The sequence below is a fragment of the Lathyrus oleraceus genome, chromosome 1 (assembly GCF_024323335.1).
Source record: "Lathyrus oleraceus cultivar Zhongwan6 chromosome 1, CAAS_Psat_ZW6_1.0, whole genome shotgun sequence".
NCBI classification, from domain to species: domain Eukaryota; kingdom Viridiplantae; phylum Streptophyta; class Magnoliopsida; order Fabales; family Fabaceae; genus Lathyrus; species Lathyrus oleraceus.
In genome coordinates this window covers 453,673,321-453,740,338 of record NC_066579.1, presented here as the reverse complement: position 1 = coordinate 453,740,338, position 67,018 = coordinate 453,673,321, and the positions used below count along the sequence as shown (strand labels likewise).

At 38.8% G+C, this 67,018-nt stretch overlaps 4 protein-coding genes and 1 long non-coding RNA gene across 6 annotated transcripts; 3 read left to right on the top strand and 2 right to left on the bottom strand.

The window, feature by feature from the left end:
• Positions 1-3,878: 3,878 nt before the first annotated feature.
• Positions 3,879-8,089, bottom strand: LOC127083986 (methylmalonate-semialdehyde dehydrogenase [acylating], mitochondrial). Of its 2 annotated transcripts, none has more exons than XM_051024353.1 (16): positions 7,926-8,089; positions 7,583-7,654; positions 7,321-7,482; positions 7,143-7,221; positions 6,879-7,033; positions 6,709-6,772; positions 6,289-6,368; positions 5,986-6,060; positions 5,724-5,774; positions 5,468-5,619; positions 5,246-5,336; positions 5,006-5,086; positions 4,764-4,841; positions 4,632-4,667; positions 4,254-4,467; positions 3,879-4,151 (listed from the first exon to the last, which is right to left on the bottom strand). In XM_051024353.1, exons 1-16 carry the CDS (start codon positions 7,962-7,964, stop codon positions 4,039-4,041), a joined length of 1,542 nt encoding a protein of 513 aa, XP_050880310.1. In that variant the 5' UTR covers positions 7,965-8,089; the 3' UTR covers positions 3,879-4,038. The 2 variants fall into 2 exon arrangements, with proteins under 2 accessions (XP_050880310.1, XP_050880316.1); XM_051024359.1 differs by having other exon boundaries at positions 5,995-6,060.
• Positions 8,090-16,592: 8,503 nt separating this feature from the next.
• Positions 16,593-18,896, top strand: LOC127083975 (pentatricopeptide repeat-containing protein At4g31070, mitochondrial). The gene has a single exon (XM_051024342.1). It carries the CDS (start codon positions 16,778-16,780, stop codon positions 18,641-18,643), a length of 1,866 nt encoding a protein of 621 aa, XP_050880299.1. The 5' UTR covers positions 16,593-16,777; the 3' UTR covers positions 18,644-18,896.
• Positions 18,897-21,887: 2,991 nt separating this feature from the next.
• Positions 21,888-23,146, bottom strand: LOC127083965 (probable myosin-binding protein 5). Its single transcript, XM_051024331.1, has one exon. It carries the CDS (start codon positions 22,969-22,971, stop codon positions 22,141-22,143), a length of 831 nt encoding a protein of 276 aa, XP_050880288.1. The 5' UTR covers positions 22,972-23,146; the 3' UTR covers positions 21,888-22,140.
• A 19,571-nt stretch (positions 23,147-42,717) lies between these two features.
• LOC127083946 (uncharacterized) lies at positions 42,718-48,620 on the top strand. Its single transcript, XM_051024315.1, has 3 exons — positions 42,718-43,239; positions 44,996-45,064; positions 47,604-48,620. Exon 3 carries the CDS (start codon positions 47,687-47,689, stop codon positions 48,470-48,472), a length of 786 nt encoding a protein of 261 aa, XP_050880272.1. The 5' UTR covers positions 42,718-43,239; positions 44,996-45,064; positions 47,604-47,686; the 3' UTR covers positions 48,473-48,620.
• Positions 48,621-55,879: 7,259 nt separating this feature from the next.
• Positions 55,880-60,209, top strand: LOC127083958 (uncharacterized). The gene is made up of 3 exons (XR_007788591.1): positions 55,880-56,403; positions 58,160-58,228; positions 59,578-60,209. It is a non-coding gene; the product is annotated as an uncharacterized LOC127083958 (long non-coding RNA).
• Positions 60,210-67,018: the final 6,809 nt, after the last annotated feature.

The following is a 67,018-nucleotide window of genomic DNA, read 5'->3' as shown; positions in this document are numbered from 1 at the left end:
CAAAGGTGTCTCACTTGGAACCAGTCAAGAGGATTCTAAGATATGTCAAATGTTTTGTTGGTTGTGGAATTCTCTTTCCCGCAGTGAATACGGACAGTAAATGCAATTTGCTCGATTTTATCGATTCCAATTGGTGTGGAGATTAAGATGATTGAAAGTCTACAGCTGGATACATCTTTATGTTCGGTGGAACACCAATCTCATGGTGTTCCAAGAAGGAATCGGTAGTTGCACTCTCGTCTTGTGAGGCCGAGTATATTGTCGCTTGATTATGTGTGTGTCAAGTCATGTGGCTTATGAATCTATTGGAGGAGTCGGGCGGTGAGGTCGTTACGCTTCTGGTTGACAATATTTCTGCAATTAATCTTGCTAAGAACCCAATTGCACATGGGAGGAGCAAGCATATTGAGATGAGGTTTCACTACTTGAGGGAGTTTGTTAGTCAAGGAAGGTTACGATTGGGATATTGCAGAAGTGAAGACCAAGTGGTTGATTTGTTGACTAAGGGAGTCACAAATGATGTGTTCAAGATGTTGAAGATGAACATGAGCATGTAAAATTTGGAGCACTTGAATTAGGGAGATTGTTAAAAGTATTTTGAGTAATTCAAGTGTTGTAACCCATTAACACGGGGGTGTAACCGATTATAGCAAAGGCAGAAGCACTTATGGGTAGTAGAAAAGTGAAAATCTTGAAGGTGTAACCGATTAACCTCAAATGTTAACCAGTTATCACGGAAGGTTTTTATTTTTGTAATGTCAGCATTAATCGGTTAACCAAATGGTGCAACCTATTACATGTCTGAGTTTTGCAATTTTCTGTTATGTAATTGTTTGTTTTGGATCCCAATTAATTTGTAACACTTGTATAAATTCTTGGATACATTCTCATCCAAAGTAATACAAATTATTATTCTCATCCTCAATTATCTCTCTCTCTCTCTCAATTTTTCTCTTTCACTCTTCACATTTCAATTCTCTCCACCATTGTTCACCAATCTTATGGTCCAAAGTTCTAACTGTTACCATCACTAGCAGAGGATGGTCTTATTTTCCCTCGCTAGCTTCACAACAGACATTTTTGCCTCATGGTCAATCAATTTGATTTCGAAATATCTCGCATCTAGGGTGATCTACTCCAACAGTGCAACCGACATTTGGAATGATCTACATACACATTTGTTGCAAAGGAATGACCCTCGAGTATTTTCTCTTGAAACGAGATCTTCGTGCTTGCATTTATGGTAATCTTACACTTAGCAATTACTACTCAATTTGATAAGCCTAAGGTTCTGAGATCAGACGATGCAAAAGAATTTCCTCTTAACCCTTTTTGCAAGAACATGTTGGTCTACATCAATATTCATGTTCTTATAAACCTCGGAAAAACTTAGTGGTTGAGAGGAAACATTAACTCCTGTTGAATATTGCTAGGGTAATTATGTTTCAAGTTCGGTTACCTATTAGATTTTGGAGGTGATGCAATGTCTATTGCAGCTCATTTGATTAAAAGGACAACATCAAAGGTACTAGGTAACTCCACTCGTTATCAATTACTATATGGCAAAACTCTTGGGTATAAACAAATGAACATGTTTGGTTGTTTGGTTGTTTGTGTCGTGCTGCTAATGTCTCTGCTCATAAACATAAGGTTAGTCCTAGAGCCATACCATGTGTTTTCCTTGGTTATCCATCCCACTTTAAAGGATATAAACTTTACCATCTCAATTATCACTCTTACCTCATAGGTAGAGATGTCACATTTTCTGAACATATTTTTGCCTTCAAAACCAATAAGACCAACTCAAATGAAAACAAGTGTCATTCCTCCATAGCCAAACATTTACTTGACAAGCACATCACACCTGATCCCCTTCAAAACAATGATCATCATGATCCATCTCATAATCCTCATGATGTACCACCCATAAACCATGATCTTCAAAATATCCATATTCAACCTAGAAGAACCACTAGACCTCACATACCATCTGTCATACTAGGATACTACGTTTGTCATACTCAATAACCCATTCAAACTATATCACCTAAGACCATGTATCCACTTCTTACAAAGACTTCATTTGCAATGTGAATGCCATATTTTAGCCATTTTTTATCATCAAGATTTCCATTTCCATGATTGGAGACAAGCAATGGCAGAGGAGGAATTGGCAATCCTTGAAGCAAATAATACTTGGTTTATCCAAGTCATGCCACCTGGTAAAAACATAGTTGGTTGTAGATGATTATACGAGGTCAAATATAGAGTTGATGGTACTATTGAAAGGCACAAAGCTAGATTGGTAGTCAAGGACTATACACAACAATCTGGCATATATTTTGTTGACACGTCTAGTTTGGTGGTTAAGTTAACTTTTATTCGTGTCCTTTTTGCATTGGCAGCTCAACACAAATATATTTCTCAATGGTCAGTTGAATGAAGTTAATGGTGAGTTGAATGAAGAGGTATACATGGATTTTCCCTTGGGGTATCCAAAAAAAAGGGATCGTGTTATATCCAAACTGCAAAAGTCTATATTGTTTAAGACAAGCATGTAGATAACGGTTTCGAAAAATTCCTCTACATTGTTAGCATTGAGTTTCACTTAGAGTATAGTTGACAGCTCCCTGTTCACTAGAGGACATGGAGATCATCTAATCATCTAATTGCTCTATTGGTTTATGTTGATGAAATAATTATTGTTGGTCCAAATTCCGCCCGCATTAAGTTAACTCAAAGCATGATGGCACCCCATTTCAAGTTAAAAGTTATTGGAGATTTAAAGTGTTTTTTAGGACTTTGAAATAGTTAGATTCACTATAGGTATCCACTTATGTCAAAGGAAGTATGTCGTTAAACTGCTTCTTGAAGGCACAGGTTTTCTAGGAGTCAAGTCCATGAGTGTGCCTATGGAACCAAACATTTACTTAGATAAAAATAAAGGTGAGCTACTGCATGAACCCTCTTTATACAAAAGACAATATTAAACATGACATCATATTTGTCGTTATTCTTGTGAAATACAATGAGGATGATTATCTTGCTCACGTGTGTGATCGCAAAAGGATTTTCTCAGACTGAATCTCTGAGATTATTCCATCCCTTTCAACCCTAGAGTTTGTGATCTTTATAGATAGACTTCTTGGCTGGGCAATGGGAAAGAAACAACTTTTCCCTAACTTCCCAAGTACGTGGGAGCAAGGGGAAGATCGATTCTTCCTCAAATATTAGTGGGACGTTTCCTTCTTTATTGTTGTGACTAAAACCTACTTCTCCTGGACACGTAGATAAGACATATGGGTTATGGGTAAGGGTGGCAAACAGGTCCAGTCCGTTCCGTCGGGCATGCCCATTTTACCCGCACTTTTTCGCGGGGTGAATTAAGATTTTAGGTCTGCGCCCTCTAATATGCCCACCCCACTCGGCCGTGTTTTTTTGCGGGCACAGACACAACATAAATTTTTTCAATTTTTAGATTTTAAAAGTGCAGTGCCCGTAGGCCCGCCGACCTCTCCTGCCCCGTTTTTTATTTTGCGAGCTTTTGTGGAGAGTGCCTAAACGGAACGAGCATGTCCGTTTGCCACCCCTAATCATGGACATAGGTTCGACCAGGCAACCCAAACCCCAATCGAGCGACCCGGAAGCGCGCCTGACCGGCACTTCTGCAATTCCCTTTGGGCAGCTTTGGCCATGGGGTGCTCCTCTTATGAGTCCAATAAGATTATCCCAGTTCACAGTCCCTCAAGCACAAAGCCTAGGACTGTGGACTGGGATCATTACATTTTCTAATTGTTTTTGTTCTAGGACGTTTCAGCTTTAAAGTTAAAAGTTCATTAGTTATTGCTTCAAAGAATGACTGACACCGGTTCTTGACATAATATTCAAACTCAAATTCATTTGAAACATAAGATATTACAAAACTTCATAACAAAGTGTATTATTAACGCAATAATTTAACAGAAACCAGAAGTTGAGAATGTATAAGATAATTAATTGTGACAAAGATTTCATAAGCAACATACATTTAGCCACTCTTTAAGATTTTTGAGAAGTTGGCATTGCCATGTTAATCTTGTCCTCGTTAACCGAATCCTTCCAGTTCTGAGTTATTGTTTTGATTTGTGTATAAAAGTTAACCCCTGCCTTGCCTGTGATCATACAAAAGAAAAAACAGCATCAAATCCAAAACTAAGTTCATGAAAAATAGCATAACAGTATAAGTGAAAAAGGAAGAGCTAGCTTTGTGATACCATAGAAATTGAGATCGCCTGCAAATGATGCTTTGTTTCCGGTAAAGGAGAAAAATGGCAAAGGAACAGGAATAGGAACATTGATGCCCACTTGGCCTGCCTCGATTTCGGTCTGAAATTTCCTAGCAGCAACACCAGAACTAGTGAATATGGTAGCACCATTTCCATACTTGTTTTCATTGACAAAGTTTATGGCCTCATCCAAGCTATCAGCCTGAAGTGAAAAAGAAAGAAAAAAAACTATCAGAATAACATTGTTTTGTCGACTTTTGAGGTAAATGATAAATCTAATAAATAAGTTTCGAACACATGACTAAAAAATGACGAATAAAACTATTCCAAGTTAGAGGTTGTAAGGATGAAGCAAATAAAATGCACCTCCGTGAGAAGTAGAACCGGGCCAAAAATCTCCTCCTGCACCGGCGTGATAGATAGTCAAATTTAAGTCTAAACTTCAAGTCGGAATACTTAAGTTAACCCTAATGGGCTAGGAGATTAATTAGAAAATACCTTGTAGCACTCCATGTCGGAACTAACATCTGCTAAGATGGTTGGGCCAATAAAATTGCCGGATTCATATCCGGGGACCTAAAATACATGTGTGTAACAGAAATAACTAAGATGTAAATATCAGTTCAAATGCTATAAATCTAACAGGTAAAATTGATCAAATACAAGTGATCGTAAAGAAATTTGTAAACTAGTAGTATAAAATATGAAATAGTAAAAATGGTTGAGAATATAAAAGCTACCACTATACTTCTTCCATCAAGCAATAGTCTGGCCCCACTTTCAAATCCAGATTGAATTAATTTGTGTATTCGCTCCTTTGCCTGTGAAGTTAGTGAGAATATTTAAAAACATGTACACAAGAATTTGATGCACTGAATGCCTATGACAGTAATTCTTAAACAATATTCAGAAGATTTGATATTAAATTTGAGCTCATGTACACAACAGAGAAGAGGTAAAATAAGAACCATATACAAAACCTGTATGCTAATGACTGGACCAAGGTCTGCATCAGGTTCTGTTCCAGCATTTACTTTAAGAGCTTTGGCACGCTCTACGAGTATACTTTCCCTGAACAAACAGTGTGAAGACTAAATGATGAAATTATGCTTAAATACTTATAAGTGCATGGTAAAAAGGTTAAATAAGAACGAGAACGAACTTAGTCAATTCTATAAAAAAAAACTAATAAAGTATCATACCATGGTTTTGAGCCACCGACAAAAACAACCGTGCTTAAAGCCATGCACCTTTGTCCAGCAGCACCAAAACCCGCAGCAATTAAAGCATTTATGGTAGCATCAACACTTGCATCTGGCATGACAATTGCATGATTTTTGGCCCCCATATTAGACTGCAAAGGAAAATTTTATTAGGTTCGCAACTTTGGTCATTGGTATGAGTAGAAAGAAACAATTTCACTATGGAAAGGAGAAAACTAAGACTAAGTGCATCCACCTGAACACGCTTCCCTTTAGCTGCTGCTCTTGCATATATGTGCATTCCAGCCTCAAATACAAAAATAAGAAAATCAAATAAGGATATGTAATGCATAACTTCCATTTGAAAGAAAGAGCATTTAAATCACTTGCGTTTTTCTTTCTTTCTATTTAAGTGCAACGAATTGTAAAGCGACTTAATTCTGCTGTCATACATCATTCAGTGTGAAAGAAAAGGAAGCACGTAGAAGCAATAAATTTTGAGAAAGAAAAAACATTACATGACTTACAACATTTGAACCAACAAACGATATAGCTTTGATATCATCATGATCACAGATAGCATTCACAGTATCCTGTCACCAATTGGATTATCACAAACATCGATAAACAATAACAAAAAACAGCAAGGGGCATTGATGCATCACAATTGACGGCGTAAAGTTACGTGCAAATCTCTGATTTAAAATTCAAATTCATAATGAAATTACCAAATGCCAAAATTAGCCCTTGAGTTTCTTTACTTGAAAAGTTCACACGAAAAAGAAGATAAAAATTTAAATTAAAAAAAGATTATGGCATACGTGGGCTCCATGAACTATACTTAAGACACCCTCAGGTAAACCAGCCTCCATTGCCAATTGTGCAAGAAGCATAGAAGCACCTGAAAAAATGCAAAAAATTATAATATGACCACCAATTTTCTCTATCATAAGCTGTAAGAAACAAAAAATATGAATCATGAAATCTTGCAGAAGACTGTATACTTGCGAGTTTTGCCATATAAAAGTTTCATAATCATAGGAGCATGCTGCATGTACCATCACCTATGAAGCACAGACTAGACACTGGACACGACACCAGCACTGACATGTCAACACTGGTAATAATTTGAAAAAATGAATAAATTGAACGTAATCACAAGTGTCGGTGTCGGTGTCGGTGTCCGTGCCAAGGAGTTAAATCCAGGGTAGACAACTGAAATAAGAACAGAAAAAAATCACCTGGATCTTTCTCTGATGGTTTCAGAATGAAGGTATTGCCACAGGTAACCGCCACTGGGAACATCTGCATAATAACGATCATATACATTTGGAATTTGTTACAATGTCTTTTTTATATAACGGGAATTTCACAGCAAAATGAAAAATTGCAAAAGAATAAGTCAGCTTACCCAGAGGGGAATCATCGCAGGAAAGTTAAAAGGACAGATACCGGCACAAACACCAATTGGTTCTTTAACGCTGAAAGTATCAATTCCATTTGCCACATTGGAAACATACTCTCCCATCTGTAGTGTCGCCATCCCACAAGCATGTTCCACCACCTCTACACGACACAAATCAAAATATGCAGAGAACTCCATCAGAAAAAACCACGAGCTCAATCGTTATCTCACCACAATAACTTCTCAAGCAACATATTCAAAAAGACCCACCTAAACCACGGAAGACATCGCCTTGTGCGTCCTTTAACGTCTTTCCTTGTTCGGTGGTCACACTGGTGGCAAGTTTATCCTAAAACAATTACAAGTTACTGATAGCATTTTAAAAAGTAAATAAAATCCGTCACATGGTGTCAAATTCATCGAAAACTGTAAAGTGCTAACTGCTAACCATATCTCTGCGTATAAGCTCCTGGAACTTCAACATAACACGTTGGCGTTTCGTGACCGGAGTGTTACGCCATGAAGGAAATGCCTTCTTTGCTGCAGCCACTGCAGCTTTAAACTCTTCATTTGTAGTTAAAGGAACTTGTGAAACAACGTCTTGTGTTGCCTATTATATCAAACAATATCAACATTATAAACATGCATTTCTCAAAATGGAAAACTAGAAACTCAAGTATAAGCTCAATATTAAGAAAAAAAACACTTACAGGGTTTATAACATCTATGAAAGTCAATGATTTTGACTCAACAAACTTGCCCCCAATGAGATTTGGAACCCTCTGATTCAATACATTTCAACAAACATGAGAGGTGCAATATAAACAAAAAGCCATCTTTTCTCTCATTGTACAACAAATAAACCAAAAAGATACATTTTTTTCTTGTTCATTTCAATTTGGCATATTCTTCCTAACTAGTTCAATGAGCAAGATTAAAACAAATTGAAACAAAGACAAAAATGCAGAAATTTTGAAAATTTTATAGCCATCTTTATGAAAAGGGGCAAAATTGAAAAGCATAATCATGAATGAGGAGAAAGGTTTAGTTTACCAGGGAATTAGGATGAGTTGAAAAATGAGAAGTTGCCATGACTAATGTGTTCACTGCAACAGTTTCAAAATTGATTAGATTTTCTTTCAAATCAACTATTGTTAATTATTCATACAAGTTATTTAAATAAAGGGAGTTTTTATAATATTTTTTAATAAGTATGATTGATGCATAACTTTCTTTCTATGTATTTACCTGTAATAAAGTTTTGTATATTTAAAATGTTTCAAAAAAATTATCTTTTTTTTGGGGGGGAATGTGCAATTAGAAAATTATTGGACTTGTCCAACATGTTCTAATTTATATTTGGGCATTACTAGCTTGGGTGAACACTAAAAATCAGAATTTGTTTTTTTTTATATTTTGAAAATATACATTTGACCATATCTTAGATGTATACAACACTTTATAAATGATTCATTCATTTCATATTTGTCAAAAAAAAAAATGATTTTGAGATGCGTCTACATAATCACTCTGAAAAAATTACGGAGATACATATCCTAATTAACTCTTAAAAACACTTTGTACTTCACAAGTAAATCATCCATATCAAATTTGTCAAAAAATGGTTTGAAGATGCATCTCCGTAATTTTATAGAGGTTACTTCATAGATGCATTTATGAAATAAACCTAAAAACATTTAGTAGTTTTGGCCTTAGCAGCAAGTGTCTCAAATTGATATTTTTTAGATCATTCATACTAAGGATATCATAACATCGTGCTAATTATACTAATGTAATTCAAACATGTCATATATAAAATCAAACAATAATACAAATTCAAACTTTAATCAATTAATCGAAAATGTTACTAATAAAATATCCCCATATCGATATAGATGATTTGTTACTATTTCTATATGATTTGTTATTATTCCATATGTAATTATATCCATGAGACATCAATATCTTCCTAAAACAGGACTTGGTAACAATTGTATATATTGAGAAATCACATCAATGAAAATGAGAGAATGATATTTCTTTATGGTATCAAACTTCTCGGCCAAAATATATCCCTCCTAGCCACTGCACCTCTTCTATCCCACCATGATTAACAACTCTTCTTCCCCATCAAGCAGTGATGATACTTCGTCAACGATAACCCAATTCCCTCCGGTGGAAAAAACCAAATTACATTCTGCCTTCGCCATTACCAATGTCAAAAACATTATATAAGTGATGTTAGATTATGACTTTGGTCTCTATCTCTCTTGGTCTTCCCTATTCACCATGCAAGCACGTGTTCACAATGTGCTCGATCACATCATACCATCTATTGGCGTGCAAGCTCGCTCCGAGGCATCCACCGTCAAAGCCAACGATCCCGACCTTTGGAATCGTCTAGATGTTGTTGTGTTGCAATGGATGTATGCAACTGTCACACAAGACATACTCCATTTCGTTCTTGTGATCAATAACACCATTGAATTATGTTGGAATCGTATTGTCATTATGTTCAATGGTAATAAGCACTCATAGGTCGTTCAACTTAAAAACCAATTTAGCAATACGAATCTGGCAGATTTTCCCTCCACCAAAGCTTATTGCAACTGTCTCAAGCTACTCTCCGATCAACTCGCAAACGTCGATTCTCCAATAAAAAAATACTCATTTTAGTATTAAAAATGATTTCTGGTATTATCGAGGCTTATGTCGAGTTTGTAACATACATCCAACAACACGACCCTTTTCCAACCTTTGCAACCGCAAAATCAAGACATGAACTTGAAGAATCTATGATGCTTTATGAGTCAATCGTGACTCCGGTTCTTCCTCCACTCTAGCTCCACTTGTAATGCGCAAGACCACTTTCAGGATTACCGACTGATTCCACGAATCAACATAGGTCTTTTCAGCATTTTGTTCTCACTCACACATTTTCCATAAAATTTTCCATAAGGTCACTCATCCAAATATTGCTCCAAGAAAAGCATACAGGTAGCCTCATATAACCTATTACTAAAAAGGAAATATGGGAATCTCTTAAGGGGATATGAGATAATAAAGCTCCAGTAATAGATGGTTATAGTGCAAAGTTTTTCAAGACAAGCTGGAAAGTGATCAAGAATTATGTTGTAGTTGCAATCAATGATTTTTTTTACTAATTATAGATTATAGATTTAATACATGTTTTAGTCCCTTAACTTAATTTAATTTTCTGCTTTAGTCCCTTAACTAAATAACGTTATAACAGTCCCTTAACTTCACTTCTATTATCTTATTTGGTCCCTTCCGTCAACTACTGCAAAAAAAAATGAAGTTCTGGTGACGTGGCATGACATCAAGAGCGTTATAAATTAGTCCCTTAACTTCACTTCTGTTATCTTATTTGGTCCCTTCTGTCAACTACTGCAAAAAAAAGTGAAATCCTAATGATGTGGCATGACATCAAGGCCATTGGTACAAATATGAGTCACCATATGTAGTTAAAAACGGATACACTTTTTATAGTGTGGAGGTTTTGGATTCAGAGATTTTTTAACCTCCGAAAACAAAACCCTTGCAGTTTAAATAGTGTATCAGTTTTTTAACTACATACGCTGACTCGGATTTGTACCAAATGTCTTATTGTCACGCCATATCACCATAACTTGACTTTTTTTGCCAAAAATTGACGGAATTGACCAAATAGGATAACATAAGTGAAGTTAAGGGACTAACTTGTAACGTTTTTTAGTTAAGGGACTAAAGCGGGATATTAAATTAAGTTAAGGGACTTGGTGATTAATTATATCTAGATTATATGCATCAATAAATTGTTCCCTAGTCATTTTGATCCCCAAGTTTACTTATGCAAGAACTAGGAAAAACATAAGACCCATTGCTTGTTGTACCATTATTTATAAGATCATCTCTAAAATTTTAACTTCAAGACTCAATAAGGTGATAACAGTGTTGGTGGATGACATTCAATCTCCATTTGTACCAAGAAAGACCATACATGACAACATCATCGTTTCTCATAAGTTACTAAGAGACTATAATAGAAAGCATATATCTCCAATATGTGAATTAAAACGGACCTGCTAAAGGCTTATGACACTGTAGAGTGGTCAACATTGGAGGTTATCATGAGAGAAATGAATTTCTCTTCAAGATACATCAAATGGATAATGTTTTGTATCAGCATAGTCTCATACAAGTATGTAATCAATGGACAAAATATCAAGGTTCTAAAAGCAAATAGGGGTCTCGGGCAGGGGGGGTCCAATATCCCTCAAATTGTTTGTTCTTATCATGGAGTATCTACATAGTGTTGGTGTAAGCCCTAGAGACTAATACTTTTGGTACTTGTATCGAATTATTTATTAATAATAAAAGGCTTTTTTTCTTTATTATGTTTGTTTAATAAAGTCTCTAGAATAGCTAGTCTGTTTAATGTATCAAGTGTGACTTAATCATAAGACCCCATTAAACATAAGGACACTATTTTTAAAGTATCCGTAGTCGAGCTTTGTTGTGAAGAGAGATAACATTAAAGCATTAAGACTATTATGTATATAGACTGATGATCACATCTCATGGATCATGGATAAGAAGTTATCAAGTCTTAAACATAGGTATGAATATTAGGAGTAATATTTATACTGGATTGACCCGCTATGAGAATACTATATAGAATGTTATGTTAAGTGTCATAAGTTATTCTCATGGTGATAGTGGTGTATACCACCCTTTGACCTGAAACCACTATGGACCCTAGATGTAGAGTATAATGCTTTATTGTTGATCAAACGTTGTTCGTAACTGGATGACCATAAAGATAGTTGATGGGTACTCCACGAAGCATGCTGAGGGACATGAGTGACCTAGATGGAATTTGTCCATCCTGCGTAACAGGATGAATGTCTAAGGGCCCAATATTGAACTGGACAAGGATGACACAGTTTATGCCTTGTGTTCAATATAGACATAAGGGCAGAAGGTTAATTGTACATATAAGTATTATCACAAAAGGATTTGTCAGATCACATGACATTTTCGTGTCTTTGGTAGCAGTGATGTGTGGCTAGATACCGCTCACTGTTTATTATGTTAAATACGTGATTTAATATAATTGTCAATGTCGCGAAAACCTACAAGGTCACATACAAAAGGATGAATTTATGGGAGATAGAGTAAATAAGGAACACCGTAAGGTACGGTGCACTTAAGTGAATTGTAGAACATCGTAAGGTACGGTACACTTAAGTAGAATATGAAATATGGTAAGGTACCACGCACTTAAGTGATTTTGGTATATCATAAGATATGGGTCACATACACTTAAGTGTGATTTTTAGCTTGCAGCCCACACAAGTGGTTCTATAAATAGAACCCTTGTGCAGAAGCATTAGATTAGATGAAATGTCATTTCTCTCTTTCTCACTCAAAGCCTTCATTCGTAGTAGTTAGCACTGAGACAGAAGGATTCCGTTTGTGTGGACTGAGTAGAGGCATTGTCACCATTCAACGTTCGTGATCACTCATTAGATTTGTATCAAAGGTTTCAATCGCCACAAGAGATAACGATTTCTATCACTGATCATGCTCATTCGTAAGGATCACTAAAGGAGAAAATTTTAATTCCCGCTGCATTTTGGATCGCTATTCTCCTTCACATAGAGCCTTAGAGAACTTGCACAAAAACCACAACTTCAAATATCATCTAAAGTTTGAAAGGCTACATATTTTTAACATCTGCTTTGCAGATGATTTGATCATGTTCACAAAAGGAGATGCAACATGTGTACAACTTATGATGAAGGAATTCAAAAAATTATCAGACTCGACTAGTTTGAAAACTAACCCTTCAAAATGAAAGGTTTGTTTTGGGGAGTACCAGTTCAGAAACACTATATAATTCTCAATGTCACTGATTTTGCTACGGGGAAATCACCTTTCAAATATCTTGGGAGTCCCTCTATCAAGTAGGAAACTCAATATTCATCAATATCAACCTATCATTGATAAAATAGTGATAAAAGTCATGCATTGGACTACAAAACTGATGAGTTATGCAGGTAGATATGTTAATTCGAAGTGTGTTGTTTGTTGTTACTATTTACTAGGTACAGATGTTTCCAATGCCAAAAAAAGTGATCAAGCATATTGAAGCTATTTGTAGATATTTTCTATGGAGTGGGAAAGATACAGGTAGCAGAAAAGCCACGATGGCTTGGGAAAAATTTGTGATCCTGGATGATCAAGAGAATTTTGAAATGCAGAGAACTAGTGATACATAACAACTACTAGGAAGAAGAAATTCAACAAGCCAAATATAAAACTTTCATCATGTATAAGGAATTAAGAGGAGAAAAAGATCAGTTCAACTGGAAGAAAGTTTTCTTCACCAACTATGCAAGACCAAAAGATTTATTTGTTCTTTGGATGACATGTATGGGTCAGCCTCCCACAAAAGATAGGGTCGCGTGTTTTGGTGTTAGCAATCATGGAACTTGCAGCTTCTGTAAGAAACTAGAAACAATGGATCACATCTTCTTCGAATGCGCAACCACAAAGCCTATTTGGAAAGGCATACTGAATTGGGTTGGTTATAGAAGAGACCCTACAAAGTGAGATGAGGAAATAATATGGTTGATACAAGAAACAAAAAAGAAAGGTTGGAGAGGGCAAATATTAAAAATGGTTGTAGCTGAAACCATATACACTATATGGATGACAATAAATGATATATGACCTTTTGTCAAATTAGAATTGAACATAATATAAAAGACAATATAATTTGCAGCATAGTGATGAGGTGTAGTTTACATAGAAAATTGAAGATTCATGTTAACCTAACCACATTATGTATAGAGTAACAGGAGGGGATATGCTTGGTAGTTAGTTATATATTTAGCATCGCCTGGATTCATTGGATCGATTTGTATTGAATTTTTTGGAATAAAAAGTATATTTTCACTCAAAAAAAAACGTATTTCTTAAAAAAAAATCTTCATGTGTTTCTTTTGTACATGTATTTTAATTTCTACCCATAGATTTATATAGAGTCGTCAAAATAGTCTAGTTTAAATGGGTCGGCTTGTCATGTCCGATAAAATATAGGGCTTGAGCATTATAATTGGAGCTCAAATTTAGGGATTGCTCGTTCTACCATTGATATTTCTCTCAAATCCTATGAAAACCTGAAAATGTCTTCTCGCATTGTATGAATTTTGAAATTCTAACGCACCACACAAAACAACAAACCAAGTCCACCTGAAACACACATAATGCAAAAATATACATGTCTAGATATTGATCTTTGGATACACCCTTCGGATATTGAAATTCGGATACACAATTCATATTTTCCTCATCATTCTCTAACATTTGAAATCAAAATTCAAAAAGCACATAATCCACCGGAAGAACTCTTTTGCGTGAGAAATTTCAAAAATCCCTCAATTTCTACTCTTTATTATTTAAATCAATACTTTAATCAATTTCGATAATTTATTTCTCACATTTGAAGAATATTTGGTAAGTTTCTCATCATCGCCTTACTTTTTCTGATTTTGATGCATGCAATTTCTTCCTAGTTTTTAATTAAACTACATTATATTGCATTTAATAAAAAAAAAATTAGATCATTTTCGTCCTACTTTATTTTGGTTTGAGTTTGGGACATTTGGGGGTTAAGGTTTACGCTAGTATGAAATCTGCTGCAAATTTCACCTTATACATATTTCAAAGTCTGAATTGTGTGTATCTCAAAATTAGGATATTATCCTAAGGAGTTCAATGTTAGGATATTGTCTTTGGTCTTTACGTTAGTTATGTTTCTTTAATTCAGTTTTGTTTTGATATGTCATATGTATATGTATATCAACTTTCATCTCCTTGGAGATTAGATAAGCACACGAAAGATCGTGTGTTCTTCTAAGTATACCATCACACTTAGAGTTGTATGGACTTGTTTTTTCTGCCCTCACAGCTTCGTGATTGATAAAGTTCAATCTCGTTCGAGATATATTTTCGATCAACTATGAATACAAAATGTTGTCTCTAAATTTATGCTCAAATCTTGTGATGTTGCAACCAAATGGTGTTTGTATTTCATTATTTTGCATTTTAATCATTTGGTTAATTGATTTTGTACTCGTACAAAAATCACACTTACTATTTCCTAACTAGTTCTCAATTGTAGCATGAGCGGACTCAACCCTATTAGTTGTGGTATTTTCAAAGTTTCTAACCTAATCAATTCACGCACAAACAATTTTCTCTTTCGCTTGGTCTAATATTGCAGTTTCAATATATTTCAAAAAAAATCTGAATATTTTGAGCACACAATTCTTAACTGTATGACACCTTCGACATATAACTCATATGTAAAAGAATTGATTATGACATTCCAGACATCAATTATGAGTATTTGACTAGGTTTGGCCATTTTCTCGTCTTCACCCTTTATTGGTTTGTTTCCAAAATTTTCATTAATTCTACCTCACATTTTTTGTTATATGATACCTACATAATAAAACATGAGATGTAGGAAATATCTCTATAACATAATTCATCAGTAAGATATCGTGATTAGTGACAATCACTTATGGCGTGTTTTATGAGTCTTTCAAAGTACGGTGACATATTTCTAAAACTCGAGTAACATTAGCCTCCTTTTTACATTTCAAAAACGCAAAAGCAATTGAATAAGTTATCTCTTTAGAAGAAACACCAACAATTTGTAGAAGAGAAAACATGCATTTATTGGTCTTATATGTTGACTCAATTATCAACATCGTGAAAAATGTGTTAAATAACTTGATAGAATCAGTATGAGTCCAAAATATATCTCTAAATTTTTTTTCATCCACACACACTTTGTATCTATATATGTAATGATGTTCATCCAACAGTTTCAACAACTATTGTATTTTAGATCTTTGACCCCTTATCGCCTTGTTCTTTCAGTGGTGAACATTATATATTTACTTAATATTTGAGACTTTGGTCTTTTACTTTTCAAAATTCTGAATATATTTTTGGCTAAACCATATTCATTATCATCCCACAAACAAATTTCTTCTCTTAAGAATTAAGATGACAGACAATCGGATGACCAACTAACTTGTTGCTTCTTTCAAATATTCTCGTAATAAATGCATGTCTTCTATTGGAACAAGAATCCTACCTCCCGATAAGTATCCCACAACCTAATTTGTCAATTTTCGTACGGAACCATCAAAGCATATGTTCACGTAATGTAAAATCCTATTTAAAGGTTAAAAAATTCCAACATCGACGTGTACAACACTTGGTTTGACGATCTTCTAAAATACCATCCTTTGATGCATTATCTTTGTTAATAACAATAGATTGCACCATACTTACAACCATGGAAAAGTAAGACAATCAAATCACTCATTCAAATACTTCGAATTTCCATGTCGAAATATATTTGGATGATATTATCCTAACTTCATGATGAAGACAAAAAAAATAGATTTATGTAATGATCATCAATGATAGAAATATACATTATCTGTAATGTCATGTGCCTAAAATATTTTTCATGTAGAAATATAATAGAATTGTATTTGCATGCAGAATTATTGAATAAGAATCGGAGAATTTAAGGAAAATTCTATGTGAAAGGGTTTAGAAATTTGTAATATAGGAATCGTAATTTTTTGGATTTCAACATCCAAAAGATGTATTCGAAGATCAATATTTTTGTATTAGGTGTTTTTCGAGTGGACTTGATTTGTTGTTTTGGTGTAATAAACAATCTCCTCGAATTTTGTACAGACTTTCTTAGCACCCTCTAAAAATTTGCTGATTTTTTTTAATTGTAAGTATAACATGTATAAATAAAAAGAGAATGTTAAACTGTCCAAAAGCCACACACAGACAACACAATGATTCTGAATCTGAATTTGAATCATTTGACATGCAATTTCATGTCATTCTTCACTCGAAGATTCCTAGCTACTGTGGTCCCTGTATCTTCCCCTTTAGACCATATAAAAAGCTTGGTTTCAAAGGGTCTGTATAACCACACAATTGAATTTTTCACACAACTCCATTTGTCTATTCACCATTTCAGTTTGATCCCTTGTGTTCTTCCATCAGTCATCAAAGCATGTTCCTATACTCACTCTCATGCCTTTGGCACACAGCTTCATTGCTTGGCTCTCATTAGAGGCTGCAACTCTGACCCAGTTGTCTCCAATTCCATAATTTCTATGTATGCTAAATTTTCAGATATTAAAACAGCATGCCAAGTGTTTGATACAATGCCTCACAGAGACCCCGTCACCTGGAACTCCATGATCAATGCTTATTTGCAAAATGGGTTGCTTTCAGAAGCTCTGCAAACGTTGAAAGACTTCTACTTTATTGGTTTTCTTCCAAAGCCAGAGCTGTTATCTAGCATGGTATCCGTGTGTGGGAGGGAAACAGGTTTGGGTTTAAGAATAGGAAGACAGATTCATGGTCTTGTTGTTGTTGATGGAAGGATACAAATTCAACATTCAGTTTTTCTGTCAACGGCGTTTGTGGATTTCTATTTCAGGTGCGGTGACTCTTTGATGGCGCGAAGTGTGTTTGATGGGATGGAAGTGAAAAATGAGGTTTCGTGGACTGCATTGATATCTGGTTGCGCTGCTAATCAAGATTGTGATGTAGCTTTAGCATGCTTTAGAGAAATGCAGGTTACGGGAGTTTACCCGAACAGAGTAACGTTGGTTGCACTTTTAGCAGCTTGTACAAGGCCAGGTTTTGTTAAGTGTGGAAAAGAGATTCATGCGTATGCTTTCCGTCATGGGTTTGATTCATGTCATAGTTTTTCATCAGCTCTCATTAACATGTATTGTGAATGCAGAGAATCATTGCACCTTGCTGAACGAGTTTTTGAAGGGTCTAGTTTAAGGGATGTGGTGCTATGGAGTTCAATCATAGGGAGCTATGCTCGAAGAGGAGAAAGCGACAAAGCTTTGAAGCTTTTTAATAAAATGAGAATTGAGGAAACTGAACCAAACTATGTAACTTTATTGGCAGTGATATCTGCATGCACAAACTTTTCTTCATTACAGCATGGTTGTGTTATCCATGGCTATATCTTGAAATTTGGATTTGGTTTTAGCATCTTTGTGTGCAATGCACTTATAAATATGTATGCTAAATGTGGCTGTCTAGATGATTCTCGCAAGATATTCCTCGAAACACCGAATAGAGATTCCGTTACATGGAGTAGTTTGATTAGTGCCTCTGGCCTTCATGGATGTGGAGAAGAAGCTTTACACCTTTTTCATGAAATGAAACAGAGAGGAGTGAAGTTTGATGCAGTCACATTTCTTGCAGTTTTATCTGCGTGTAATCACGCTGGCCTTGTCACCGAGGGACAACAAGTGTTTGAGCAAGTAAATGCAGATTGTGAAATTCCAATCACTGTAGAACATTATGCATGCCTAATTGATCTTCTTGGAAGGTCGGGGAAACTTGAAGATGCTTTGGAAATACTGAGAACGATGCCTATGAAACCGAGTGCAAGAATATGGAGCTCTCTTGTATCGGCCTGTAAGCTTCATGGAAGACTCGACGTAGCAGAATTACTATCATCTCAGCTTATAAGATCAGAACCAAATAATGCTGCTAATTACACATTGTTGAATATGATTTATGCCGAGAAGGGTCATTGGCTTGATATAGAACAAGTGAGAGAAAACATGAAACTACAAAGATTACAAAAATGCTATGGATTCAGCCGCATTGAGGTAGGATAATAGATCAAGTTTCTAGCAAAACAAGATGAATGTTTTGAACTTTGAAGGCTAGTTTTAGACAGGATAAAAATGATTTGACAAGAGTGCTTTATTGGGACTTTTTTTTGCCTCTCAACCAAAGAGCTTGCAGTTATTTCAATAGTATGTTAGTGGGTGAGAGGATGTTGGTTGTTGAAAATTAAAGAAATGGACAATGATTAATGGAAGTTGGGCTAATTCATGTGGAATTTGTAATATTTATTGACTAATCGATGGCAATGAAAATAATAATTATGATCTAAAAATCAGCTAACATCTAGAATAATTTCTAAGGCAATGATGACTGGTATCTGAACTTTGACCGTAAAAAGATCTAGAATTCTTCCAAATCTCCCATCAAGCATAATATTGAAACATGATGGAAGCTCTTTCAAACATTTCAACAGAATAATCATGTCTGACATCTTGACCTTGCATTGCAAAGCTTTCCTTCTAACTGAACATATCACAACTTTGAATGCTAACAAATGTGGATATAAAGGATTCCCTGGAAAAAAAAATTTTATGAATATCATGATGTTTGTGCAAATGATATGAATGTATAATGTTTGGATCCAGGGTATCATAAGTAACTCAAAACACCCTAGCAAGTAGGCTTTACAACAGATAGTTCTAGGTTCTTCTACCCATAAACCGCTAACAAGATAGTTTCTAAGTTGATGGATTGGGTTCCCAAGGTCATAGACTCTAATCGTATCAACGTCCTGCAATAGGCTAGTTGTTTTATCACGAGAGTGACGAAAATGTCTATCTTGGGTGGGGACTTCATGTTAGGCACGCAAGGAGAGGTCATTTGAGTCTAACACTACACAACCACCAAAACAGAAACTGATTCTAATAGTGGTTCCTAGAATCATTGACCCTTTCATGAATCAAGTCATGTGACATGCTAACTATCTTGGAATGAGATCTACGAAAAGGTCTACTTTAGCAAAAATCTTCATGCTAGGCACACAAGGAGAGGTCCTTGGGGACTAACACTACACAACTTCCAATTCTAAAACTAGGTGTTCTCTCTTCTTTTTTCAAAGCTCGGGTGTAGAGTTTTACTCGTGATATCATCCCAGGATCAACAAATAAGTAGGATAATGAGCATATAATATGAAAATAGAAGGCAAAAAGAAAACAAATAAGCAAACAAGCATAAAGGAAACAATTAAGCAAAGTCAACATTTATTGCAAGGTTAACTAAGTTAGGCTTGACCCTATCTTGCTTGAAGCATGGTCTCCAGCAGAGTTGTCAGTTGTCGCATCTCGAAAAATACGATCCTTCGTGATGGTCACGGAAAAAATGATTTGAATAGAGTCGCCACCAAGCTTTATTTATTCCAATGAAGGAAGTGGAAGATACCGATAAAATCTTTTTAAAAAGAAAATGGTCGTCACAACTAAATTCGAATTCGGGAGTCGATTACGCAAGGGGGGTATTAGTACCCCTTTACGTTTGTGTGTGTGTGAGAGAGAGAAAAAAAAAACTAGGTCTCACAAGTAAGGGTGGCGAACAGACATGCCCGTCCTATTTAAATTTGCCTCGCAGAAGCTCACAAAAAATAAAATGGGTGAACCGAGCATAATTGATGATGCAGACATAAAATTTTGATCCGCACTCCAAAAAATAAGGGCGAGTTGGGTATGCAAGCTTTGCACACCTAAGGGATAAAATTTTAAAAAAATAGTTATTAATACTCTTGTCAGCAAAAAATGTGTTGGAAATATCAAACCAATTTAACTACCCGTATTCACAAGTACAATGGAAATATCAAAAAATAAAACACAATAAATACCTTTAAAATCACAAAAGGAAAAAGAAAACAACAAAGGGAAAAGTGATTTTGTCAAATTGTACATTTGCATGCAACTACATAGACTAATATCTCGAGTTAGAGAGACTTATAATAGACGATAAAACTCCTCCTAAATTTTTTTAACACTATTGTATATTCAGAATTGAATTTGAACCCAAATACTCTAGTTAAAATAAAAGAGATAATTTATTCTCAAGTAACATGTAGCGTTTTTAATAATGGATTGTATGATTGATTTGACGGTTAGATTATACAAAAATTAATTTCAAAAGGTAAATTTATTTCATTTTTATGTATTCAAATACCATTCATTTTACATGGAGAATCAATTTATAATCTTTAAGACTATTCTTTGTAGCTGGATAACTAAACACAAACTCTCCAACTTTTGACGTTGAATTTAAGATGCTTAGAATTGAAACTTGTATATGATTAGAGTGCACTGCCATCAAGTTTTGCTTGTGTTCCAAACTCACACCTTATTATCAACCAAGATTAGAGTCTTTGCTTCTTTTCAAAACACACTCTACATACATCAACTCACATTTATGTGTCATGTACATCACCGTTAAGCATCCGTGGCATTGCTTTTAACATCAACAACATAGGTTCTTGGAGCATAATATCTTCATTTGAGAATAACTTGGCCCTTGGAGTAGAATTAAAATGGACTTATAGTTTATACTTCAGAGTGATAGCACTTAATTTCAATCATATAGGTTCCAAAAGCTACACCTATCAAAAAATTCGGTAGTGATTAGTCATGAATGACTCAAGTAAGGTCACTTTCCACTGAGTATGCCCTCATTTGGAAAGTCCTGCCACACAAGGCAATGATTGAACTCGGGTGAATATACACATGCAAAAACCTTAGGTGAATAAAATTCAATCTAAAACCAGTGTTCAAAGGTGAGCAATGACAGTTAGATTGTTGGTTGTGCAGAAAATTACCAATCACCTAACTCTTTCAAACCTTTGTGTCGCATATTCCATATTCAAACGTAGATCTTTATACATGTATTTACGCAGCTATGTTCAAAGGTGAGCGAGCAATGACAGTTAGATTGTTGGTTGTGCAGAAAATTACCAATCACGTAACTCTTTCAAACCTTTGTGTCGCATATTCCATATTCAAACGTAGATCTTTATACATGTCTTTACGCAGCTATCAACTTAGTTGTACTAACCGATGCACAGTTCGCAAAAATATGCACATAAGACGAGTTTCTTCGCCCTTTAGCAACACTAAAAGGAACTCTTTACTATCATCTAAATGAAATTTGTGAATTTCTCTATCATTACATGTCATTGTATCATGCTTGCAATAAGAACCAACACCCTTTTCCCTTCAACCAAGAGACAAACACAACAAAAGAAAATATTAACAACACAAACTAAACTCTGCAAAATATCCCCAAGAATCATAGAAACTTGCAATTAAGTATTCATTTATCAACTTTACATCAGTAAACCAGAAACTGAAACTTGGGAAATTAATCAACTAATATATATACACAACAACATTACTGGTCTAAAACCATAAACAAATGATTGCAATGTCAAGTTCTTCATGAAATTCAATCACAAAACTAATGTATTGAACATGAAAATTGAAATGATGCAAATAGCATAACACAATAAGAACATATCAACTTAGTGTGGAGGGGAATTTAAAGATTCATCTAAATCATACTCAACCGAGAAATTACAAAACTCCCTCGTGAAATCCACGCCTTCAATTTGCTCAATTTCATCCTCCCTCATAAACTCTCTCAACCTCTCCTTAAAAATCCCCAACTGCTCCTCCAAAAAGCTCTTCTGAGAATCAAGTTCAACAACATTCCACCTCAACGACTCAATCACTTCCCGATCATACTCTTGCCTCTCCTCCACCATCCTCCGAAACTGATTCGCCTCAATCTCAACCGAACTCTTCTCACTCTGCAGCCTCAAGATCATCGCCATTGCCTCCTCCGCCGCACTCGAAGCAGCCAGGCGCTCTTTATCAATCTCCGCACATGCAGCAGCATATCTCTGTCTCTCCATTTTCACCAACTTCCTCAGCGACATTACATCGAACACCTCGTCCTCCAAATTCTCCTCCTCCAAATTCATCCCTGCATCGTCACGTTTCACCATAGATTTCGATTTCAACTGGACATCCAAACGCTTAACCTTCCCCGGCTTCACAAGCTTCCGAAACCTAGGCGTCTTCTCCGAAAACCGGAAAAACTTGACGCAGATTCCGAAGATCAAAACAAGGCCAACGAAATTGAAAATCCGAGAGAAGTAACTACCGAGAAGAACAAAACCACAACCAAGCTCACTAGCTTGCGTGAGAAAATTGAAACTGGAAGGAAAATCCATAAGAAGGAAAACGAAAAAGCGAAGAGAAAAACTAAGAAACTTATGATAGATTTCAAGAACAGAGTGAAGAAGAAAAACCAACAAACAAAAACGACGCAGAGTCTGCATCTGCATCATCTTAACGTTAAAGGTAAAACACAAAAAGTGCCATTAGAGTAATTCGAATTGAAAAATTGTGAAGAAGAAGACGAAGGAGAAGGCGTAGAAATAGATAACGGGAAGAGCATCGGTTATGATTCCGTTATCACTGTCTCAGACCCATTCAGAGAGATGTGAGATTTTTTTAATACCGTTGCTAATTATTAATATATTACCACTAATAATCATTCATTTTTATCTTAATGTTATTTTATGTCATGGATATAAACTTTTTTAATTCTAAGATCCACGGTTTGTAAAAAATAATTATGGTTTTGTAGAAAAAGAGAATCTTTTATTCGGTCAAAATGTTTTTTGTTTTCCATTCTTAAAATTTATTTTAATTTTACTAATTAATCAAAAATAGAACTTAATTAAAATGCATTGACAATATAAACTTTATACAATTATCTAATCATAAACATTGAATATGGGGAAGACTTTAATTTTTATTTTAATTATTTATAAAATAATATAAACAAAATGATGGAGATGAATTGACATTATAAATTTTTTTATAATGACAATACAGAGTACTTAATCTTACAAATTATTAACAAATTTTCTTAATAAATTTTTATAGAAAAATATTGAAGTTATTAGTTTATGAATATTACTAGTAACTTATTTATATTATTATATTATAATTAATTGAAAAATAAAAATAACTAAAGGGTTCTGGTCTTATCATAAAGAAAAATTCTAAATATAAACATAAATTCAAATGAATTTTTAGAGTGTCCAATTTATATTTAAAAAATAAAAGTAAACATCACTATATTAAATATTTTATTATTTGTAATTTAATTTTTATTTTAGTTATTTTATATTAATATATGAATATAAATAAATATTATTTTGAACTTAGACCAATAATTTATGCTGATTTAATTTTTTTATGTATTAATTTATGAAAATGTTTATCATTGTGTATTAATAACTTATAAAAATTATTTAAAATATTTGTATGTATTTTCTAGAAGTAATAGCAATATAAAAATTGTTTATTAACAAAAAAATATACTACAACAACAATTAAACCTTGAATATGCCATAGTTTCTATTCAAATTATAAATTTTGAGATTTATATTAATAAAAATTACAAATTATTAAAAATATTTGTGTGTATTTTCTATAAGTAATAAAAATATTTTAAAAATATTTTATTATTTCTTCAAATGCAGCATCTATGTGCAATATTTAATTTTATTTTTAGTATACTTTATATCATCTCATACAATTTAGTTTTATTTTTAAATAGTTTTTTCTTGATAAAAATAATTGAGATAAAATTATCAATATGTCTATATAATGATAAATTATTTAAGAACTTAGAATTTTTTTTTGAAATAACCAATTTTTTAAAATTATATACTAAATTAACTATGTTTTCAATTTATTTATGATGACAAGAGGAGGTGACAATCCTTATAGGCATGTTTTGATTAGTTACACATAGGTGTCACTCATCATGTGACTGCTCCTTTATTTTTTTTACATGCATTTGTCATTGCATGTGACTACTCATTTATTTTTTTACATGCATGCGCCAATTGCAATATCGCATGCTCCTACATTTGCATTGATGCGTTAATTACAATGGTGACTGTGTATAAAAATCTAATACATGCGTCATAAGAGTTGGCAACACCTTTTAAATAAATAAATTCAAAACATGATTATTTTATATATAATTTAAAAATGTTGGTTATTTAAAAAAAATCCTCTAACTTAAATTTAAATATCATAATTTTTTATTAAACTTTATTAATTTTGAGAACTCTAATTATCTACCTCTCGTGAGAACCAATAAGAAAAAAAAAGATAGGGATGAAAATGTTGTGTATTCAAGTAAAACAGATATAGCTTCCCAAAAAAATGAAAATTAAAGTAGCTTTAGGGAAATTATTATAGTATTACTTTTGTCTATCCGATGTTACTTCCTTTTAAATAGGATTGAATTTTTAAAGATCATATTTATTTTATATTTTGAACAGAGTTCCTAATAATAATAATCATAAAACATTCTTATTACTAAATGGAAATATCCTAAATCATACAAAATCTTAATTTGACATACGATAAATTTTTAAGACTTGAATCCGATCTATGATTTATTATAGATTTTTTATTTTTTGTTTGATTAGATTTTTTTTAAAATTGGCCTAAATATCTTGCAGTGTTATATTTGTGAGAGTCTAAATCAATGATGACTCTAGCATTCTTGCCTAAGGACAATGTCGTTTGGGCGACATCCTCACAGAGCAGGGAGGCTCGTCCTTAGGATTGATGACATGTATAATATCGTTGTCTCATGTTAGTCAGAGGAGAAGGAGTTCAACACGTTTCCCTAGAGAATAGGTGGTCAGCAATCTCCCCTAGTCTTGAGGGAATAGTTGTCTGTCATACGGTGAACTGACTTGGGGTGTTTTGCTTTTTATCGCAATGTCGCGGATAGCAAGAGTCGCCACCGACTTTTCTTTTATCCAATAAGGAAAGGTGGAAAAGAACAGGAAAGACCTCAATAGATTTTGGGTTCGGGAGGTACATTATACAAAGGGAAGGTATTAGCACCCTTTGTATCCATGGTTATCCATGGGCTCTTAATTGCTGGATCACTTATATTTTTGTCTGAAAAGTGTTCGTGAATTGTTTAAAAATGTTTCGAAAAGAGAGTTTAACTTTGTAATGATTCTCGTATGAATGTATACAAAGTATTTATCTTGTTTGATTTTGAAAACGGTTTAGAAAAAATGTAACTTGGTAATGATTCTAGTATGAATGTATACCAAGTGGTGATTTTCTAGGATTTGCAAAGTGTGAGGGGTGGGAAATGTTTTAGGTTATGATCCAGCAATTGAGAGTTATACCTTCCTAAGGTCGTTATGAACGTTTCCTATCCTTATGAGGGTAAAACTGTCCTTACTATTGAGAAGTAAGTAATTTTACCCTTTGGATGTTTAAGGGTCATCGTAGGGTCATCGATAGGTCATTGAAGGCAACAGTTGTAAGGATACCTTAGCATTCGAAGGGACGATCATCATTTAACCGTAGGCTACACCGGAGGGTCATCGAGGGACGAAATCATATATTCGAAGGCAACATCCGAGGGACTATGATTTATTTTATGATGATTTAATCGAAGGGCCATTGCTAAGTGTATCCCCACATTCGCGGGACATGACCGTAATACCGTAGGGCAGCAAAGAGAGGTCCAAAATCACATATTCAAAGGCCGTATTTTAAAGTCAATTAGGTGATTAGGATGAATCTCCACATTAAAATCAATACATTAAAATTAATACATTAAAATTAATACATTAAAATTAATTAAGCAATTTAGGGTGGATCTTCATGAGGGTATCCCACAAATAAAGTGGAAGGCCTAAACAGCACTCTTTTCCTGGGATATGTGAACCTTTACAAAATTCAGCAAACGGGTTAGAATACCAATCAGGGTGCAATCGAGGATTACACCGCAAAAGAAAACACAGCAACATGAATGTCAGGCAAAACAGTGCATAATTAACATAGAATAGATCAGGTTACGCATAGGACATAACAAATATCAACGGCTGTCCCGTTCGCCTCTGCCTCGCCTAGCGAGGGCCTAGCGAATGCTCGCTACATGCTCGCTTAGCGATGTGCTAGCGAGCGACTGCGGGTTTTGAATTTCAGAACAGTATGATCTCAGCATGCTGCATGCCTTATTGCATTCAATTACAGAAATAATATGGTCAAACACTCAGGATATTCAGGCGTACTGGAATTCACATGCAAAGTCTAATTACATATCCAAAAATTCAATCATGATGCATTATGTATTTAGAGATTTACAAATTGGAAGCATAAAACAATAATGATACACAAACCTGTTTGCAATGGAGTGGTAATGCTGAATTGGCAAGTCACTTTTGGTATCGGGTTGAGTTGGGCGACGGTAACTTCGGTGCGGATGAGCGGCCGTCAGGGTTTCTTCACTCCGACTTCTCTGGGCTACTCTTCGGGGTTGCTATGCCAGGGTTTCCGGCCGTCTCCGTCTCGGTTTTTCGTTCTCTTTTTCGTTCTGGAGTTGGGGTATTTATAATACTCCTTTGATGACCTAATGGGCTCAGAATGAAGCCCGAAATTTTCTGTTGTCTGTCAGCTTCGCTAGGCGAGCGTGTAGCGAACGTGTAGCAAACGTTCGCTAGGCGAGCGTGTAGCGAACGTTCGCTAGGCGAGCGTGTAGCGAACGTGTAGCGAACAGGCCAGTTTGGGCCATTTTCTGGATTGGGCCATTCGTGAGCTGGGCCTTCGTTCCTTTAAGATCAGTGTCATAAAAATGAGTCGGAGTGCCCTGAAAAATGTCTTAAAATATTAATGGGCAAATTTTGGGGTATGACAGCTGCCCCTGTTCAATATTCTTGAACCGAGAGAGTAAGAATGGTATGTACGCCATTCGTGGTCTGGAGGTGGAAGATTATTGAACACTTAGAATGCCCCAAAAATTTGCACTTGTCAAGTAGTTAGTCTTGATGGAGATGGGCTTAAAGATGCCATCTAGGAAGTTTGATGATGAGAGCTTCAGAGTGCGTCGTACGTTAGAAGATATCTGAAGTCATGGGTGTCACTGGGTCATACGCCAAACCGTATAGTGAGTCATTCATTAGGCCGTTATCGCATCCGCGAAAAAACAACCGGCGGGACTCAAATAAAAACACAACACAGAGCCGCCACTGCGCGTTATTTATCTTAAGATAGGGAAAGGAAACGCTCAGAGAAACCTGGAAAGGAAATGGTCTCGCGACCAAAGAGAAAGGGTAAGGGAGTCGGTTACGCAAGGGGAAGGTATTAGCACCCCTCACGTCCGTCGTACTCGACGGGATCCACGTTCTAAGAAAAGAAAAGGTTGCTAAACATCACACACACACACAGGGGAACGCAGGTGGGGTTAAGAGAAGGGAGCTCGATAGGACATCGCGTCCTATGCCTACATATCTCGTCTGGAACGAGAATCAGAGCCACTGTAGTTCGGCTTACGCACGCCAAACAACACAAAACGCACAAACAGATGGCAAACATGGAGCCCGACAACCACTTGATGGAATTACGTCAGCATCCGAACCAAAACACACTCAAAAGGGCAAACGTGGAGCCCGACAGCCAATCACTGGGCTTACGTCGGCATCCGAACCAAACACGCAATCAGATAACAAGTAAACACACACAAAAAAGAAAAAGGTTGCCCGGAGTGGTCTCGCACGACCACCTGCCTACATACCTCGTCTGGAACAAGGATCAGGGCGATGTAGTTCCCCCGAAAGGGACTGAATTACTAGCCAGAAACCAGGGGAAGACACACTACCAGGGAGCTGGACTCGAGCCTAGTGTTGTCATGCATCGTTACCCTAAGTTCAGTTTTCTATCCTACTTGCATAAGCAAACTACTCCTATCCAGGAAAGAAGCAAGCATACAAGCATACAAAATAATTCAAGCATACATCAAATGAGAACAAGCATCTCAAACAGATATCCACATAGCACGCACTATAACCAAACAAGTGGGCTCACACAATAGGTTTGACTGCCTCAGCAAGTCATCTGTACGGGCTGTGTTTGCTCTTAACCTTGCCATTACGAGGCTAAGGTGAAGCAGATGAAAGGTGAAGTGAGGATCAGACCTCACAGCTCTTATCCCTGACCAGGGAGAGCTTCTGACAAAGGAGCGTGGGTCCAGAATGGGGGGACCCTTCTACGCTCAAAGACTCTGACTCGATTGTGCAACAGCACGAGATCTTGGGTTTGTGTCCCAATGCATCAACACACAGCCGTGTGAGCAGAGGGACGACACACAGAATAGTGGGGGATAGATTGCATATCCCTACCTTCCACCAATTGCCTTGATTAAGGACTTTACCTGCTTAGGCACAATATTAAACAATCACAAACATCGCCTCTTAAGGAGGACTTCAGACAGTTTGCCCGGTCAAATAACAGACCGGGTCTCCAGACTACATGAAGAATAGAAGTCCTACCTCAAGTGGTTTTCACAACCAAGCAGCAGCAAGCAAGTTCAATATGAACTATAAGCAACTAAATGTACCTGAAAACAATCAAGTATCATCAGTACTCAGACAGACAAACATAAACAGCAAATGTTAATCAGTTAGACTATACAAACTAATGCACAACAAAGCAAGCTCAAAGCTCAAGCTCAAGCTTCATAACCTACAAAACCAAGTCATGTTAGTGTACAAACATCAACCAAACTCATTTGAATTAACTTGATTCAATCTCCATAAGCATTGTGCTTTTCATCCTGAAAAATCAATCAAATGTTAGAAACTAGACCACTAGGCCAAGCCTAGGGTCCAAAGATGACAAAAATGTCTAAACAGCAAGGGATCTCTAACCAAAGTCAAATTAACGTCAAACAAAAGCCAACACAATTAGTCCCATGCTCATACCATTCATTATATTCATTTCATGCACAAAACAATTCAATTTAGGTCAAATGGAACACCAAACATTCAAACAGAACTATTGCATTCAATTCCATGTCAAAACAATTCCAAAAATCCTCAAATAATTTACACCTAAACAGGACATGTTCAAGGTATGGCATGTCAAATTTTAGCTCAATTGGACAAAGGGAACCATGTCAATGAAAATCAACAAAAACAGACACAATTATATGAGCCAAATCACAACATCAACACATGCATTCACTTCAAAAATTCATAAGTCAATGAAAACAATAAAGAAATGAATGGGACCAAAACAGGGATGTCCTTAAATGTGTCTACAACCAACATACCAAATTTCATGTTCATTCAATACCATATGAGCATTTCACAACAAATTTCACAACATGTGTCACATGGACTTGCATATTTGACCAACAGAGATGAAAAATAGCAATCAAATTGAAAATGCAATGGAAAAATCCAGAAAAATTCACATAGCATCTTAACATGTTAATGAACAATCATGCAAAATTTCACTTCATTTCAACAAGCCTAGGTCATGAAAATAAATCCAGAAAGATGACCTAACTAGGTGTGACACAAATTGTCACACCTAGATTCAAAAATTCATAACTCAATCCACAGGTATCCAAAATTCACAAAATTTACATGTAAATCACCATTGATGTGTCTAGAATCACCACAAAAATTTTCAAGCATTTATTTCAAGGCATGAGTATTTCACAATAGGAATGGCAAAATGTGTCAAAAATACATACATGTCAAACAACCCTAAGTCAAACCTAATTTCCACCAAGCACAACTTCCAACAATAGGTCAACAAAATTCTAGAGAGAATTAGGAAGTCAACAAAAAAATCCACACATTTTTCTGACTTTTAAACAATTTTTTATGAATTTTTTAAGGTGATTATGAATTTTTTACAATTTATTTGAATTAATATAATTAATTGGATTTCATTAATGGCATAGTTGTAAATATTGAAACGCGGGCGCGGCAAACTTCCAATTCAAAAGTTCAAACGCAGAAGTGGATCAAACAGCTCATATTTCCAGAAATCATCTCCTTCTTCCCTAGAATTTTCCAGAATCTCACGAACACCAAGAACATCGAACCATTACCAAAATTCACGTGCGTATAGTCAATGGAACGGTCTCAACACGTAGAATCCAAATATCATCCTTATTTCACCTAAATGTTCCTAAATCTCACGGATCGATGAAGTTAGGGTTTGCTCTCAAAACTTAAATTCCAGATTACTTCCTCTACAGTTCACCATTTCCTAAACTAATCACATCACTATGATCTATGTTCTTCACTCTACAAAACGCCTACAAGCAATTGAAGAATCATGACATTCGAATTTTTGATTACCTGGAATGGCAGTGATGATTTTGATTCTCTTTGCGCATGGAAGTCCAAAACAGTTGTAGTAGAAGCTCCAAAAAGTCGAATGCTAGGTTCAGGTTCGATTGATCTCACTCCTAGTGCACGAATTCTTGATTCACCATAATCGAGCTTCACTTGGACAGTCTTGCTTTGGTGTGCAATTGATGATGAGATCCGAAAACAGATGTAGAAGAAGTTGAATAGAGATTGGATCAACAAGAATTTTCGAATTCCATGGAGAATCGGCAGAGATTTCTTGATTTTTGTGTGATGTGTTCTTGAGTGTTCTTGAGAAATTGGAGGGAATTTTGATCTGATTTTTGAGGATTGTGAAATTCTGTTATGATTTAGTTGTGATTAGGAATATATATGCCAGCTTAATCCATGCTTAATCACACTAATTAATCAATTGGAATGTGTTTAGCATAATTGTCATTTTCACACCAAGGGCAAAAATGTAACTTCATATGCCAGCTCATTGCCAGCTCATGGACAGCTCACACACTCTCAAAATGACATGTGTGAGCTGTTGCAACTTGGCTTATGTTGATTGGATGCATATTTCTCATTTTCACTATGTGATGGCTTATGTGTTCATTTTCAAGTCCATTTCAAAAGCCAATTTCCAAACCATGAAGCCTAGCCATGTTATGAATATTCCAACAAGTTTCAAATGCCATTTATGAAGTGTTGCAAAAATCCCCATCCAAAAATTCCAATTATTTCACAAGTTGGACAATTTTGCCCCTGGTTCATTTAACTGTCCAGTTGAAATTTGACTTTTTGCATTGACCATTTTTGAAGAAATCCAATTATGCACCATGAAAGTACATGTCAAATGGAGTTTGTGCATATAAAGAACATTCAATTTGGACAATCCATGTGGAAGTTATGGCCTCCTGATTATGGGTCATTTTTGAAATTCACTGAGCAATAATTTGCCAACCATACATGGGATTTTCAAGTTCTTGGACTTTTTGGAAAGGTGAGAACAAGATCTACAACTTTCATGTTGAACAAATTTTCATTTGAAGCATTCTTGGACACGTGGTCTTGAGGTCAAAAACTTTCCATTTTTGGAAACTTCCATTACAAGTCACTTTCTATTTTTGGCAGTTTTTGTCCGGACCTGATTTTCTCCATTCTTAAGCTTTGAGATGTCAAATAACACTTGTTCCAACATGAATGAAGTATATCCAACTCATTTCCACCTCCCAATTCATCAGATCATGTACAGTTGACCACAGTTGACTTTTCAACTGATAGATGAATTTGTCAATGCATAGATCAATCTGAGCTCCCATCTCCTGATGAAATGGCTCAAGGGTGAAACCCTAGCCCCAATAATCTCCATATAATCATAAAATGAACCCCATATCCATCATAGACCCCATCTCCTGATCATGCCCTGATTGGCCCAATGCAACTGATTAGGGTTGACCAGTGGTCAAAACCCTAATCTCAAGGAATGTGCTTCAACCACTTGATGACATCCAACCCTGATGATGATGATGTATCATTGCAATCAAGATGAAGGCCAATCTCCATTGAGAATCATAAAACCCTAATTCACAGCCCAATCCTCAGATGGCCAATGATCAGTCAATAAAACCCTAGGCCTGCACTTTGACTTCCTCATCTTCTGATCAAGACTTGGGAGAATGGCTTGCACAATGTAACCACATGATATGCAATATGCAATGCCTAATGACCTAAAAATGATATGCAATATGTTAATGCTAGTCCCAAGAGAGGAGGGCAAATTTTGAGGTGTTACAACTGCCCCTATTCAATCCACTGTGAACCTGTCGATATGAATAGCCTCGGCTTTCAGATGATCGGGATGAAGAGTGATTGAATACCAAGAACAGACGAACAATTTGCACTCTGATGGGATAATAACTAACAACGCCTGTCAGAACCGGCGAAGAACACAATCTTGAAAAATCCGTCTGGTACGGAGAAAACCAACCTAATCACCGAAACAGTCGACCTGGATACCAAAAATAAATGGTAACGCAGGGATAACCATGGCCTGAACACCACTCATCCGCTCGGGATTATTATTTCTTCCTCTTTTTTCTTTTCTTTTCTTGAACCCCGAAATTTTCTCTATTTTTCATTTTCTTGAACCCCAAGATTTTCTCTTGCGCAAATGATCCTCGGATCACCGCATTTGAACCCCGCTCTCCTGTTTGCCAAAATAATGAACCCCATTCTCCGATTTGAACCCCAGTCGCCTGACGATAACTCGCGATCGCCAATATGAACCCCGTTCTCCAGAAAATGCCGCAACATCTCCTTTTCTCCATTTGAACCCCAGAACATGCCTCAACATTTCTTTTCTCCATTTGAACCCCAGAAAATACCTCAGTATCTCCTATCTCTCGTGATAATTCCGCTGGCAACGTCGGAAATAACACCAAACACCACTCTGAGGGCGACATGTCAGAGGGTAAACCTTCACAAAGGAAGGTAACATGTGTATCTCTTCCTCAGAAGACACCTATAACGACCTCCATTGGCCTCAGCCAGAGTCTAAGGTGACACATGAACAGAAGATAATCCTAAGGACCTCATCCCGGATACAATCTTCAACTCCAATCTTCATTTGAGCCCCAGAAAATACCTCAGTATCTCCTTTTCTCCATTTGAACCCCAGAAAATACCTCAGTATCTCCTTTTCTCCATTTGAACCCCGAAATCGCGCTGATCGCGTAACGTCTTCTGACTTTATTTCCCTCTCCGTCCGACGGAAAAATTTCCTCCAATATCGCACTACTGGGGAACACTGTTGATCTGACGTCTTAATACTGAACTCCTCAGAGTAACACTCTCAACCAGACACTGACCGATGACTGGGAAGAAACTCGACGTTTACTGGACACCGAATGGTGATGTTTACAGGACATCAAACAATGATGTTTACAAGACATCGAATCAATGATGTTTACAAGACATCGAACAATGATGTTTACAAGACATCAAAGAAAACTCGACCAGACACTTACTGATGACTGGGAGATAACTCGACGTTTACTGGACATCGAACGATGATGTTGACTGACACCAAACAAAACTCGACCAGACACTTACTGATGACTGGGAGAAAACTGTTGCTCACAATGCTGAACTCCTCGGAGTGTCATCTTCACTATCTGGCAAAACCAACCCTCAAGCGGTAGCCACGACTTGAATCGCGCTGATCGCGTAACGTCCTCTGATTTTATCTCCATCTCTGTCCGACGGAAACATTTCCTCCAATATCGCACTACTGGGGAACATTGCTGATCTGACGCCGTGATGCTAAACTCTTCGGAGTAACATCCTCCAATTGGTGAACCCAAACTTCAAGCTGTAACCACGGCTTGAATCGCGCTGATCGCGTACCATTCTCCGATCTTCATTTCCATCTCTGTCCGACGGAAACATTTCCTCCAATATCGCACTACTGGGGAATACTGCTGATTAAAGCACGAGGCTAAACTCCATGGAGTAACCCCTTCATTGTCTGGCAAAAACCACCTCTCAAACGGTAACCACGACTTGAGACTAGCTCTATGCTTGCAATATGATGCATGATCTTTTTCTGCGTAATGCTCCATAATTATGGAAATGCTACGCGCTTTTATTTATTTTTCTATGCAACATGCTATGCTATCTTTTCATGATGAATGTATAAAAAGGCATCCCCCTCAAGGGACTCTGCTGAGAAGCACGAGACGCTCTGCTGAGGAACTCGTCAATACTCCAATCTCCACCCTGCTGGGGAATAAGCACTGCTGCTGGGAATAAGGCAAACCTTGCCGGGGGAAAAAACCTCCTTCGCACCCAATCCTCTTGGGAAACTGATGGGGATAAGCACCACCAACGCTCTGTGGGGATACAACAGTCTTTGACTTGCTGAGGATATCAATCCCAACTCTGCTTTGGGAACCCTCACAGATACCTGACGACTTCACTGGGGAAATGCTCACAGATACTCCGCTGGGGAAATAGTAATCTCCAGGCCCATTGACTGGGGAAGCATCAATCTATCACCTGCTGGGGATAACCATCCTGACCCTGCTAGGGAAACGAATGCTACTCCGCTGGGGACAACCCATGCAATCCATAGGTAGAATCAACTCAGTTGGGGATGCAAAAATCCGTCTGTTACAGAAACTCGTCCAATCCACTAGTAGGATGAACACTGCTGGAGATATATTTCATTGAAACCCGCTCCACTCGGGGAGTAGCAACCTTCTGGCCTGGCTGCTGAGGAAACACCGTTGTAAACCTGCCGGGGATAACCATCCTGACTCGGCTGGAGAATCCACAGACCTTGGATCTGCTGGGGAGTTGATCCTCAAAACTCTGCTTGGGGACCTAGCTGGAAAATGAGAAAAGTTGATACAATACACCTGTCGACTCGTCGACCCCTGGTATCCACCTTCCAATCTCGCATCAGTTTTCCATTTTTGAGAATTCCCAGACTCGTCTGGACCTTTTCTGCTCCATCATCTCGTATTCCAAAATCGTGTCGCGATCGACGAGACGTACTCCTGGGAATTATATAGAAATTTCAATTTTCCGACTTTGAAGAGTCTTCTTGATTAATTCCAAAGGTCGTCGGACGTCCCTCGTCGTCTCTCCCTACCGTTCTTTCTTCCTGCACTCGTCCCTGGTCGGACTCTGCGGGGATATGCTACAAACTTTCAAATCCTCTGATTTTGAAGAGTCTTCTTGATTATCATCAAGGATCGTCGTACGTCTCAACGTCTTCGTCATTCCTTCACATTCATTTGTCCCTGAGCGAACTCTCTGGGGATTTGCTACAAAGCTTCCACACCACAACCTGCAAGTGAGTGAAAATATCTAACAGTTCCTGCAAAACAGATCATTAGATAAAACCGTGCCCCAGGCGTGTCAAGATTTCAACACTTGGGGTCACTCAACCTTCCAAATAAGATTTCAAGCATTCAATCTTATAAACATGCATTGGAAGGGACCTGTATGTCTAAAAATGCAAAATTCTTTATCAAAAATATCCGGATGTTTTTGCAATCAAAGCGGTAATGAAAAACAAAAACAAAATTATTTGACTGAATATGCATTTTATTGATTGAAAAAGTGTGGCTCAAATTGAGCAATACAAAGGAAGCAATTCCTGAAAAGAGGTAATTGCGCACAAAAGGAAAAATCTATCCTAATGGCAATGTGAAACCCGTGATCTCATCGAGTTCCAACTCGGTTACACCCCATATGTCCTCAGACTCTCCACGCTTTCTGCCTTCTGAACAAGACGCTTCTGATTGATCCCTACCGGGTATTATCCATGATGCCTTAACCAAAGCGCAAACGATCATGCTAGACGCAGTCATTCGTTTCAATCCCTCTTTTGCCTGGACCGCCCTTTCGGGTTTTCAGTCCACCGGGATACCCTTTTTTGCCCAAGTCGCCTTTTCAGGTTTTCGACTTGCCGGGTGTACATTTTTCATTTTTATCCCTAATTTTTGCCCGAACCTTTCTTTCTGTCTTTGGTTCGCCGGGATGCCCTTTTTTGCCTGGACTGTTTTGTTCTTTTCGTCCAGCGGGTCTTTTTACACGAAGTATTTTTTAACTGCGTCCGCATTCACAGGGGATGGAAAATCTTCACCCTCCATGGTCGTTAACAACAAGGCTCCACTAGAGAAAACCTTCTCGACCATGCTGGGGATTCATAATTGGGTGTCCATTTACCCATTCGATCGTTTTGAGGAGGAAGGATCCTTTTCAGCACCATATCACCTACGTGATATACCCGAGGTTGTACCTTTCTGTCAAAAGCACGCTTCATCCTTTGCTGGTATAACTGCCCATGACAGATGGCTGCCAGCCTCTTTTCCTCCGTCAGGCTTAACTCTTCGTACCGGGTTCTTACCCATTCAGCCTCTTGCAACCTTACGTCCATCAGGACTCTCAAAGAGGGAATCTGAACTTCCACAGGTAATACAGCCTCCATTCCATATACCAATGAGAAAGGAGTTGCCCTAGTAGATGTATCGAAGATCGATACCCAGGATACAAGCTTCATACTCAATCACACCGTCGGTGCCTTCAAGCGTTATCCGGGCAGCAAAAGCTTATTCACCTTAACCTCCCCCATCAGACATCAGAATCCGTTCGGATTCAGGGTCAAGCCCCTCCTCCGGGATCGGTCACTCTCAATCTTTCGATTAGAGCACCTCGAGATGTCCTCATCAGGGAATTCAAACTTCATCGGTTGATAATCCTCAATGGGTTGCGGAGCGATGTAATCAGACAATACCCCTTGATTGCTTTCTGAGAGTATCCCAAATCAGTCAACATTCTTTTGCTCTTTCGCAACCCGTCCGGTTAATGCTGGCTTCTCAGATATGTACTTGATCAGATCCATCTTGAAATCCACAAAGTGGTATGAACCAGCATATACTGTCTCGGTCGGCGAGCAGCCTATGCCAAAGTACATCAAGTTTTCTCGAACAGTGAATGTATTGTTTCACAGTCGGTAAACTTTTTGCTAAGGTAAATTGCATGCTCTTTTCGACCAGACTCGTCATGCTGACCCACTTCACCTCGTAGACCCCTCGAAGGCCGTTAAGTACAGATTAACAATTGCTCCTTCCACAGGAGACATCAGAATCAGAGGTTCCTGCAACTTATTCTTTTATTTTTTCAATGCCCATTGGCAATCATTATTCCGCCTGACCGTTTGATCTTTTTTCTTGAACATCTTGAACATGGGTTCACACGTGGCTGTTAGATGAGATGTGAATCATGACAGGTAGTTCAATCTATCTATGAAACCACGAACCTCTCTTTTTCTTTCTCGGTCCAGGCGTTTCTCTTAATGTTCTTTTTTTCTTGTTTTTTTTTCCTTTTTTTTTTTTTTTTTTTTTTTTTTTTTTTGCAGGATCAACCTCGATTCCTCTCTTATAATGAACCCCAGCAGCTTACCGGCCCGCACTCTGATAGTGCGCTTATCTGAATTCAACCTCAGTTTGAATTTTCTCCACCAGTTTACTCAGCTTGGTCAGATCCACCAGATGCCCCTCTTCTGCTTGGGACTTTGCTATCATGTCATAGCATAGCATTCAACTTCATGATGAATCATATCATGAAACAAAGTCACCATGGCTCTCTGATACAGGCACTGGCGTTCTGCTTCTCTAGAGGACAATCTTCTCTACATGGTAACTTGTGCGCAACGACATCGGTATCCGACCCTGGCATATCCTGACATGACCAGGCGAAGGTACTCACATGCTCTTTCAACAGGGCCACCATTCTGCTCTCGACTCGCCTCTGAAGCGGCCCCAATTTTTTATTTCCTTCCTGACCTCGGCGGTGCTTGGAATAACAATCTCAACTCGCTCCTCATGCGGCTGAATCACCTTCTCCTCTTGTTTTAACAACCTGGCTAATTCCAGCAGATCACAATCTTCTTCGCCTTCTTCTTCGGCATGATAGATCGGTTTGTCGAAGTCATATGAGGTGTAACCAAATTGTTATCAACGAGATCCGGAGAATATTTTTGAATTCGGAACGAGACAAATCAAAAAGAAAAATGAAAACAAACATTGCCGTTTTTATTTGTTTTTAAACTGCAAAAATAAATGAAAAACAGGGAACACCGCTTTTTGACTGAAAAACATCCATTTATTAATGATGCAGAAATGTTGCAAATGTAAACATGAGGTGGCCATTACAATGAACCATTACGTGTCGGGCAACACGTATGGCTTTCATGCAAATAAGAACTGAAAACAAGAAATATTACTCTTTCAGTAGAGTGACAGTGCTGATCTGTTAGGCCTTCCAGCTTCCTGGTACGCACGATTTTATCCACGATTCCAGTTCGCGGTCACTATCAATCTCTTCACCCATTGTATAGGCGTGATCTGAATCTAGCATTCCAGCACTGACAAAGGTGAACGACGGACGACGTCCTCTGTTCTGCTCAGACGAGTCTTGACCTGGATGATAACCAATCCCAAACATATCCGCCTTTACCACAATGCCTATGATCTGTCCCCAGCCTGGGATCCCTCCATTTCTCACCACTTCCACCGCCTGTTTGTAAGAAGAAATGGACGGCTTTTTCTCTTTTCCAATACCAATGGCATTTTCCACCGTGACGGCTTCAGCTACCGGACTGGGTGTTTCAAATTTTCCACCGTCCATTTCTGCTTTCGTCCTTCTCTGGACCGTTTCCCCCATTACTACACACTCTTTTGTAACGATGGTTGCACAACGATCATCAACACGAGGGAAAACTCCATTTTTCGTCGGGCATTTCGGGACCACAGACATGGGCATTCTAAACTGATCCTTCTCAGTCACCTCTATCCCTTTCTTGTCCTTCGACATCATCTCCACTTTTACAGGACCATGCCTTGTCACGGGGTTAGCACTACCATCTGTCGTCGGTGCAAAATTGATTGCCTTAGAGTCCACCAAGTCCTGGACCACATGCTTAAAAGCTTTGCAATCCTCAACATGATGTCCGGGTGCCCCAGCATGGAACTCACACCTGACATTCTCATCGTAACTGGCAGGCCTCTGATCAGGTTTCAACAGAGTCAACATCCTCGGCTGCACCAACCCAAGATCCTTCAACCTTTTAAACAACGAGGCGTAAGTCACAGGCGGCTTATTGAAATGACGATTCGTCGTCCTCCTTCTCACTTTGCCCACTACTCTTTGTGTCCTCTGTTGAGGTGGTGGTTGCCGCTGTGGTGCAGATGAATCACCAACAGGAATGGTTACGGTGGCAGCATAAGGGTGGTAACGATCCTTACCGCATTCTCTTTTGGTCTGCGCACCACCTGATTCAACCTTCTTCTTGGGCTGACCACTGTCAAGGGATTTCTTCACTACATAGCCAAAGGGATTTGTTACTTCGGATGACAGAGCCTTTCCCTGAACTTTCTCCTTGATCATCCAGCCCTCAATCCTTTCCAATCTCTCGGCCATGGCTTTCTGCCCCAAGGCAAGCCCTTGCACAACACTGAACAAATCCCTCACCATCTCTTTCAGTTCGAGGATGTCGGCTGTAAGACCCCAATTTTGGGCCCTAAGATCCCTCATGGCCCATATCATATCATATCATGGCCTCAAGGATCATTGCATGCCCTGGTTTCCCTCCTAGTGGGTAGGTTGCTTTGTGAGTTTGGTTCTTGATCACCAAGCATGCCTTGCACTTGTATATCTTTGCTTTTCATATGTTTACTAACCAAAAAGTACAAAAATATTGTCAGTCTAACCTTGTTGCTTGCAGTTGAAGCAATCATCAGCAATTAGGTCAAAGACAGTCAACAGTCAGTCAAAGCAATGGATGGTGGCCATTCTTGCAGAATTTGGGCACCATGATCAATAATCAAGAGTTCATATAACTTGGGACATCATTTGGAATCAAGATCTCAAAGAATTAGGGTTTGGAATTCATCAGAAGTGGTTCAATCATCCAAAACCCTAGAAAAGTCAAACTTGGTTAACTGTGGATTTAATCAGTGATTTGATGGATAGAATTGATTTGAAGGAGCTCATTCATGCTTATACAAGCCTCATATATCATGTCCAACCTCATCATGGAAGAATTTGAAGCAAAATCAGAAATTTCCCAAAATAGAAAGTGGACCTGTAATTTCAACTGCCAAAAATAGTAACTTCTTGATCCTCAACTTGCATCATGATACAAGCTTCAAATGAATTTTTGCCCAACATGAAAGTTGAAGATCTTGTTCTCCCATTTTCAAAAAGTCCAAGAACTCCCAAATCCCATGTGTGGTTTGCAAGATATGATCAATTCATTTTCACCAATTTTTGAACTTCAAATGAGCATATCTCATGATTCCTTTGGCCAAATTTGGTGGGATTTTTTCCTACACACTCCATTTAACACCCTCTTTCCAAAAATTCATTCATCATCCTCCAAAACCCTACCATTCAAAATGGCATTTTTGGCCTTGACTTTATTCATTTCAAGTTTGACCAACCATTGACTTTTTGAATTAAGACTTTTCACACCATTTGGCCAATTGGGATTTGTTTCATATGGTATTTGCAATTTTCTCCAAGCCTAAAATCATGCTCGTGCTATCATCATACTACTATTTTGACCAAAGGTGCAAAGTTGGCAAATTTTGCAAATGACTTCATTTCAAACAAGGCAATGTTAGCAATTCAAGAGCAGACCAAAAAGAGCATACACAAATGTTACTGGCAGCCTGTTTGAGGCCCATTCGTGCAGCCATACACCCTCCATATGCCTTGTGTCAAAATTAGCAACTTTTGCAAATCACTTCATTTAGCATAAACAAGTTTAGCACTTCCTAAACCAATGCTAAACAGAAGTATAAGAGCATATTTTCTGCTCATTTTCAACCCTAGAGAATAGCAGCAGCCGACCAAAAAACTCTTTTCTCTCATTTTGCATTTTGGCCATTTTGAATTTTTCTGCTCAAAGCTTCAAAGTGTTCGAGCAACCCTTGATCCCTTCATCATCTAATCAACATTTGGGAGCATATTGAACCAGAAAACCTCACCTGTGCCGCCTCTCCAAGTTCTGTTTTCTTCAAGAACCTGTAACACCTCAAAATTTGCCCTCCTCTCTTGGGACTAGCATTAACATATTTGCATTTCATTTTAGGGCATTAGGCATTTCATGTTGTATATCATGTGGTTACATTGTGCAAGCCATCTTTCCAAGTCTTGATCAGGAGATGAGGAAGTCAAGTGCAAGCCTAGGGTTTTGACTGATCATGGGCCATCTGAGGATTGGACTGTGAATTAGGGTTTTGTGATTCCCAAGGGTATTGGTCTTCATCTTGATTGAATTGATACATCATCATCATCATGGTTGGATGTCATCAGAAGATTGAAGAAGATTCCTTGAGATTAGGGTTTTGACCACTGGTCAACCCTAATCAGTTGTATTGGGCCAATCAGGGCTGGATCAGGAGATGGGGTTTGTGATGGATATGAGGTTCGTTTGATGGTTATATGGTGATTATTGAGGCTAGGGTTTCACCCTTGAGCCATTTCAGTTGAGGATTGGGGCTCAGATTGATCTATGCATTGCTAGATTCATCCGTCAGATGAAAAGTCAACCGTGGTCAACTGTACATGATCTGATGGATTTGGAGGTGGAAATGAGTTGGATACACTTCATTCATGTTGGAACAAGTGTTATATGACATCTCAAAGCTTAAAAATGAAGAAAATCAAGTCAGGACAAAAACTGCCAAAAATAGAAAGCGACTTGTAATTGAAGTTTCCAAAAATGGAAAGTTTTTGACCTCAAAAACAGAAGTCCAAGGAAGCTTCAAATGAAAAATTGTTCAACATGACAGATGTAGATCTTGTTCTCACCTTTCCAAAAAGTCCAAGAACTTGAAAATCCAATGTGTGGTTTGCAAGATATGGCTCATTGAATTTCAGAAAAGACCGTAATCAGGAGGCCATAACTTCCACACGGTTTGTCCAAATTGCAAGTTCTTTATATGCACAAACTCCATTTGACATGTACTTTGAGGGTGCATCATTGGATTTTCCCAAAAGTGGCCAAGGCAAAAAGTCACTTTTCAACTGGACAGCTGAATTGGACCAGGGGCAAAATTGTCCAAATGTCAAAATAATTGGAATTTTTGAATGGGACTTTTTCCAACACCTCAGGAATGGCATTTAGAATGTGTTTGAATTTTCATTTCATGGCTAAGGCATGAGAATTGGATTTTGGCTTGAAAAGTGAAATGATGAAAATTGGTCATTTTGCACACACATGTGAATTTGAGAAATACACAACCAATGAAGTTGAAACAAGTTGCAATGGTTCACATATGATATTTAGAGTTTGCATGAGCTGTCAACAGGTGTCAATGTGCTGTCATGTGGAAATTCCCATTTTGCCCTCTCTTTGCAATTTACCACTTTCACTTAACATTGCATTTGGTTAATTAAGTGGATTAAGCTTGGATTAGTGCAACCTATATATTCATAATCTCTTGCTAATCATAACAGAATTTCATTTCACCAAAATTCAGATCTGAAAACTCTCCAATTCTCTCACATTTTCTCAAGAACATTCAAGAACACATCACACAAAAACCACAAAAACTCTTCCAATTCTTGATGAAATTCGGAAATTCTTGTTGATCCAATCTTCATTCCACTTCTTCCTCTACTGTTTTGACAAAGCAACTTCCAAATCCTCAAGATTCACAACTGTCCAAAGTATGCTCAACAATGGTGAATTGGAATTTCTCATAATTGGAGCAAATTCGAGCTAGGCTAACACCTCCATTCATCTTCCCTATCATCAAGCTTGGACTGTTTTGAAGAATCACATCCAAATTCATCACGAATCGCAACTGTCATCAAACAAAGGTGTGAATTCGAATCTCACGGTTTTGTAAATTGTTATATGCATTGTGTAGATCGTTCATCGTAGGTTAGCATGAGACTTGCGGTTTATGAAATGATTGAGTGAGTTAAGAGAAATCTCGATTTGAAGTTTTGTGTTCAAACCTTTAATCGTTCGATCCGTCTAGCATAGTAAGATTTAGGTTGATTAGGTTATATATTCATGATCTATGCATCGAGACCTTTCCAACGGTTATTAATTTGTGAGATTTGGTGATGAAATGAGCAAAGTCGAAGCTACCGTTGATGAACACGGTATTGCCGCTCGAAGAAGAAGATGAATTGTTGAATTATGTTTACTGTTTGATCCGTGTTTTCATGTAAATTTTTGAACAACTGGTTTACCGCGGTACTGTTTCGTTAACTACAAGATGCCATTAATAATTCATCCAATTTAATTATATTAATTCAAATAAATCCTTAAAAAATCACTAACACCTTAAAAAATTCATATAAAATCATAAAAAAATCAGAAAAATATAAAAAAAATTGTGTTGACTTTGTCTTTGAGTGTAGGATTTTTTTGACCTATTGGTCAAAGTTGTGCATGGCAAATTTTTGTAGTTGACCTAGGGTTTCCATTGTGTGTCCATTTTTGGTACATGTTTGTAATTTGATCACGAAATGCACATGCCGTTAAATAAATTCTTGAAAATTTTTGTGGTGATTGTAGACAGGCCAATGATTATTTATATGTAAATTTCATGAATTTTTGATACCTGGTTAGAGAGCAGCAAATTCTGGAACTTAGGTGTGACAATTTGTGTCACACCTCTTGATGTCAACTTGTTGAATTTAATTGGATGACCTATGCATGTTGGAATTGGCTGAAATTTTGCATGATGACTTGTTGACATGTTAGGATGCTTGATGAATTTTTGTAGGATTTTTCACTGTATTTTCAATTTAATCTTGATTTTTCATTTCTGGTTGTTGAAATTGCAAGCTCATGTGATACATGTTGGTAGGTTGATTGGGAAATCCTCATATTGTATTGTATGGCCATGAAATTTGATATGCATGAACTAGACACATTGTGTGACCTCCCTGTTTTGGTCTCATCCATTTCTTTTTTGTTTTCAATGAGATATGAATTTTTGAATTGGATGTATGCATTGATGGTGTGAATTGGAGCATGAAATTGTGTCTGTTTTTGTTGATTTTCATTGACATGGTTCCATTTGCCCAATTGAGCTCAAATTTGACATGGTAGACCTTGATTGACCCCTGTTTAGGTGTATTTAATTTGAGATTTTTTTGATGTGTTTTGGCATGGCTTTGAATGCAATACTTCTGTTTGTATATTTGGTGCTTCATTTGAACCAATATGGATTGTTTTGTGCATGAATTGAACTTGATGGATGATATAAACATGAGACCAAGGATGTTTGCTCTTGTTTGATGTTAATTTGATGTTGGATGGTGGATACCTTGCTGTTTTAACTTTTTTCTTGCTTTGGGACCCTAGGCTTGGCCTAGTGGTCTAGTTGCTAACATTTGCTTGATTTTTCAGGATCAAAAAAGCAATGTACATGGAGAATGATACAAGTTGATTTTAATTGATGTTGTGGATGTTTGTACACTAACATAACATTGTTTTGTAGGTGTTGGAGCTTGGGCTTAAGCCTTGAGCTTGCTTTGTGTTGTATTGTTTAAACTGTTTGATTGTTTGCTGTACAATTTGTCTGATTGAATACTGACTGAGTTTGATTGTTTCCAGGTACTTTAGTTGCTCAGTTCCTTGTGAACTATTGCTTTGCTTTGCTTTGCATAAGCAATTTGCATTGAGGTAACTTCTTAAAACTTCATGTAGTCTGGAGACCCGGCTGTTACCGGGCCGGGCAAATTGTCTGAAGTCCTCCTTAAGAGGCAATGATTGTGGTTGTTTATTTTTAAGCCCAAGCAGGTGAAAGCCCTTCAAGTAAGGCAATTGGTGGAAGGTAGGGACAAGCAACCTGTCCCCCACTATTCAGTTGAGTCTTCTCCTTGCTCCCATTACATGGTTGTAGCATTGAGATCAAAAGCCCAAGATCTGTTGTGTCAGAGTCATCGAGTATAGAAGGGTTCCCCTATTCTGGACCCATGCTCATTTGTCAGCTCTCCCTGGTTAGGGATAAGAGCTGTGAGGTCTGATCCTCACTTCATCCTTTCATCTGCTTCACCTTAGCCTCGTAATGGCAAGGTTAAGAGCAAACCCAGCCTGTACAGACGACTCGCTTCGGCGGTCAAACCCCATTGATTGAGCTTCTTGTTTGGTTATAGCGTGTGATATGTGGATATCTGATTGACATGCTTGTTTGAGATGCCTGTTCTCATTTGATGTATGATCTGATTGTATGCTTGTGTGTTAGCTTCTTTCCTGGTTAGGTTAGTTTGCTTATGCAAGTAGGATAGAAAACCAAACTTAGGGTTAACGATGCATGACAACATTAGGCTCGAGTCTCAGCTCCCTAGTCGTGTATCTTTCCCCGGTTTCTGGTTAGCAATTTAGTCCCTTTCAGGGGAACTACATCGCCCTGATCCTCGTTCCAGACGAGGTATGTAGGCAGGTGGTCGTGCGAGACCACTCCGGGCAACCTTTTTCTTTTTTGCGTGTGTTTACCTGTTATCTGATTGTGTTTGGTTCGGATGCCGACGTAAGCCCAGTGATTGGCTGTCGGGCTCCACGTTTGCCGTTTTGAGTGTGTTTTGGTTCGGATGCCGACGTAATTCCATCAATTGGTTGTCGGGCTCCATGTTTGCCACCCTTGCTTGTTTGTGCGTTTTGGTGTTGTTTGGCGTGTGTAAGCCGAACTACAGTGGCTCTGATTCTTGTTCCAGACAAGATATGTAGGCATAAGGTGCGATACCTTATCGAGCCCGTTCCTCTTAACCCCACCTGCGTTCCCCTGTGTCTGTGTGTGATGTTTAGCAACCTTTTCTTTATTCTAGGACGTGGATCCCTAGGAGTACCTAGGACGTGAGGGGTGCTAATACCTTCCCCTTGCGTAACCGACTCCCTTACCCTTTCTCTCTGGTCGCGAGACCATGTCTTTCCAGGTTTCTCTGAGCGTTTCCTTTCCCTATCTTGGGATAAATAACGTTTAGTGGCGGCTCTGTGTGTTTTATTTTTGAGTCTCGCCGGTTGATTTTTCGCAGGATGAGACAGCTGGCGACTCTGCTGGGGACATCTGGATGTAGACCTATGCTGGTCCATCGTCCCTAAGCGAGTCCTTCCTAGCGTTCTAGGATTGGTTTTGGTTGCTTGTATTGTTTATTTATTGCATTTATTATACTAACCATTGTTTATATACTTGCATTAAATACGTGCATGCATCATTACTGTCATGTTGCCATCTTCCTCTGCAGGTGGTTCTGTTACTTTGGGGTGGGTGTTCTGAGTGGGGCTAAAACCCAGGCCCGAGTATACACCTAGGATTAGCGTGGTCTCACGTCGCTCATGTGTCGGTTGGGCATATTGTTGCGACGTGACATACCACAAGTCGGACGAGGTTCATCTGAGAAGTGCTCTTCCAGTGGGGTTCTCCACTTTGGTTGGGTTATCTCTTTTGGGCTGTTGACTCTGATGACCGATCATTTCCCGGATCTTTGGTTTAGACGATCTTAAGGGAGCTACAATGGCACACCCGCAAGGGCAAACCCATTGAGTATCTCCGCCCGATTGTCGAGACTATTATCCGCCTTAGGATGACCTGTTTAGAATTTACCTGTGAGGGGAGGGTGATTGTTCGGATGCATAATCAGATGGTGACTTTTTGAGCTGTGATTCAGAGACATATTTATGAGTCGGATTTATGGTTATTTGTTGTCGTGACGCCGGAGTGCTGTCCGTGATTTATCAGTGGGGATCCGTTTATTTCGGATTCCCCGGGCCGAGATATTTATCAGTGGGGACCCGTTTATTTCGGATTCCCTGGGCCGATTCAGATGGTGATGGTGTGTCTGCTCAGAGACTGGTGATGATGATGATGTATCTGTCTTCCGTTTATTTCGGAACCCGTGGGTCAGATTTGTGGTTACATATTCCTCAGATGGTTATGATCAGTTCAGAGACCAGATTCAGTACAGATGATCAGATGACTTGGAGGATGGCCCAGTGCATTGCATACATCTGCATCATTCTCATTTTGCATTCATCTGCACTCAAACTCACGTCTAGCCATATGGGGAATATTATGGATTGAGAATCTGGTTGAGAGACATCTGAATGTCAGAATGTTATTGGTGAAATATTATCTGTCTCGATGAAACCAGAATCAAAGGACAGAATCTTCCTCGTATGGATAGACGTTGCATTCATGCATATTAACCTGTTTGCTGTTTTGCAGGAATCATTGCTCGTGCTCGCAGAACTGTACCTTTGCACTCGACCCGTCCTCACAGATACTTCACCCGGCACAAATCCAAACTGATGGATCCGTCCAACGCTGACATTCTCGAGCTGAAAGAGAAGATGGGAGAACTGATCAGTGTCATGCAAGAGTTCGCCTTGGGACAGAAAGTAATTGCCGAAAAGGTGGGGAGGATTGAAGACTGGCTGAAGATGGGGAACATGCAAGGAAACGCTTCGTCATCTGGACCGAAGAAATCCTTTGGTAACGACCAGCGCAAGGATGAGGGTGGATCGAGTGCTGTATACGCCCAGAGAGGACACGGTAGGGGTCGTTACTACCAGCACACTGCTGCAGTAACCATCCCTGCTGATAAACAGTCAGTCCGGCAGCAACGTCAGCCACCTCAACAGAGAGCCGGGTACCAGATGAGAGGAAAAGGGGTTGATCGCCATTTTGACAAGCCGCCCGTGACATATGCTGTTCTGTTCAAAAAGCTGATGGATCTTGGGTTGGTTCAGCCAAGGGCGATGGTTCCGATGAGATCAGATCAGAGGCCTCCTGATTACGATGAGAATGCCAAGTGTGAATTTCATTCTGGTACGCAGGGGCATAACATTGAGGGCTGTAGAGCATTCAAGAATGTCGTCCAGGACCTGGTAGACTCCAAAGCTATCAATTTTGCGCCATCACCGAATGTTAATGCTAATCCCATGCCGGTACATGGTCAAGCGACGGTGAGTGCAATTGCTGAAGATGCAGATTACACCTGTGCAGTGGGTGGAGAGACCAACAGTGACTGCGAGCTGGATGGTTGGGTAAAACCGTGTGCACCAGGGCAGCAAATCCTGAACTGGAGGGTTTGAAAGATCTACATTGTTACTCGTCTGGAAGAGTATGATTTCTAGTTTTCAGTTTATCTGCATGAAAGCCATACGTGTTGCCCGACACGTAATGGTTCATTGTAAGGGCCACCTCATGTTTAAATTTGCATTTTTCTGCATCATTAATAAATGGATGTTTTTCAGTCAAAAAGCGGTGTTCCCTGTTTTTCATTTATTTTTACAGTTTAAAAACAAATAAAAATGGCAATGTTTATTTTCATTTTTCCTTTTTGATTTGTCTCGTCCCAAAGTCGAAAAATAATTCTCCGGATCTCGTTGATAACAATTTGGTTACCCCTCATATGACTTCGACAATCCGAGCAATCAGGCTGAAGAAGAAGGCAAAGAAGATTGTGATCTACTGGAATTAACCAGGTTGTTGAGACAAGAGGAGAAGGTGATTCAGCCGCCCGAGGAGCGGGTTGAGATTGTTATTCCACGCACCGCCGAGGTCAGGAAGGAAATAGGAAATTGTGGCCGCTTCAGAGGCAAGTCGAGAGCAGAATGGTAGTCTTGTTGAAAGAGCAGGTGGATACCTTCGCCTGGTCATGTCAGGATATGCCAGGGTCGGGTACCGACGTCATTACGCACAAGCTACCGTGGAAAGGAGACTGTCCTCCAGAGAAGCAGAACGCCAGTGCCTGTATCAGAGAGCCATGGTGACTTTGTTTCATGATGTGATTCAGTATGCTATGACATGATAGCAAAGTCCCAAACAGGAGTGGGGCATCTGGTCAAGATAATTCAAGCTGAGGTTGAATTCAAGTAAATGCACGTTCAGAGTGCGATCCGGTAAGATGTTGGGGTTCAGTGTCAGAGAGGAATCGAGGTTCATCCTGCTTAAAAAAAAAAAAAAAAAAAAAAAAAAAAAAAAAAAAGAGAAACGCCTGAACCGAGAACATAAAGGAGGGGTTCGTGGTTTCATAGATAGATTGAACTACCTGTCATGGTTCACATCTCATCTAACAGCCACGTGCGAACCTATATTCAAGATGTTGAAAAAAAAAAGAAATCAAACGGTCAGGTGAAATAATGATTGCCAAGGGGCATTGAAAAATAAAAGAATGAGTTGCAGGAACCTCTGATTCTGATACCTTCTGTGAAAGGAACAATTGTTAATCTGTACTTAACGGCCTTCGAGGGGTCTACGAGGTGTATTGGGTCAGCATGACGAGTCTTGTCGAAAAGAGCATGCAATTTACCTTAGCAAAAAGTTTACCGACTGTGAAACAATACATTCACTGATCGGGAAACTTGATGTACTTTGGCATAGGCTGCTCGCCGACTGAGACAGTTTATGTTGGTTCATACCACTTTGTGGATTTCCGAGATGGGTCCGATCGGGTATGTGTTTGGGAATCCAGCATCGACCGGATGGGTTGTGAGAAGGCAAAAGAATATTGACTGATCAGTATACTCTCAGAAAGCAATCAAGGGGTGTATTGTCTGATTACATCGCTCAACAACCCATGGTGGGTTATCAACCAATGAAGTTTGAGTTCCCTGATGAGGACATCTCGAGGTGCTCCAATCGAAAGATTGAGAGTGACCGATCCCGGAGGAGGGGCCTGACCCTGAATCCGAACGGATTCTGATGTCTGATGGGGAGGTTAAGGTGAATAAGCTTTTGCTGCCAGGATAGCATTTGAATGCACCGACGGTGTGATTGAGTAGGAAACTGGTATCCTGGGTATCGAATCTCGGTGTGTGCCTACTGGGGCAAAGCCTTTCTAAGCTGGTATATGGGATGGAGGCTGTGTTACCTGTTGAGGTTCAGATTACCTCGTTGAAAGTCCTAATGGACGTGAAGTTGCAAGAGGCTGAATGGGTAAGGACCCGGTATGAAGAGTTGAGCTTGATAGAGGAAAAGAGGCTAGCAGCCATCTGTCATGGGCAGTTGTACCAGCAAAGGATGAAGCGTGCTTTTGACAAGAAAGTACGACCTCGGGTATATCACGTGGGTGATATGGTGCTGAAAAGGATCCTTCCTCCTCAAAACGATCGAATGGGCAAATGGACACCGAATTATGAAGGTCCATTCGTGGTCAAGAAGGTCTTCTCTGGCGGAGCCTTGTTGTTAACGACCATGGATGGCGAAGACTTTCCATCCCCTGTGAATGCGGGCGCAGTTAAAAAATACTTCGTGTAAAGAGACCCGCTGGACGAAAAGAATAAAATAGTCCAGGCAAAAATGGGCATCCCGGCGAACCAAAAACAGAAAGAAAGGTTCGGGCAAAAATTAGGGATAAAAGTGAAAAATGTACACCCGGCAAGTCGAAAACCTGAAAAGGTGACTTGGGCAAGAAAGGGTATCCCGGTGGACTGAAAACCCGAAAGGGCGGTCTAGGCAAAAGAGGGATTGAAACGAACAACTGCGTCTAGCATGATCGTTTGCGCTTCGGTTAAAGCATCATGGATAATACCCGGTAGGGATCAGTCAGAATTGTCTTGTTCAGAAGGCAGGAAGCATGGAGAGTCTGAGGACATATGGGGTGTAACCGAGTTGGAACTCGATGAGATCACGGGTTTCACATTGCCATTAGGATAGATTTTTCCTTTTGTGCGCAATTACCTCTTTTCAGGAATTGCTTCCTTTTGTATTGCTCATTTGAGCCACGCTTTTCCAATCAATAAAATGCATATTCAGTCAAATAATTTTGTTTTTGTTTTCATTACCGCTTTGATTGCAAAAACATCCAGAAATTTTTGATAAAGAATCTTGCATTTTAACACATACAGGTTTCCTTCCAATGCATGTTTATAAGATTGAAAGCTTGAAATCTTATTCGGAAGGTTGAGTGACCCAAGTGTTGAAATCTTGACACGCCTGGGGCACGGTTTTATCTAATGATCTGTTTTGCAGGTACTGTTAGATATTCTTCACTCACTTGCAGGTTGTGATGTGGAAGCTTTGTAACAGATCCCCAGAGAGTTCGCTCAGGAACTAATGAATGAAAGAATGACGAAGACGTTGCGGCGTACGACGATCCTTGATGGTAATCAAGAAGACTCTTCAAAGTCGGAAGACTGGAAAGTTTGTAATTCCCCGCAGAGTTCGATCAGGGACGAGTGTATGAAGAAAGGACGGAGAGACGACGAGACGTCCGACGACCTTTGAAATTAATCAAGAAGACTCTTCGAAGTCGAAAGATTGAAATTTCTGTATAACTCCCAGGAGTACATCTCTCGTCGAGCGCGGAGCGACTTGGAATATAAGATGATGGAGCAGAAAAGGTCCAGACGAGTCTGGGAATTCTCAAAAGTGGAAAGCGGATACGAGTAGTAGAGGTGGATATCGTGGTTCGACGAGTCGACGGGTGTTCTGTGCCAACTTTTCTCATTTCCCAGCTAGTCCCCCAAGCAGAGTTTAGGGAGCCAACTTCCCAGCAGATTCCAGATCTGTGCTTCCCCAGCCGAGTCAGTATGGTTATACCCGGCAGGGTTACATTGATGTTTCCTCAGCAGCCAGGCCAGGAGGTTGCTTCTCCCCGAGTGGAGCGGGTTTCAAAGAAATATATCTCCAGCAGTTCCCCGAGTGGAGCGGGTTTTTTCAATGACATATCTCTCCAACAGTGTTCATTCTACCAGTGGATTGAACGAGTTTCCGTAGCAGGCGAATATCTGCATCCCCAGCCGAGGGTATCCTACATGTGGATTGATTGGGTCCTCCCCAGCGGAGTAGTTGTCGTTCCCCTAGCAGGGTCTGGATGGTATTCCCCCAGCAGGTTGAAGATTGCTCATTTCCCCAGCGGGAGTATCTGTGAGGGTTCCCAAAGCAGAGTTGGGATCTATATCCCCAGCAAGTCAAAGACTGTGGTCTTCCCACAGAGTGCAGTGAAGGATCTGTATCCCCAGCATGTCCTCGAGAGGGTGGGGTGCAAAGGAGGTATTCCCCAGCATGTCCTCGAGAGGGTTGGGTGCAAAGGATCTGTATCCCCAGCAAGGGTTGTCTATTTCCTAGCAGCAGTGCTATCCCCGGCAGGGTGGAAATCGGAGCAGTGGCGAGTTCCTCAGCGGAGAGTCTCGTTTTCCCCAGAAAATTCCCTTGAGGGGGATATTTTTATGCATTCATCATGTAGAATAAGCATTGCATATTGCATAGAAAAATAAATAATCGCGTAGCATTTCCATAATTGTGGAGCATTACGCAGAAAAATCAATCATGCATCATTGCAAGCATAGGCTAGTCTCAAGCCGTGGTTACCGTTTGAGATATGGTTCTGCCAGTGGGTGAAGATGCAACTCGAGCCGTGATTACCGTTTGAGGAGTGGTTTCACTGGTTGGAAGATCAACATCAGCATTGCAAGCATCAGTTACTCGGGCCGTGGTTACCGCTTGAGAGTTGTTGTACCCCAGTAGTGCGATACTGGAGGAGCTTTTCCGTCGGACAGAGATGGAAATGTGACGCGATCAGCGCGATTCAAGCCGTGGTTACCGCTTGGGATTTGGTTTTGCCGGATAGTGAAGACGATACTCCGAGGAGTTCAGCAGCGGGATTTTGGAGCAGCAGTATTTCCCAGTCATCAGCAAGTGTCTGGTCGAGCTTGATTGGTGTCCTGTAAAACATCATCATTTGATGTTCAGTAAACGTCGAGTTATTTCCCAGTCATTGTTTAATGTCTGGTCGATCATTGTGTGATGCCTGTCAACATCATTGTTTGATGTCTTGTCAACATCCTTGTTTGATGTCTTGTCAACATCCTTGTTTGATGTCCTGTCAACATCATTGTTTGATGTCCCGTCAACATCCTTGTTTGATGTCCTGTCAACATCATTGTTTGATGTCCTGTCAACATCATTGTTTGATGTCCTGTCAACATCATTGTTTGATGTCCCGTCAACATCCTTGTTTGATGTCCTGTCAACATCATTGTTTGATGTCCTGTCAACATCATTGTTTGATGTCCTGTCAACATCCTTGTTTGATGTCCTGTCAACATCATTGTTTGATGTCATGTCAACATCATTGTTCGATGTCCTGTAAACATCATTGTTCGATGTCCTGTCAACATCATTGTTCGATGTCCAGTAAACGTCGAGTTTTCTCCCAGTCATCAGTCAGTGTCTGGTTGAAAGTGTTACTCTGAGGAGTGTGGTACCATGACGTCAGATCAGCAGTGTTCCCCAGTAGTGCGATATTGGAGGAAATGTTTCCGTCGGACAGAGATGGAAATGATATCGGAGGACGTTACGCGAGCAGCGCGATTCCGGGGTTCAAATGGAGAAAAGGAGATGTTGCGACATTTTTTGGAGATCGGGGTTCAATCAGAGAAGAGTATATGCTGAGGCATTTTCTGGGGTTCAAATGGAGATGGAGTTGAAGATTTTATCCAGGATGAGGTCCGCAGGATTGTCTTCTGTTCATGTGTCACCTTAGACTCTGGTTGAGGCCAATGGAGGTCGTTATAGGTGTCTTCTGAGGAAGAGATACACAGGCTACCTTCCTTTGTGAAGGTTTACCCTCTGACATGTCGCCCTCAGAGTGGTTTGGTGTTATTTCCGACATTGCCAGCGGAATTATCACAGGAGATAGGAGATACTGAGGTATTTTCTGGGGTTCAAATGGAGAAAAGAAATGCTGAGGCATGTTCTGGGGTTCAAATGGAGAAAGGAAATGCTGAGGCATGTTCCGGGGTTCAAACGGAGAAAGGGAGATGTTGCGACATTTTCTGGAGAACGGGGTTCATTCTGGTGATCGAGAGTTATCGTCAGGCGACTGGGGTTCAAATTGGAGATCGGGGTTCATTATGTTGGCAAAAAGGAGTGCTGAGGCATTTTCCGGGGTTCAAATGCAGAGATCTGAGGATCGTTTGCGCAGAGAAAATTTTCGGGGTTCAAGAAAAGCAAAAGAAAAAGAGAGGATGATAATCCCGAGTGGATGTGTGGTGTTCACACCATGGTTATCCCTGTGTTACCATTTATTTTGGTATCCAGGTCGACAAGTTCAGAGTTTGTTTCTTCGCCGATGCTGACAGGCGTTGTTGATTATTATCCCATCAGGGTGCAAATTGTTCGTCTGTTCTTGGTATTCAATCACTCTTCATCCTGATCATCCGAAAGCCGAGGCTATTTCGTATCGACAGGTTCACAGTGGATTGAATAGGGGCAGCTGTAACACCTCAAAATTTGCCCTCCTCTCTTGGGACTAGCATTAACATATTTGCATTTCATTTTAGGGCATTAGGCATTTCATGTTGTATATCATGTGGTTACATTGTGCAAGCCATCTTTCCAAGTCTTGATCAGGAGATGAGGAAGTCAAGTGCAAGCCTAGGGTTTTGACTGATCATGGGCCATCTGAGGATTGGACTGTGAATTAGGATTTTGTGATTCCCAAGGGTATTGGTCTTCATCTTGATTGAATTGATACATCATCATCATCATGGTTGGATGTCATCAGAAGATTGAAGAAGATTCCTTGAGATTAGGGTTTTGACCACTGGTCAACCCTAATCAGTTGTATTGGGCCAATCAGGGCTGGATCAGGAGATGGGGTTTGTGATGGATATGAGGTTCGTTTGATGGTTATATGGTGATTATTGAGGCTAGGGTTTCACCCTTGAGCCATTTCAGTTGAGGATTGGGGCTCAGATTGATCTATGCATTGCCAGATTCATCCGTCAGATGAAAAGTCAACCGTGGTCAACTGTACATGATCTGATGGATTTGGAGGTGGAAATGAGTTGGATACACTTCATTCATGTTGGAACAAGTGTTATATGACATCTCAAAGCTTAAAAATGAAGAAAATCAAGTCAGGACAAAAACTGCCAAAAATAGAAAGCGACTTGTAACTGAAGTTTCCAAAAATGGAAAGTTTTTGACCTCAAAAACAGAAGTCCAAGGAAGCTTCAAATGAAAAATTGTTCAACATGACAGATGTAGATCTTGTTCTCACCTTTCCAAAAAGTCCAAGAACTTGAAAATCCAATGTGTGGTTTGCAAGATATGGCTCATTGAATTTCAGAAAAGACCGTAATCAGGAGGCCATAACTTCCACACGGTTTGTCCAAATTGCAAGTTCTTTATATGCACAAACTCCATTTGACATGTACTTTGAGGGTGCATCATTGGATTTTCCCAAAAGTGGCCAAGGCAAAAAGTCACTTTTCAACTGGACAGCTGAATTGGACCAGGGGCAAAATTGTCCAAATGTCAAAATAATTGGAATTTTTGAATGGGACTTTTTCCAACACCTCAGGAATGGCATTTAGAATGTGTTTGAATTTTCATTTCATGGATAAGGCATGAGAATTGGATTTTGGCTTGAAAAGTGAAATGATGAAAATTGGTCATTTTGCACACACATGTGAATTTGAGAAATACACAACCAATGAAGTTGAAACAAGTTGCAATGGTTCACATATGATATTTAGAGTTTGCATGAGCTGTCAACAGGTGTCAATGTGCTGTCATGTGGAAATTCCCATTTTGCCCTCTCTTTGCAATTTACCACTTTCACTTAACATTGCATTTGGTTAATTAAGTGGATTAAGCTTGGATTAGTGCAACCTATATATTCATAATCTCTTGCTAATCATAACAGAATTTCATTTCACCAAAATTCAGATCTGAAAACTCTCCAATTCTCTCACATTTTCTCAAGAACATTCAAGAACACATCACACAAAAACCACAAAAACTCTTCCAATTCTTGATGAAATTCGGAAATTCTTGTTGATCCAATCTTCATTCCACTTCTTCCTCTACTGTTTTGACAAAGCAACTTCCAAATCCTCAAGATTCACAACTGTCCAAAGTATGCTCAACAATGGTGAATTGGAATTTCTCATAATTGGAGCAAATTCGAGCTAGGCTAACACCTCCATTCATCTTCCCTATCATCAAGCTTGGACTGTTTTGAAGAATCACATCCAAATTCATCACGAATCGCAACTGTCATCAAACAAAGGTGCGAATTCGAATCTCACGGTTTTGTAAATTGTTATATGTATTGTGTAGATCGTTCATCGTAGGTTAGCATGAGACTTGCGGTTTATGAAATGATTGAGTGAGTTAAGAGAAATCTCGATTTGAAGTTTTGTGTTCAAACCTTTAATCGTTCGATCCGTCTAGCATAGTAAGATTTAGGTTGATTAGGTTATATATTCATGATCTATGCATCGAGACCTTTCCAACGGTTATTAATTTGTGAGATTTGGTGATGAAATGAGCAAAGTCGAAGCTACCGTTGATGAACACGGTATTGCCGCTCGAAGAAGAAGATGAATTGTTGAATTATGTTTACTGTTTGATCCGTGTTTTCATGTAAATTTTTGAACAACTGGTTTACCGCGGTACTGTTTCGTTAACTACAAGATGCCATTAATAATTCATCCAATTTAATTATATTAATTCAAATAAATCCTTAAAAAATCACTAACACCTTAAAAAATTCATATAAAATCATAAAAAAATCAGAAAAATATAAAAAAAATTGTGTTGACTTTGTCTTTGAGTGTAGGATTTTTTTGACCTATTGGTCAAAGTTGTGCATGGCAAATTTTTGTAGTTGACCTAGGGTTTCCATTGTGTGTCCATTTTTGGTACATGTTTGTAATTTGATCACGAAATGCACATGCCGTTAAATAAATTCTTGAAAATTTTTGTGGTGATTGTAGACAGGCCAATGATTATTTATATGTAAATTTCATGAATTTTTGATACCTGGTTAGAGAGCAGCAAATTCTGGAACTTAGGTGTGACAATTTGTGTCACACCTCTTGATGTCAACTTGTTGAATTTAATTGGATGACCTATGCATGTTGGAATTGGCTGAAATTTTGCATGATGACTTGTTGACATGTTAGGATGCTTGATGAATTTTTGTAGGATTTTTCACTGTATTTTCAATTTAATCTTGATTTTTCATTTCTGGTTGTTGAAATTGCAAGCTCATGTGATACATGTTGGTAGGTTGATTGGGAAATCCTCATATTGTATTGTATGGCCATGAAATTTGATATGCATGAACTAGACACATTGTGTGACCTCCCTGTTTTGGTCTCATCCATTTCTTTTTTGTTTTCAATGAGATATGAATTTTTGAATTGGATGTATGCATTGATGGTGTGAATTGGAGCATGAAATTGTGTCTGTTTTTGTTGATTTTCATTGACATGGTTCCATTTGCCCAATTGAGCTCAAATTTGACATGGTAGACCTTGATTGACCCCTGTTTAGGTGTATTTAATTTGAGATTTTTTTGATGTGTTTTGGCATGGCTTTGAATGCAATACTTCTGTTTGTATATTTGGTGCTTCATTTGAACCAATATGGATTGTTTTGTGCATGAATTGAACTTGATGGATGATATAAACATGAGACCAAGGATGTTTGCTCTTGTTTGATGTTAATTTGATGTTGGATGGTGGATACCTTGCTGTTTTAACTTTTTTCTTGCTTTGGGACCCTAGGCTTGGCCTAGTGGTCTAGTTGCTAACATTTGCTTGATTTTTCAGGATCAAAAAAGCAATGTACATGGAGAATGATACAAGTTGATTTTAATTGATGTTGTGGATGTTTGTACACTAACATAACATTGTTTTGTAGGTGTTGGAGCTTGGGCTTAAGCCTTGAGCTTGCTTTGTGTTGTATTGTTTAAACTGTTTGATTGTTTGCTGTACAATTTGTCTGATTGAATACTGACTGAGTTTGATTGTTTCCAGGTACTTTAGTTGCTCAGTTCCTTGTGAACTATTGCTTTGCTTTGCTTTGCATAAGCAATTTGCATTGAGGTAACTTCTTAAAACTTCATGTAGTCTGGAGACCCGGCTGTTACCGGGCCGGGCAAATTGTCTGAAGTCCTCCTTAAGAGGCAATGATTGTGGTTGTTTATTTTTAAGCCCAAGCAGGTGAAAGCCCTTCAAGTAAGGCAATTGGTGGAAGGTAGGGACAAGCAACCTGTCCCCCACTATTCAGTTGAGTCTTCTCCTTGCTCCCATTACATGGTTGTAGCATTGAGATCAAAAGCCCAAGATCTGTTGTGTCAGAGTCATCGAGTATAGAAGGGTTCCCCTATTCTGGACCCATGCTCATTTGTCAGCTCTCCCTGGTTAGGGATAAGAGCTGTGAGGTCTGATCCTCACTTCATCCTTTCATCTGCTTCACCTTAGCCTCGTAATGGCAAGGTTAAGAGCAAACCCAGCCTGTACAGACGACTCGCTTCGGCGGTCAAACCCCATTGATTGAGCTTCTTGTTTGGTTATAGCGTGTGATATGTGGATATCTGATTGACATGCTTGTTTGAGATGCCTGTTCTCATTTGATGTATGATCTGATTGTATGCTTGTGTGTTAGCTTCTTTCCTGGTTAGGTTAGTTTGCTTATGCAAGTAGGATAGAAAACCAAACTTAGGGTTAACGATGCATGACAACATTAGGCTCGAGTCTCAGCTCCCTAGTCGTGTATCTTTCCCCGGTTTCTGGTTAGCAATTTAGTCCCTTTCAGGGGAACTACATCGCCCTGATCCTCGTTCCAGACGAGGTATGTAGGCAGGTGGTCGTGCGAGACCACTCCGGGCAACCTTTTTCTTTTTTGCGTGTGTTTACCTGTTATCTGATTGTGTTTGGTTCGGATGCCGACGTAAGCCCAGTGATTGGCTGTCGGGCTCCACGTTTGCCGTTTTGAGTGTGTTTTGGTTCGGATGCCGACGTAATTCCATCAATTGGTTGTCGGGCTCCATGTTTGCCACCCTTGCTTGTTTGTGCGTTTTGGTGTTGTTTGGCGTGTGTAAGCCGAACTACAGTGGCTCTGATTCTTGTTCCAGACAAGATATGTAGGCATAAGGTGCGATACCTTATCGAGCCCGTTCCTCTTAACCCCACATGCGTTCCCCTGTGTGTGTGTGTGATGTTTAGCAACCTTTTCTTTATTCTAGGACGTGGATCCCTAGGAGTACCTAGGACGTGAGGGGTGCTAATACCTTCCCCTTGCGTAACCGACTCCCTTACCCTTTCTCTCTGGTCGCGAGACCATGTCTTTCCAGGTTTCTCTGAGCGTTTCCTTTCCCTATCTTGGGATAAATAACGTTTAGTGGCGGCTCTGTGTGTTTTATTTTTGAGTCTCGCCGGTTGATTTTTCGCAGGATGAGACAGAACCAACAATGGCCATTCGAGCTGTGAAGGCTTCCAAGTACCATTAAGCTTACTCACCTCAAGTTTTCATCATTTCAAGGCATTGTGAACTCCTGTTTCGAGCTGCATCCATCAGAACAACATTGTTTCAATTTTTCTTCAAAACCAAGTAAAGTTTTGAATTCCTTCTTTCTCTAAATTATGCTATGTTTATGAAAGGTCTTTTGATGCTGATTCTAAGGAACTATGCCTTGCTTGAAATGGTTGTGTTATGATGGAGAAATCTGGATTTCATTTCTTGTACTCAAATGTATTTTTGCTCGGTTTGCCATGCTTGCAGTGATTTAATGAAATTTGATGTTATATTTGTGATGCTTGATGTATGCTGATGCTTTTGATATGCTTACATTTAAATCCTGGGCATTTTGAATTTTCGAGTTGCATGAAGGTGATGAAGATCATGCTGTTTTGAAAACCCTATTATTTTTTCCCAGAAAACCCAGCTTCATATATGCGTGTGTGTTGGTTGTTTTTGCTGCATGATATCACCTCATCAATGCCCTGTTGTGTGAGTTTTTTCTTTTGGAAATTTGTTGTTGGATGATGAACATGAATATGCCCTGCTGTTCATGAACTCTTTGAATCCGCCCAGAAATCTGCTTGACCAATGTTTGGTTTACTGTTTATTTGGTTGCTGTATGAACACTACTATCTAACTGCCATGCTGCTTGTATGATGGTGTTTGATTTTGTTTTGATGTTGGTAATAACATGATGCTGCCTTGCCATTTCAAAAACCCTAAGTCTTCAAAACCCTAGCATGCTCTGAAACACGAATTTCAATTGGCTGTTGTTGGTGGTTTTCTGCGCGTGTACTGTTCCATTGGCCATCAGCCAATAGGAACATTTCATTTCCCCTGCTTAAACACCGCGTTTTGATAAGTGGTGCATGTAATTTCAAATATGCCACTGGTCAACCTTGGTTGACTCTCCATGCCATGTTATGTATTCATGTTTGTTCCAATTGTTTCATCAACTTGCAAAATTCATTTCTCTCTCATTTTAACTCCAAAAATCATGCAATTTTTTCCATCATGTTCATGAGAATGTCTACTATTTAATCATGATTTTTATTGAATTTTTGATTGGCTGGATTTTAAATGGTATGAGTTTTCTTGTCATGTATGCTCATTTGATACCTTTGGCCATTCCTTTTGTGAAATGATGAGGATGTATCCAATGCCCCTGAAATTTTTTGTGGTGTAACTAGACTCCTTCATCTTTGTTTTGATGTAGAGATTGTGCATTTATCATTTGTGGTTTGCTAGATATGAATTTTTGAACTAGGGTGTGACAATTTGTGTCACACCATTGATATGCTAATTCATGATTTTTGTTCACCTGCTTCCTGGCTTCCAAATAACTTGAAATTTTGCATGAATGATCTATTACATGTCTAGTTTGTGTGTGATTTTTCTTGGATTTAATGGTGCAATTTCCCATTTGTTTGTGAATTTTCTTCCTTGCCTAGTCAATTGTTGACTTTGTGTGATACATGTTTCCAAATCCTTTGTGAAATTCTCATATCTTATTGTATGATCATGAAATTTCATATGTGCATACTAGACACCTTGAGCTTTGCATTGGTGTTAATCTCATTCATTTCTCTTCTGTTTTCAATTTGATATGATTTTTTGAAGTTGACCCATGTTTGTTGACCTTCATTGTGCATGCTTGAATCTGGTTTGACTTCTTGATTTTAATTGACTGCCTTCCTCTCATCCAAATGCAATGAAATTTGACATGCTTACCATGCTAGATGTTAGGATTGAATGTGATTTATTTGATATTTTTTTGGGATTGTTTGGGTTGACTTTTGAATGAAGTCTTGCTGTTGACTTCTATATGCTTTCCTTTGCCATGCTTTGCATTCTTTTGTTTATGAAATGACATTGATGCATGATATGAGTGTGGATCCAATTGAGATAGCTTCTTAAATGTTTGAACATGAATTGGGTTGACTCTTCTTTGCTGTTTTGACCTTTTCTTTCATCTTTGACCCTAGGCTAGTCCTAGTGGTCTTTTGAGCTTACAATTGAGTTAATGTTTCAGGTTAAGCACCAATGCCTCAAAGATCATTCAAATTTGATTGAGTTGGATTATATATCATGTGCTAACCCTTGTTTTGTAGGTGTGACTCATATAGTTGAGTCTTGTGCTTTGCACATTGGTCCCTCTGTGGTTGACTGTTGTTTATCCATTCCTTTTGTTTTGAACTGTTGACTTGTTTACTAATGAGTTTGACTTTTTCAGGTACACTTTAGTTGCTTTAGTTGCTTGCTTTGCTTTTTAGCAATTGCTTTTGAGGTATAATTACTTCTTCTTCATGTAGTCTGGAGACCCGGTCTGTTATTTGACCGGGCAAACTGTCTGAAGTCCTCCTTAAGAGGCAATGCCTGTGTGTGTTTAAAATTGTCCCAAGCAGGAAAAGTCCTTCAAGTAAGGCAATTGGTGGAAGGTAGGGATAAGCAACCTATCCCCTACTATTCAGTGAGTCCTCTCCTTGCTCCCATTACATGGTTGAAGCATTGAGATAAAAACCCAAGATCTAATCGAGTCAATAATGTGGAAAGAGCTCCATCTTTCTGAGCTCCCACACTTTCTTATATGCTCTCCCTGATCAGGGATAGAAGCAATGAGGCACACCCCTCATCTCCTTTTCATCTGCTTCACCTTAGCCTCTCAATGGCAAGGTTAAGAGCGACATTTACCTATTACAGTGGACTTTCATAGTCAAACCCTCTTGTGTGAGCCCCCTTGTTTTGGCTATAGAGTGTGCTGTTTTGATATTCATTGGTTGACTGATTGCTTCATATGCACTTGCTTGCTTGTATGTTATGCATTTATCATCATCAATTGTCATTAATGCATGATCATCTCATTTATCTTTGTGATGCTATCATTGTTGCTTACCCATTGAGGACAATTGTAAGTCCATTGCTTTGGCATTTGCTCCTATGATATGGAAGGATAGAGTGTAAGACCTCATTGGTCACTCATATCTTCTGTTATTTGGTTTATTTGTATGTGAGGATACAGTTATAAGTCCCGATAAGTTGGCATCTGTTGTCCTGTGATCATAATTTGATCTGTTTGATTTGTATGTGAGGTTGCAACTGTAAGTCCCTGCATGTTGGCATTTGCTTTCCTATGATCACTTGTTGCTTTGTCTGTTTGTATGTGAGGATACAACTGTAAGTCCCTGCAAGTTGGCATTTGTATTCCTAGGACCATACAGTGGAGGTTAGAGTAAGCCCAGACAGATTGGCATCTGACTTCCATGGTTTTGTTTTTCTTTGTTTATGTGAGGTTGCAATTGTAAGTCCCTGCTAGTTGGCATTTGCTTTCCTATGATCATATGTTGGATATTGGTATAAGTCCAGACAGATTGGCATCCGGTATCCAAGTTTCATTTTGTTTTAGGAGATTAGTGTAAGACCATTGAGTGGCATCTGATATCCATTTCTGTTTTAGGAGACTGGTGTAAATCCATCTATTGGTATCCGGTATCCGCCTTTTATTTCTTTGTTTGAGGAGATTAGTGTAAGACCATTGAGTGGCATCTGATATCCAGTTTTATTTTAGGAGATTGGTATAAGCCCAGTGATTGGCATCCGATATCCGCTTTTGTTGACTTTCTTTGTTTGTCTATTATTATCCATTGCTATTCCAAAGGACACACTTGAATCATCTCCTATATGATCTCAAGAAATGAACCTCCTAAGAAGTTTTATAATCCATTCTCATCCATTCATTCATTATGTCCTAAACCTTTTCACACTTTGATTTCAAACTTGACATAGTTATTGTGCAAACATCTTCATGTTTTCTAACTAAAAACCTGGACCCAAGTCCTTGACTTTTTTCAAACTCATTTCATAACACTTCTTTTGAATCAATCTTAATCATACTTTGACTCCTTTCATAATCACAATCAATTAACTTCACTCATTCACTTGTTTTGGCTTTGTCCATTGTTAATCTTTTCACATTAGCCATAGGTTTCAATTATCATTGTGGTTGATGTAAATCTTGCCTATCCTTAGTGAGTCGACAGTAAGACTTCCGTACTGAAAACAGGGCTAACCCCTCTTGTACGTCGAAGCTATCCTCGCATGGTGGATGTTGTTTTTTGGTCGAGTGTTCTCCCATTGATAATGAAAAGCCTCAGTGCTTGTGTTTAAAACTGAATCCACCAACTTTTGGAAATCTTTTAGCCGAACTACGGCGTTTTGATCCTTACCTTTGATGGAAGGTACGTAGGCAGCGGGTTCATCCGTTCAAACCCAATAACACAAAAATAATTAACTTGTATATTCTTTTCTCATCATCCCAATCATGTTTGCACAATATTTATGTCATAACAAATAACAATCTTTTACAACAAGTGTGAAAAGGGCTCCCTAGGAGTACCTAGGACGTAGTGGGTGCCTAACACCTTCCCATTGCGTAATTTACCCCTTACCCAGACTCTCTGATCTTTTTATTAGTTTTCTACGTGTAAAACTTCTTAGGCTTTTGTTCGCTTTTTAGCCAGTCCTTTGGATAAATAAAAGTGCGGTGGCGACTCGAAATTTCATTGTATCTCTTAGCTTATGATTCAATCGATAGATCATATAGCGACGAATACACCGCTACAGAAAAGTGGCGACTCCACTGGGGAATCTCACCAGAATCCTTGGTGGTATTGCCTACTTTTCACCCTTGTTGTGCTATATTGTTATCTATTATTTGACATATTTTTGTATAATTTGGGATCACTGTATTGATTGTAATGTGTGAATTGCTTGATATACAATTGCTGTTTGCTTTGGTGATCTGTGAGATGAGTTCTATACCCGAACTCGAGTGCACTCTAGGATAGGAGAATGGCATAGTCTTGTTGACTGGTGTGGAGTATTCCTTAGCCAGTTGACTTGCGAGCCCATTCACTTGGTGGAGGTCATGTTGAACTAATAATGTCACACAAGTTATTTGTGGTTAGGCATTATTCTTTCAATCATGTTCCGCAGAAGCCAAGGACCTTAGTTTACCAAACCCATCTTGGCCTATTTTTAGGACCGTAGTGCGGAGGTCGTTCAGATGTAAGTTCTGATACGATTGTCACGCGATACTACACTCATAAGAGTTTCTCTTGAGAATATTCTTGGAATACGAGTATTCGTTCCTCCGATAATATTCGAAAGATGGAACGATGATTATGGGAACCTCTGATAGAACATGTCTGGCAGGTTTAAACCCTAGTACACTCCCTTTGGGTGGTTCTTAACCGATACTCCATGCTCGTGACTCTCAACAAACCCGTGATTCGTGGTTGAGTCGTTCAAATATTGTTAATATCAATGGATCCCGGATCGGGTGTAAAACCTAAAATCCACCAAAGCGGCTGGTTGATATTAAGAATGTCTGAACCGGTTCATGTACCGTTAATATCAATGGAACTTGGGTGTCGATAAGGTGAAAACCTAAATCCACCAAAATGGATGATTGATATTAGGGATACATAGAGCTTTCCCACGACCCTTGTTTGGTGTGCTTTGCTTGATCCTTGAGTGTGTTTGTTGCATTCATACATTCACGCATTCATGTCATCAAAAAAGAGAAAATTTTCAAGGAACTTAAAGGGTTATTTGCAAAATTTTCAGACATGGAAAGACCGAAAAGGCATACAAAGAAGTACAGCTTCAAGCAGCCCGATGTAAAAGAGTTAAGGAATCTGACATCGTATGTATTAGATCCTTTGGGTTTCAAAGCTCTCTATGGGAAGCTTCTACCTCTGCTCACTACTCAGGTTGATGAGGGATTGATGAGTACTCTGGCTCAGTTCTACGATCCCTTGCATCATTGCTTCTTATTTCCGGACTTCCAGTTGTTGCCAACTTTGGAAGAATACTCTCACCTTATTGGGATTCCGATTCTGGATCAAGTGCCGTTCAGTGGCCTAGAGAGTATTCCATCTGCTCGAGAGATTTCCAGCCTGTTGCACATAGATGAAGATCTGATTAGAGCTAATCTGACTACCAAAGGCGGAATTCAGGGTTTTCCTTCCGAGTTCCTCATTGCCCAAGCTACCTTTTATGGGAAGGCCATGAGTGAGGATGCCTTTGAGGCTCTATTTGTGCTACTCATCTATGGATTGGTGCTGTTTCCCAACTTCGACAAGTTCGTGGACATGAACGCCATTAGGATCTTTGCAGTCCTTAATCCAGTTCCGACTTTGTTGGGCGATGCGTATGTCTCCTTGCATCTGAGGAATATGAAGAATGGAGGAGTTATTGTCTGCTGTCTACCCCTGCTGTACAAGTGGTTTATTTCGCACTTGCCGCAGACAGTTGCTTTCAAGGAGAACAAGGGATGTCTACGGTGGTCTCAGAGACTCATGTCTCTCACCAATGATGATATCACCTGGTATGATCGCGTGTACGATACCGTCCAGATCATTGATTATTGTGGTGAATTCCCTAATGTGCCTCTTCTTGGTACATGTGGTGGGATTACCTACAATCCTATTCTTGCACGTCGTCAGCTTGGGTTTCCCCTAAAGGATAAACCTAATAACATCCTGTTAGAAGATGTGTTCTTTCAGGAGGGTAAAGATCCCCAAGGCCTGAAAGCCAGATTTGTCCGTGCTTGGCGCACTATTCACAAGAAAGGTAGAAATGAATTGGGTCCAAAGAACTGCATTGCTTTGGAGCCATACACCTCTTGGGTCAGACAGAGGGCTGCTACCTACCTGATGCCATATGATTATCCAAGACCTACACCGTTGGATATGGCCGGGCCTTCAACCCTCCCTACCCAACGTGTAGAGGAGTTGAGAGAAGAAGACCTTTCGCGTGCTTGGATCCGCGAGAGAGAGGAATTGCTGCAGCAGCTCAAGGAGAAGGATGCTATGATTGAATTTCTCGAGCACCGAGTGATCGACGATCCAAACGACGCTTGGACTTCTCTGCTTCCTCAGTCATCCAAATTCTGGAAGAGGAGGTATGATCGACTTGCAAAAGAGAAAGCTGATATGGAGGCTGCCTATGAGAGAGAGATCAAGAAGTTGTGCACTTCTCGTACTCCAGCATCCCGAGCTTCTAGGGATCCATAGGATGTCATTTACCTTTTCTCTTTGTAATGAATCAAAAATGCTGTATTTCTTTGTTTCAATATTTTGAATGAAATATCTTCCATGAGCAATTAGAATGTTTAAATATTCAAAATATTGCAAAAAATACCCTAAGGGTTCCTTGAAAACAAAGCATCTGCACAAGCATTTCATGCATCATTCTTGCATAAACAGGTACCCTTTGTTTCTGGTCTTCTGGTTCTAACCTCTGTTCTTCATTTATTTTGAAGACAAGCTGACTCACCGGTATTATACAAGAGTCAACTCTGCCAGAATCAT

Coding starts and splice junctions, on each gene's coding strand:
- LOC127083986 (XM_051024353.1), bottom strand. CDS start 7,964: ATGGCAACTTCTCATTTTTCAACTCATCCTAATTCCCTG. Junction 5,620..5,723: donor CTAAAGGGAAGCGTGTTCAG/GTGGATGCACTT, acceptor TTTCCTTTGCAG/TCTAATATGGGGGCCAAAAA. Junction 4,468..4,631: donor CGGTTCTACTTCTCACGGAG/GTGCATTTTATT, acceptor TTTTCACTTCAG/GCTGATAGCTTGGATGAGGC.
- LOC127083975 (XM_051024342.1), top strand. CDS start 16,778: ATGATTCTGAATCTGAATTTGAATCATTTGACATGCAATTTCATGTCA.
- LOC127083965 (XM_051024331.1), bottom strand. CDS start 22,971: ATGATGCAGATGCAGACTCTGCGTCGTTTTTGTTTGTTGGTTTTTCTT.
- LOC127083946 (XM_051024315.1), top strand. CDS start 47,687: ATGGATCCGTCCAACGCTGACATTCTCGAGCTGAAAGAGAAGATGGGA.